Source organism: Protopterus annectens, chromosome 9.part0, assembly GCF_019279795.1.
Source record: "Protopterus annectens isolate FY-2018-M chromosome 9.part0, PAN1.0, whole genome shotgun sequence".
NCBI lineage: Eukaryota > Metazoa > Chordata > Ceratodontiformes > Protopteridae > Protopterus > Protopterus annectens.
Window position 1 is genome coordinate 1,149,769,302 of NC_056743.1, and position 72,089 is coordinate 1,149,841,390.

Below are 72,089 nucleotides of genomic sequence, written 5' to 3' on the forward strand. Positions count from 1 at the left end.
GACATGTATCCAGCTAGACTAGCACGGTCAACAAATGTAAAATAAATAAAATAAATAAGTCCAGATAGGTCGAGTGGGCCTCCTGAGTCATGGCTGGGGATCTGTAGCTAGCTATGATTTTAATAGGTGTTTTGTCAATAGTTAACTGCACCTGGCGTGTCTCCTGTGCATCATACTGTTTGACCAGCCTGGAGTTGTGTATGTCTTTGATAGATACTGAAACTCCCCCTCCTTTGGCTTTGCAGCCCTCTGTTTGTGGTCTGAAAGTATGGTAGGACAAGTAACCTGGTAAGGTTGGGGTGCTCTCTGCATCTTTGAACCAGGTTTCTGTGACTGCACAAATGTCAGCATCTTCCAAGGTGAGGAATGCTTGCAATGGCTGCAGTTTCATGTTAAGACTCCTAGCATTTAGCAGGATGACTTTTAAATTTCATTTAGAAGAATTTTCACGTTGGTAATTTTGTACTCATGACTTTGCCTAAAGAAGGCACTATGGGGGAGGCAAGAACCTTTGCCACAAGCCTGAAGCCTAGGGCAGACAGACGAAGGCCATCTCTGGCAAAGCATCGTCATCTTCCAATCATGTCCTCCCAGACAGTCGGGTACTAGATCCCTTGGAGTGACACCAGAAACTAAGCCAATTGTTAAAGTCAATAATTTTCTGTTTGTACTGAGCCATCATTCTGTGTGATGGTAGGATGATGCTTAAGGCTAGGGACATACCTGCCTGGAACACATACATATTCAGTGAGTGCAATCATGTCTCTCTTCATATAGTCCAGAGAAGTACATCTCAAGTCATTCACACCAACATGGACTATGACAGAGTCATAACAGTACCTGTTGTTGAGAGACTTGAGTGCGTGAGTGATATGGCAGATTCTAGCACCTGACAAGCAACTTACCATGACTTTCCCTTTGTCTAGCCTGGTGAGGGGCACATCTGTGTGTCTCACGATAGAGTCTCCTATGACTAGTATGTTGGGTTTGTGGCTGGGCCTTAGAGGCTGTGAGACACAGGCATGTGTACTATGTGTGGTGCTTGGTGCAGTGGGTTGTGATATGTGTGTGTGTGTGTGTGTGTGTGTGTGTGTGTGTGTGTGTGTGTGTGTGTGTGTGTGTGTGTGTGTGTGTGTGTGTGTGTGTGTGTGTGTGTGTATGTGTGTGTGTGTGTGTGTGTGTGTGTGTGTGTGTGTGTGTGTGTGTGTGTGTGTGTGTGCTTTTGCCTCAAAGGTCTCTTTTGTTTAGGTATGTTCTTGTTGAAAACCTCCACATATGTAAGAATGTACTGTACATGTGTGGGTGGTGTTAGAGGTGTGGTGTTTGTGCAGACAACCTTCTCAGTGCCAGATGTATTGGTTTGTGATTGAGAGAGCAAGGATTCTAGATTCTTAATGTAATTGCATATCTCACATATTGCGTTCCTAGATGGTAGAAGAAGAGGGCTGTCCATGTACATGAGACAGTTGCTACATTGTCTCAGGATGCCCATGTCAACAAGACTAGCAGGAGAAACTACAGGAAATTGTCCACCCATGGTGGTCAAATCTGTGGAAGAGAGGTAAAGGATGGTAGAGTGGGTACTATCAGTATGGAGTACCTATAGGTGTGAGTAGGGCTGGATAAAATCACAGTATTTGCAAGGGAGGGTGTTAGTTACATAGGAGTGCTTGTAAGGGAAAAATGCAACTGAGATACCTTGTAATGGGTAAAAACAGCACAGTGCAGTGCACAATGAACAAGCAAGTACAACACCCTGCAAACACAGGGTATAAATATCATAAAAGCTGGAAGAATCTAGAAGCTTGAATTACTACTCAATCCTGCTAGCCCCTGCTCTTTCAACCAATCAGTCATGCTAGAGAAGGTCAGATAACCCTGTTATTTTCAGTAACAGCAAAGACAAGACACTACCAGCAGAAGATGGCTGCCAGAAACTCATGAACTCAACAAGCAAAACAACCAGGCCTGGATAACAGCAGCCCTCTATCCAGGCTATGCTACCTGACTAGAACACAGAAACCTCACAAAAAGTGCACAGAAAAGCACAGATAGAGAATTCACAAACAGAAAATACAACTCTTTGTATGAAAGAGCAGTTTACAGTTAAGTAATTTAATAAAAATGCAATTACAGTAATGAAACACTATCTAACAATGAAAATACAATTAAAACAGTACAAAAATGCAGCAAAAAGTAAAGAAAAAACTTTATAACACTGCAAAATGTAGTAGCTTAGCTGTATAGCACAACTATAAGTGTCAAGAAGTGCAATTCAATGAAATAAATGTAAGAAAAAAAACTATTCTGCCCTTGGAGCCTCAGGCAATTTCTGCTTTGTCATAGTGATGAATCTAATCACCACTCCTCAGCCTGGTAAAAACAAGAACAGTTCCCTGCAGACACAGGGTTTAAATACCAGAAAAAATAGAAAACTCTAGAAGCTCAAATTACTACCCAATCCTGCTAGCCTCTGCTCTTTCAAACAATCACTCATGCTAGAGAAGGTCAGGCAACACTGTTACTCTCACTAACAGCGAAGACAAGACACTACCAGCAGAAGATGGCTTCCAGAAACACAGGAAACTCAACAAGCAAATCAACCAGGCCTGGATAACAACAGGCCTCTATCCAGACTATGCTACCCAACTAGAACACAGAAACTTCAAAAAAATGCACAGAATAGCACAGATAGAGCACTCACAAACAGAAAATACAACTCTCATTATGAAAAACGAGTTTACAGTTAAGTAATTAAATTAAAATGCAATTACAGCAATGAAACACTATTTAGCAATGAAAATATAGTTAACAGAGTATAAAACAGTGCAAAAATGCAGTAAAACAGTAAAAAAAGCTTTATAACAGTGCAAGTGTAGTAGATTAGCTGTATGGCACAGCTATAAGTGTCAAGAAATACAATTCAATGAAATAAATGAAAGAAAAAAGCGTATTCTGCCCTTGGAGCCTTAGGGAATTTCTGCTTTGTCACAGTGATGAATCACCAGTCCTCAGCCTGGTAAAAACAAGCTGCAGATCAACTTATAATGGATGGCATTAGCAGTGCATGTTGGAGAGAAGAAGTTGGGAGGCTTTCCTGAAATGGATCTGTATGCAGGTGTAAGCATCAAAATACTGTCAATTTATGGGGTTGGTGCAGTGACTGCAGGTTACAAACTTGCTTTTCTGGCTAGACACACACATACACAGTTGACTGCAGTGAGAACAGAACCCCTACCTATCTAAATACACAGATTGCAGAATTCAGTACTTTACACAAGCGCCATGGCATGAATCAGACTTTTACATGGCTGCAGGTAAACATATATTAGATAATATCAGCAAGCCATGTGGGGTACAAAAGACTGGGATGCCTGCATAGGCACATAGATTCATAGGTTCATATGAGGCCAGTAGCCTAGCAGCACTAGGGTATGCAGAAGCCTAGCTGTGTAAAAACACAAGTACCCTTATTGAGCATAGTTGGATGTTTGAGTTTAGCAGAGCAAGGATGACAGCACCACTGACTGGCCCTGTCCATGACGGAGCACACAACATTATATACTTTGTAGTGTGCTTGATATATGTCTGTAAAAAAATACTGAGAACCAGGGGTTATACTGCTTGGTGGGGGGTGCACAGATGTATTGTGAATATTTAACATATACTTAGAATGTGCCCTTAGTTTGCAATGTTTCCACATGTACTTTTATGTCATACAAAGGAAATGGACAATAAACACCAATAAAAAAAGCATCATATATACAGCTCCATAGTGCAGTGAGTAGTAGATTTGTGTGATAGTTAACAAAATGTACATGCATGTGAGTTACACCTGTTTGCACATAGGTAAACAGTGCGCAAATGCAAGCCACATTGTTAATGTCTGACAAACAGAATGCAACAGTAACAATCAATTGCACGCACAGATAGATGTGTATGTGCTTTTTGCAAATGTTAAAGCCATGCCTGTCCAGATAGCAGGGATATCTTTACAGAACTATAGTACACAGTATACCCGCAGTCATACATTGGATGATAAATGTGATAATACATAGATTATTCCATCAGTAAAAGTACTACACTTACACATGTTGTCACAACAATGTTGAGGAAACAGTTGTCTATGTTCCACTTCATTTGAGTTGGGGAGGAAGTTGTGTGTATGTGTTTGTGTGTGCTGTATCTGTGGTGTACTGTCGGGATTTTGATTTTTATGGTTGTAGGGTTTTGGTGTTTGGTGTGTTCGGCTATGTAATTTCAAAATACTGAAATTCAGGATTTCAGTATTTTGGGATTACATAGTGAATCCATATATATATATATATATATATATATATATATATATATATATATATATATATATAGGAACACTTCACAATGCCGAAATCCAGAAAGATCGAATTTGATATGGCCGAGACAATCTGATCCAAATTTCGGAATCCCGTCATTGTAAACTAAGATACAGTGTGAAATGGGAGATTTCCCTTTTCCTCACTGTAGTGTGATCTCGGAGTTGGAATATTTAAGTAGCAGGGGTGTGGGGGGTGCATGGGTGGTGCATGGGGGTGCCCCACTGCAGAAGCATTTAAATTGTTTTTTTTTGTTGGATTTGTTTTGGATTTTTTATATTTCAAAACATCGATCATATGGTCTCAATTATATGAAATTCAATGTTTCGGCATTTTGAGATTCTGAAGTGAAAAAAAAATAAAATAAATATATATATAGCATAAAGAGGGCAGCCAGATGAAAAATGCATTTTTTTACCATTAATTTCACTCAGATATGAGGTATGCATCTCCAGGTCATACAAAACAAATAAGTTGCAGTGGCAAAGTACAATCAGTACTTTATGAGTAATTAAATAGTTCAATAATTTACTAGAGAGGATATCTACATCACAATATTTTTCAGGTCAGCCAGAAACAAAAATAACAAAACTTAAAAACAGTGCAGTAATTACATATAATGTATGTAATGCACATAACTGAATAATAAGACAACTGATGTAACATATATTTATTTTATGGGATGACAATCTTAATTTATTAGCTGATTTTACATAATTTTTAACGGACACAACAGATTTTCTAAGATTTAAATATACATGTTCTTATGACAAGACTGACTTTTTGGATGTTAGTTTTTATAAAACACCTACTGAATTAATAAATACCAAGATACATGTTAAAGATGTTAAGAATACATTCCTACACAGGACTAGCATGCATCCTCAACATATATTTCAAAATATAGCTAAAAGTCAAATGCATTCCATGTAACACTTGAATATGGATATAGATAGTTTGCAGGAGCAAATATCTGAGTTAATAAGAGATTTTGCTTTTAGAAGCTATGAAGATAGCCTCTAGTGTCAAGAGAAGGATATAGTTCTTTCTAAATTGGATGTCTAGCTATTCCCTGCCTTTGGTAAACATGGCATTCATACTTCAGACACTTACAGTAGACATAAGAGAATTAAGATTTTTATAGGGCTGAACAAAGTTAGTTAGAGCTGGGCAGTGATCAGTTTTATATATCACTGTGTGGGCAATTAATAGTTGGTTTAATGTAAGTTTGGGAGTTCTAACCAATTTAGTTGTTGAAGGGCAGTACAGTGATGAGCTTTTTGGGTCAGGTTAACTGCAAATTTGGCTATCTTGTTATAGCAGGATTCAAGGCTGTTGATTTCTGTTTTGGGGAGGTTTGTGAATATTTGAGAACAATAGAGTAGTGAAGCTAACAGGTGGATTCTTGCTGTTGTCAGTCTAGCATGGTCTGTAAGAAAGAGTTTGGCTCTATAGAGTGTACCAAGGTTTGTATGGACTTTTTTAATTGTCTGTGCTATATGTTTGCCAAATTTCAATGCATTATCTATAGTAACCCCAAGCAGTTTAGTGTGTTCAACAGGTTCTATTTTTGTACCATTGGAAGAAAAAATAGATAAAGGGGAATTATTAGTTAACGAGGGAAGATTTGAAAAGACCATGAGCTTAGTTTTACTGGATTTAGTATAAGTGGATGGGCTGCTAGATATTTTTCAATGTTGCTATGGGCAGTCTGAGTTTTTGCTTTAAGTATCTCGATTGTATGTGCAGAGCAGATAAATGAGGAGTCATCTGCATATTGTATAATATTGACAGGGCTAGCGGCTGTGCTAAGGTTGTTGGTAAAAATGGTAAAGAGTAGTGGCCCGAGAATCGAATCTTGGGAGATGCCTACAGAGTAGGTAAGGTGGGGGGACAGTTTGCTATCCCATATAGTAGCTTGTTGCCTGTTTGAGAGGTAGCTGTGGAACCAGTTTAGGGGTTCAGGGCAGAGGTTGTAAGTGGCTAGTTTATTTAGGAGGATTTGATGTGATACAGTGTCAAAGATTTTTTACATGTCAAGAAAGGTTGTAGAGACAAGTTGGTTGTTTTTCAGGTTATTAATGGAGTTGGTAAAACTAATGAGGGCTGTACTAGTACTGTGTTTTGGTCGAAAACCATGCTGTGTATCAGATAAAATGTTACTCTTTTGGAAGTAGTTGATTATTTTTTTTGTGGACACACTTTTCTAAGATTTTAGCTAGGGGTGAGAGTATGGCTATAGGTCTGTAATTAGATATATCTTTAGAGTAGCCTCTTTTATGCAGTGGAATATTATGGGGTATTTTCCATGTTTCCTGTTTGTATGCTTGTCTATGCGTGTAGGGTGATGTATATTTTGATGGAAGTTGTAAAGATTTATAAAATTTGTTGGTGTATTGGAGGAGCAGGTGAGCCAGTCTAGGTTAAAGTCACCAAGTATAACTGTTTCATGGTTAATCTTTGACTGAGGAAGCCCATTCAAGTACATTTTCAATATTTTGTAGATTATTTGCAGGTGGGAGGTAGATAGCTATGATGACAACTGATTTGTGTTGATTTATATCGAGCCTGGCAGCTAAAATTTCAGAATAAGGGAGATTTGGTGGGATTTAGTTAAGTTGAACTACTTTGAGGTTATCTTTGGATATGATGGCAATGCCCCCACCACGTTTAGATAACTTGTCCTTTCTAATGATGCTATATCAATCAAAGAGTATCTCTTCAGATTTTATATGAGACTTGAGCCAGGTTTCTGTTATGATAGCTATGTCTGGGGTATAAAAGGCCATGGCTGTATGGAATTTATGTTTTTACTTAGGAGGCTTCTAAGGTTGAAATTTGGCATGTTCCTTTGTCACAGATGCAATTGTTGTAAATAAATTCAGAATAGCAATTTATTTATACACCTGTATCTTCTAGGAGGTATAGTAATAGACTGTATGCTGATTGTGATTGTGATGCTTAGTTTAGCAGAAGCATATTAAGCATATCAAGGGGGAATGGAGATCAAACCAGAGGTAAATAAAAATCAGGTAGCAACTGAATGTGCCAAAAAACAAAATAAAGAATATAAGGTAAAGGATACGATGAGAAGGCATAGTTGCAAGTACAGAAAACTCTTGGAACAACCTCATGATCATTAGGATCTAATGCAGAAATGGTTAAGAAGAGGTGAATTTAAACCAAAACGTGAAAGGTTAATATTGGTGGCCCAAGACAGTAAACTACATATACTTGTTTACAAAGTCCATTGAACACATGGGAGAAACAGACAAATGTATGTTTTATAAAACAAAATTGGAAAGAGTCACACATCTTGTTGCTGGGTGTGATATACTAATAGCAGAAGGACTGCATATTTAAAGGCATAATAATGTGGCAAGATTGTTGCATTGGGGATTGTGTAAACATTATAATATTGAAGTAGCTGAAAAACATTGGAAACATGAGCCACAAAGCATTATAGAAAGTGATGAAGTTTATATCACATGGGATTACTCATTACCAACAGTTTCAAAATAGATGTGAGAAAACCAGATAATAGTAGTCCATGAAAAAAAGAAAAAAGTAGCATTGATCATTGAAATTTCTACACCCAGTGACTACAGTCTCCTAAAAATAGAGAGACACAAAGTCAGAAAATACCAGGATTTCCAGGCAGAAACAAGGACTATGTGGAAGTAGGATACCCGGACAGTTCCAACATTGGTAGGAGCAATGGGTCTTACAAAAAAGAATTTACATCGTACTTAGATATGTCACTGATACATGTAACGCCATATGAATTGCAGAAGGAGTCAATTCTGAGCACAATGCAGATGCTGAGAAGAGCACTTCTGTCTAGCATCAAAGATTGAGACAATACTAATTTCATGAACTTTAATCATACTTTGACATAAGAATGAGATCCATTCCCGTAATGGTATTTGAAACCCAAAAGACTTAGAGAAATTAAAAAAGAGAGAAACTATATGAAAGCTGGTGGCATGGGTATGATATACAAAAAAACCACCTTGAAATCACTTCCTAGCCCCTCACCCACCCCAACTTTCCCAGTGCTGAAATAATTATCTCTCTCCTGCAAATCAACAAACACAAGAGCATATGCATCCCTGCCATCTGTATCCCTCCTGGAAACAAATTCCCATTACTAGAAGAAATCCTGTCTTGCATGTCTCATAATATCAACAAGGAAACCATCATCATCATAGATGATGTTAATACAAACCACCTACTTATCAACTCTGAAATGTTTTTCATGCCTGATGAAGCAGTTCTTAACTTTGAGAGTTTTACTTGCGATTGAACAGTCTACTCTGAAATTTTCTCATGTTTTCTTATAGTTCTGGTACATTGTCTGACCAGGTCTCTATTTTGTTTGGTTTACTTATCAGCTTTGACTGTCCCACATTCTCCATCAATCACTTTAGTTTTGATCAAATTGTCACAACTACTACTACTCAGATAGGCAAATGCAGTTCTAGGAAGTCTGCATTAGACTGGATCCTCACCACCACAACCCCTAACAAAATTAGCACAGCTGGCTGCCTATCCAACACCAACAGAGACCATCTATTGACTTTTGCTGTGAGATAATTTAATAATTTACATAAAAATATAATTTATAATAATGCGTGTACACTCCCCTCTTTCAATAATGACACCTTCATTAGCTACATCCCCAAACAGAACTGGGAATATTTAAGCAATAATCCGCGCCTAGGTGTGGGTAATGCTGGATTTACCCATGGTTGGTGTGGTTTGGTCATGAGGGCAAAGCCTGAGTGGCCAAACAAAGACAACCATGGGTAAATCCATCATTACCCACACCCAGAAGTGGGTTATTGCTATTATGCAATGACATTATTTAAGAAAATATATGCTTACATTTCTTAAATAATGGCATTGTATAATGCCTCTGTGCTGCCCTTCAGCAGCTGTCCAGTATCCTTGAGCAGTTCTGATGTACTGCGCATGTGTATGCTTACACAGTACATCAGAGCTGTGTGTAGAGGAAGAAATGGAGAAAGAAAGATCTCTGTTGCTTTTTTAAAGTTGTCTCATGATGTTAAATGAGGACAGCTTTAAAAAAAGGAACAGAGAAAAGAAGAACTCCGTTGCTTTTTTTTAAGATATCTCGCTATGTTAAACTCGTTTAACATAGCGAGATTACAGCAATGAAGCTCTTCCGTTCTCCATTGCTGCCTAACACAAAAAAAAAGTAAAGACTTATACTAACGGAAAAAGACCGGGCGACCAGACCTTTTTCCATTAGTATAAGTCGGATTTACAATGGGCATGCTGACCAATCAGCATGCACGTTTTGGAATATTAATGGGGAGGTGATTGTATAATCTAAAATACTTATCTCTAGAAGATGCCGTAACTCACTTTAACAGCACATTCCTTAACATACTAAACAAACTAGCTCACATCAGATCAAAACAAATCAAATACAGCCTCATCCCATGGCTCACAAGAGAAACCAGACAACTCATACTAAACAGAGATAAAGCTTGGAAAGCATGGTCTACTGACAAAACACTGCAAAAACTACAATATTTTTGACAACTTAGTAACCTTTCTAATAAAAAATCATATCAGACAAAACTAAATATTTTTCCGAGCTCCAAGAACAACAGAACACTAAGCTTTTCTGGAATGCAATCAAAAGGCTGTTACACTTACGATAAACTGCAACTCTTTCCTGAACTACCAACAACTCAGTCCCTATAGCTACCCAGTTCAATACACACTTCATACACACTATCTTCTCCCTACTTAACAACAGACCACCTACACCTCACTATCCCAAACAGTACTAATCATCACCAAACTCTTTTTTCCCACCAATGACTATCTACCTCGTCTATCAAAAAATACCTCCTAAAACTATAAAAATTCCACACCAGCTGCTGACACCCTGCCACCAGAATATCTCAGAATCGCTGCAGGTGCTATATCGTATACTGTACATATATTCATAAACTGATAATTGCAGAAAGCTACATCCCTGCTATCTGGAAAAAATCCAATATCATACCTCTGCATAAAGTGGGGAATATCTGCCAACCTCTCCAATTAACAACCTATAGCTATTCTATCAACACTCTCCAAAATATTAAAAAATGCAATCACTCCCATTTCCTTTCCCATCTTTACAATAGCACTCTCCTCTCCAACACTCAACATGGTTTCCAGCCTCTGCACAACACCACTACTGCTGTGCTCAGTTTTATCAAAATCATAATCTCTAATAGAAACACCAGCAACCTAGTATCTTCCCTCTTCTTAGACATGTCAAAAGCATGTGACACCTTTTCACAACAAGACTTAATATTTGGATTATGACAGTTTAATTTTGTTGGGTGATTTAACTTTCCTCATATCAGCTGAAAGGATGAGACATATATGTCTGCCCTAGAAGAGGACTTTGTGGATTTTTGTGCACTACATAACTTATCTCAACATATATATTTCTCTACAAGGTCAGAAAATATTCTTGATTTATTATATACAAATATGTTAGAGAGAATAGCAAGCATAAAACAGCTATACCCCTTAGTTAGCTCAGATTATAATGCTTTTGAGTTTGCAGTAATGACAAATTCATATTTAAAACACCAGGCTAAGATTATTTTTGATAAAACCAAATTATTTGATTTAGGTACAATTGAGCTCAAACTCGTTTGATCTATCTATGAAAATCTTGATGATTTGGTCAGTACGTGGGATATTTTTAAGTGCACAAGCTACAAACATTTATATCAGTGTAGATAAATAATAACCAGGATATATGAGACCTACACACACTTTAATGAAGCACAACACTATGTAAGGCTGCTACTGCCAAAAGATCTTATAATGTATTTAGCAGGAAATTGAAGAGCTTATTACTGAAAGCTAAATCTAAGTGTGAAGAACATCTTTTGTCTAATGTCTTAACAAAGAAATTTTATCATTATCTTCTTATGTTAAGAAATTTAAAGATTAAAAAATGGAGTGGGCCCTATTATTAAAATACTAGAAAACCCAAGATAGCTATGCTCTAGTGACAGGACCTTAATCAAGATCACCAAAACCAACAACTCAGCAGGAGACTCCCTATTTCCTAACTACATAGGCAGAATCTGGAACTCACTGCCCCCTGATATTACCTTAGCAAATTCTGTCATTAAGTTTAAACAACTACTAAAGGAACACCTACTTATCAATAGGCAATGCTCATGCCTTCCCCCAGGTTGACCCTCTACACCTGCTTTTTCCCTCAGAATTTTCTCTATCAACCTCCGCATATTAATTTACTGCATGTACTAGTATTCTTAATACACAAACCTCATTTACTGGCATTTCTACTATACTCTTAGAAACTCTATGGGTGAATTATACATACTCTCAATAATTCAAGTAGAAATTACTGGTCATACAACTAACGTGTCATGCGACTACAATCTGCAGCTAAAATATTTTTTTTCTCTATGTACCTCTAAAATGTACAGCCAAAATATATATTTTTCTCTCTATGTATGTTTAAAATGTTATGTGTTGTATTTTGTCTGCATGTGTGAAATAACGCTGTATGTGTTTACTTGCCTTTGAATGCCTTTGTATATTTACAAGCTCTGGAGCTTTTCTCCCCGGGCCTCCAGTGAAAATGGACATTTATCCAGTTGGATTCTCCCGGTCAACAAATGTAAAATAAAAATAAATAAATAAATAAATAAAGAACTGATTTAAAGGGTTGTCTGTTGGAACTGTCTCAACATAACTTTACCTAAAAGAGATCAACATTTACTAATTTGACAACTCTTTATGACCCTGTTACTTTGGCCTTGGATTGGGGTTTATATCTTGCTGTGGTTTATATAGATCTTTCTAAGGCTTTTGACAGTATTCCACATAATGTAATTATTGATGCAATACATGAAAAGCTGATAAATCTATAGATTATATGTTAAGGCTTAAACTAGCTGAGTTGGAGGAAGCGAGTTAGAATTAAAAATTATCTGTGTAAATGGGCTGACATGCTTAAAGTGGTCCTGCAGTATTATTTACTATATTGTTTTCTAAGATACCAAAGCATTTCTGTATCCAGATGCAAAATACACTGATGATATCAAATATGGACAAGTTATAACATCATCAAGGGATACAGAATAATTTAATTTGTACTTGAATAAAGTAGCTTTTTGTTAAACTCTAATGGGTTAAAGGTTAAATATTAATAAAGATAAATGTGGGGTCCTTTACTTTGGCAAACCTGGTTTGGATGTCAAGATGAAATTTGGAACCGCAGTTTTATTGAATTTGTCAGAATATAAGGATTTGGGCATTTGAATTTGTAATAAATTTAAATTTAGATTACAATTTGCAGCATTAACTTTTAAGAACTTTGTTTCAAGGAATATAGAATTATTTAAAAAATCAGTTATTGTATATGTTTGCCTGATTATTGAATATAATATGATGGTTTGTGCATATACTATATGGGATTTTAACGTTGGAAGGACTACAGGGAAAATTTATGAAGCGAATTTCTGGGTTAAAAGAATTTCCATATCAAGCTAGAGTAGAAGTGTTTTTTCTATAAGTTATAGGTTTATGTGAGGAAAGTTGTAGCTAGCTTATCAGGCATTAAGGAATGAGGAGCTCTGATGCCAGCGTCTGTTCAAATTACTAAGGGGTTTAACTATGCATTTAAAAATGGAAGATGTAGAACTGCTGCTAGAACAAAGTTTCGATCACATTCTATGATATGTATATGAAACAAACTCCCTCTGTTGATTAGACAGCCTGATTCATTATTTCTTTTTTAAAAAAACATCTTGATAACTGGGTTGATATTAAGGTTTATATATTTGTACTGGAGTTTGCATTTTGATTGGCATTTTGCCCCAGTGCAGTTCTTTTTCAAACTATTGAATATATGAATGGGAGAGTCCTAACGAGAATAGTACATGGATTACTAAATTCCTCAATAAAACACTACTGCTATATTGCAGATAAGCTTGGACTCTTATAACATGTCAAGAGATGCACTAAAGTAGATACTGTGTCAAATAATATGTTTAGAAGGAAAATTTCCCTTCTATTTTTAGCAAATAGAATTCTAGCATTTATCCAAGATTCAACAAAAACTCCCTATACCTCTCCCATTCCTTTTTTCTCTCAGTCATACAATTTATATCCAGGTAAATCAACATCAGTGCAATTCCATGTTTTTGTCACTATCACATCATAGTTAATATCCTTACAAATTAATTCAAGTTCATCCACTTTTTTATTCAGATTCCTAGCATTTGAATAATATAGTTTTACTCAGCCTTTAGCTGGTTCAACAGCTATCTGACCAAGAGACTCCAGGCTGTAAAATTAAATTTAGTATTTAACACATTCACAAATAATCTTCCTAAACCTACAAAACAAATCTCCATAGTACAATACACAGGCAATGCCATGGTCATATGCTCTGCAACAAGTCTACCACTACTTCACAAGATGACCCAGGACTCCTTTACCTAGGTTGAGGCCTGGCTAGATCACTACCAACTACTTTTAAATGCTAAAAGAATCAAATTAATTCTGTTTTTACCCAAATCTCTGTCAGCACAAAAACAATCTTTCACCATCACATCAGCAGTCTTTCAATTGAAATGGTTTCTAAGACGAAGCTTATTGGTGTCTTAACTGATGATAATTTAAAATATAATCAACACATCATTAAAGCTATCAAGAAAACTCATCAAAAGTCGGGCTTCCTCTACAGAAACAAACATTTTCTCACTGACTACCCTAGAAATTCTTTAGCAACATTTTATCTTCTCCCTTAAATTCTCTGTGCAGCACCCATGTTGATTAACCTTCATTCTACCTTGAAAAATAAAATAGAGGTTTGTTATAATAAAATAGCCAAGTTTGCATCCAATTTACCAAACTGGTTCACATCACTGCCTAACACCAAAGCACCTACACTGGCTCAAATTACCTAATTATTTTACCTACTACCAGCCGTTTAGTGCCTACAAAATAATACACAAACGTGACAACTGCCCATCAGTGCAAAACATCCTTAAACACTACTTCTGTCTGAGGAATCTCTGCTCACAGAAAAAATATCTCCTGACCAGGACCAATTCTCATAATAGTGCAGGTCATTCACTTTATTCAACCTATGTTACTAATCAGTGGAATTCCATACCACACACCCTAAAACAAGACAACATTACCATGTACTTCAAACACAAGCTAAAACAACACCTAACTTCTTCATGGCTATGCTCATGATCCATCCTGACTAAACCCACATTTCTTTTTATTTCCCTTCCATTGCCAACCTATCAGTCACTGTATCTATTTTGAAAAATTAATTTATGAAGATGCTGCATGCTGTACTTGCTGTACTGGACTGGAACCAAAGTCTTCTTAAGACACACAGTCTTGATGGCTGTTTACTGCTGAATCAGAGTCTGGTTATTACACAGAGTTTTGCATGACTGCATCTGTAGTTTGTTTAAAGCACTGAGCCTTGCAAATTGCACACTGAAAAAGAAATATATTTTGCAGCACAATACTATTTTACTGTAAGCACAGCTACTAATACATAACTTATTTTTATAACAAATGACACATACTTCTCTGTCAGTTTGTAGCATAAATGTACAAAGTTTTAGTTTATGATCAGAATGGAAGATACTTTTTCAGTTTCCAATTACCTTGGAACTTAAGTTCCTACATACCAGTAACACAGTTTGATTTACAGTTCTTATATACTCTTTTAGTCACGCACTTTAGATCCTATTTTTTTCTCTTGGTATCTTTTTTGGGGGTTTTGTAGAAAATTACATAATGTCTGTTTTCAGACTTTTCTATTGTCCTGTGAAACCATTTAATATTTACTTGGAAGCACTTCTGCTGATGTGAGAGTGCACACATTTGCCTTTCAGAATTGTTTTGTGATGATTCTAAAAAGCCATGTACATTTACAGTAGTCTGAAAGGAAGCATCTGTGAGAATACATCAAACTGTTCTGCTGCTGATATTGAAAAAACATCTTTCAGGAAATATCTTGTGTCCATTAATATATGTTCCTTGTTTTTCACTTATTTCATCCAGGGCTATGTCACACAGCATGAATGCCATTTTACATTGCTAAGCTATATTCCCACATTAAAGCAAACTTTTTATTTTATGCTTTATCTTTCAGCATATTTACAGCAGAATTAATTTCAATATTTTATTCACAGTTCAATCACACTAACATCTTTCATCATTTTTATCCCTGTCTCTTTTTCTTTCATCCCAACTACTGCTCCTCCAACTAACCCATATCCTTAATCCTCTCCTACTAATACCACTCCTTACCCACCTCATCTTAACTATCTACCTACTGTTATCTCAACTTCTGCACTATCAGAACTTTTTCTAATTATGTCTTTCTTGAATATTTCTGCTTATACCCTTTCTTCTCCTCTATTTCCTATCCATGCTGTAGTGTCATCCTCCTCACTAATGCCAATATACATATAATTAACCTATGTGTGTTATCATTACTCTTCTTTCTCTAGCTTTTACTTATTAACATGTCTTTGACTTATGTAAAATTATATAACTTCTAAAAATTATCTTTACTATTTGTCTCAATACTATCTGAAAAGTAATGCTTACAATATTTAATTTTCATTGTTGGTTATTGTAAATATGTCCCAGTAAACAAAAGACAATAAATAAGAAATAACACTTATACATGAGTTCTGTTCTGTGACATTTCTGTCTTATTCTGTATTGTCATTGCAGATCATATTGGGTTTAAATTAAATGTCATGATTCTCTTTAGGAATGTATCTTCCAGGCTCTTACTTCAGCACTGTTGTTAGATTTTAAGAGTTTTTAGCCAAGGAAAGACCCATATAGCAAGGCATTTATATTCTCTGTTCTTTTCCATCCAGTGAGCTTACAAACATTTTAAGCATCTTGGAATTTACTGTTCTTTTATGGTACACAGTCACCACAGTGGCTTAAAACCTAACAAAAACCCAAACCAGAGAGTGTCACTAGAAATTTAAATTCAGGTAGTCTATCCAGAGATTCTGAAAATTAACAGTAATTCTGAGTATTGAAAAATCTTAAATAAATGCTGTGATGCCCGTGCTCTGGCCCAGCAATCAAGGAGCCTCAATCATCACTACTGACACCAGAGAGGGCGTCTCATATATGAGGAAAGGATAACAAATACACACAGTAAAGTGCCATTTCCCTTAAGAGCACACAGAGATCACAGTCAGTCCAGGGCTGGTCATTCCCTTGATCTCCAGGTCCCCAATAAGACTCCCCACTGGCACAGCTATATGATCCAGATCTCAGCCAGCTGGGCAAGCTAAAATCTCCACCACCCTCTCTGTCCAACCAGTGCTTCATGTCCCTGCCCAAGTAGCTGACACACACACACTTTGAGATAAGAGTTTATATAACCACACAGATACTTCTGGGGAAGGCTGGCACAGGTTCTCCAGCTGTGCCCCTTTTACCCAGACTATATGGTAGAAATCCCTGCCACCACCCAGCTAATATTTATCAGCTGCTCAAAGGCCCTAAACAGGGTGTCCAATTATTACTGTGCACTATTATTATACAATTGGTAGTATAACTAAACAGTCAAGGCTTATTAGAGTGACTTGGTACAGGATCATTATATACATGTAATGTACACTTAGAGCTTCACTTATCTCTACACAAAACAGCCACAGTTGAAAGGTTTTAAAATATTTAATAATAAATAATTAAAACCACAAGACAATACTTTCTACTACACAGTACTAGTCAAGAGTTCAGAGATCACACAGAAATACTTAAAATAATTCAATAGTACAGTTCTGACATCACAGAAAAACACTTAGGCTAACCTTTCTAGTTCCTAGCTATTTCTAAAAGAAAGCACATGTCTAAGATAACTTACATATGAGCAAGACAGTGCTATGAGTTGGATGGTCAAGACAAAAATGCTTAATGCCTTCTGATTCTCTCTGTTTAAATTGCTATTTTCAGTGTTGATTCCCATTACATCATTTCACACTTTCCTGGTGTTCCCAGGCTAACAGATACTACATAATTGTTATCTTGCACCTGCAGGAAACTACAGCCATAAAAGATATTCCACATTTAAACTCTAGTAATTATTCCTTAAGTTAAAACAATAGGCAGGATGCTTCACTCCAGACTCATCAACTCCATATTCTAACTTCAAAGGGACAGACATGAAATAATTTTAATTTCAAAGGACAGATAAGAAATGCTTGACTTAGCTTTCTTTACAGCAGAGGGCAATGTTGCTATATTGTTTTAAGTTCAACATTTCACAGCATATTCTTTTATTTAAGAAAACAAGCCTGTAGTTCAACATTTACATTTATAAATGACAGAATTATCTGCACAATTTTATCTGGCTAGGCTGGCAGCCTTCACATTTCTCCCCCCTGGAGAACTCAAGCTAGTTTTTCAAGTGACCCTTGAGAAATGCTGCTTAAGAGGGTCAGGTCTATCTGAGTAAACCTACTCCATTCCCTGCCTTGAGAGCCCATCAGCATTGGCATTGCAATTCCCACTGCGGTGCTGCATTGACATATCATATGCTTGGAACCCTAGGCTACATCTTAGTAACTTGTCATTTTGCTGGCCGGCTCTGTTTAACCATATTAGGGGGTTGTGATCTGTCATAACAGTGAATTTCCTTCCATACAGATAAGGCTGACGTTTCTGCAATGCCCAAACTATGGCTAGACATTCCTTTTCTGCAGCTGCATAGCTTCCCTCCCTGGGTTGGGGCCTACGACTGAAATAAACCACTTGGTGCTCTTCCTCCTCTGGGGAAATCTGGCTCAGTACAACCCCCACCCCATGATTTGAAGCATCCACCTGCACAACAAATTATTTGCTGTAATCTGAACTGGCTAACTCAGGGGGTCCTGCCAAAGCTTCTTTAAGCTTCTGGAATGCCTGCTCACATGCTGGGGTCCACACTACCTTATCTGGCCTGTTCTTACTTGTTAGGTCTGTGAGGGGAGCAGCTATGGTACAATAACTGGGGATGAACTTTCTGTAGTACCCTGCTGTCCCTAAAAATGCCCTCACCTGCTTTTTAGTAACAGGTGCAGGCCATGCCTGAATAGCTTCCACTTTGGCAGGTTCTGGCCTTATCTTACCACTCCACACTCTATGTCCTAGGTAGGAGACCTCTGCCATACCCACCTGACATTTGCTCAGCTTAATGGTCAACCCTGCCCTTGTAGTCTGCCCAGCACCTCCTTGACATGCTGAAGGTGCTCTGGCCAGAAACGGCTGTAGATGGCAATATCATCTAGGTAAGCAAAGGCAAACCTTTGGCTCTTACTAGGATATGATCTACCAGCCTCTGGAAAGTCACTAGGGCATTCTTCATCCCAAAGGGCATTTTTGTGAACTCATACAAGCCAAAAGGAGTCACAAAGGCTGACTTCTCTCTAGCACTGGAAATCAAGGGCACCTACCAGTAACCCTTGGAAAGATCAATGCTGAAGTAATGCTTCAGCTCCTCGGCTATTAGCGTAACGGCTTATGTTTTTCTGTGGCTGCAGGGCTTATCGGGTCCCAGCTTCCGAGTCTGCTTTATCAGTGCTTGGGCTAGTATTATGAACTGAGCGTATGCTCAAAAGCCTAGTTGTATCTGCTAAATTGTAATACAGCACTGTTAAATCACCAAAAGAACACAGCCTCCCCATTTAACCTAATATATGCTAGTTTTTCACTATCGTGGGCACATGGCTTACAACTGTCCTGCTTAAATGCTAGCTCGTTAAGTTGCTCAAGCAAAGACTGTACATATATAATTCCCACTAGCCTCTCTTATAATTAACTACCTTAGCTTACTGCCCTCACCACTCAGAACCTAGCTCCAGTTGGTTGTATTCTTTCTAGTAATACCTAGCTTGACTGTTGCATACTGCTTAAGACCTTTCTCTAATTGTATGATTACTGTGTACCTATTGCTAGCTTGAATATATGCTGGGATGCCCTACATTCCACCTGCTAACTTTACAATGAATGTTTTCTAATGTCTGCTTGAATAGATGTCGGTATGCTTTGCTTTGTATCTGTACATGTTGCTATGAATATTTTTCAACTGTTTGTATGAACTAAAATCTACTGAGTACTACCACTACTGTATTTACTACCTGTTAACTTGTTTGACCTGCATGCTTGTCTGCACTACCCTATTCTGAATATCTCTTTCGTACCCCTTCACTATTTTTTTCCCCTTGTCCCCACTGTTCCTAGGTTTGAAACTTCTATCCTACACTAAACCTTGAACATACCTACTTGGTGAAAGGACTCCCTGCAGACCAAATCCATTCATGTCTACTATAGCATAAAGACTTGCCATCCTGCTTAATTAACCCTGTTCATTAGGAGGCAAGAAAGTATGTGTTAAAAGTGGTATTATTTAAACACTTGCTTAATATCTAATGTACGTACTATATGCTACCTTAGCCAGGATACCCAGCAGCCATTCTCTCCCCTCTCTATCCCCTAGCAATTAGATCCTTTATCACTTCTGTGCTGTCTCCTGAAACTATTCTTTAAGAGCCTTCCCTAACCCTGATATATCTCTCTGCTCACTTGCCTCTGTTGTTATTACTCTAACTGACCACTAGATGGCATTCTAAACTAGGACAGTACGTAACTCTTCCATTCTTCCCTGATCTCCATAGCTTTTTAATGTTTCTGTCCTAGGCTTGTGAACTGTCTTTCTGCCCTATCTCTCCCTGCTACTCACTGCTTACTTTGCTTTGCTACTACTTACCTTCACGACCAATATTACCTATCCCCCTTGACCTACCCTGTCTCAACTAAGGAACTCAGTAATCAACTGCTTACTGTTAGTTTTTGGCTGACTGGCTCACTTACCTGTCTGAACCCGCTCTGTTCGCCCTACGGGCTCACTCCGCTCCCCTACCCTGCCCCCAATTCCCACCTGCTCCAGCACATCTACATTTATACCTAACAAACTCCTCCTATCAAACCTACTATCCAATCACAGTCATCTTCCAATTACTCCTCCCCTATTCTCTAATCAGAGAGCACGCCACCTCTCTTTCCCCTCCCACTACTACTCCTCCCACTACAATTTTCCTATACCCCTATACACTCATTCTTCCATTATTCTTGCCTACAATATCTAACTCTCTCCATTCCTTTCTAGACCTTCCCTTCTCAACTAGCATTCCACATTATTCTTCTCTTCACTGTACATTACCCTACCCTATCCTAACATGCCCTACCAACTCCCCTTAACTATTCAACTCCCTAGCTCCCTTCTCATCTTACTAATACCTCTGTATCTTGCTACTTCTTACTCCCATAATGCTCCTCCATTCCTCCCTCCTACTCAAACTATCCCTAACCCCCAACCACAACCTCTCCAACTCCCTCACTTTCACTCCATATCCTCCTCCCTTATTCCACCCAACCTATTGCATCTTTTTCATCACAAACTATTCTATACCTCAACTAAAACTCTCTCTCTGAAACTTCTTCTAAACCCTAACACATACCTACTATACAAACCTTACAGACCAAAACATATCACCTACAATGTCCTAGCCTTATCTGGAGACATTCATCCTAACCCTGGCCCTTGCCTCAGCACAAACTACTCCATTCCTCCACCCTCTTCCTCACCTACAACAAATAACACTACCCACCCTTTCTCTTCTCCTCCTACTTCCCCCCCCCCCCTTAGCACTCTGAAGGTCTTCACTATGAATGCTCAGAGCCTTAACAACAAATGTCACCATGTACAAGCCTTGATTAATCACAATCAACCCGACATCCTAGCCATCTCTGAAACTTGGCTAAAACCCCATATCACTGACTCTGAAATATTACCTCCTGGTTATCATATCCTCAGAAGTGACCGTTTGAACAAAAAAGGCGGAGGCTCTGCTCTAATTTACTCCAATCTTCTCTCTCTAATTCCTCTTCAAATCCCTACCCCTAATTTCAAAAATTCCGAAATCACAGCAAGCCTTCTCCGATTAAATAAACATAAAAATATCTGCTTCATTTCCTTATACATCTCCCCAGGCAACAATATCTCCACCCTTGAAGATATTCTATACTGGGCCTCAACTCAAATAAAATATGAAACCTATATTCTAGGCGATGTCAATATCGACTGGAATAAAATTAAGACACCATCCCCCTCACTTTCCATTAACCTTCTAAACTTCACCCAAGTAATCTCTTCAACTACTCGCCCTAACAAAAATCACCCCCCAGGGTCCATCTTAGATTGGATTCTAGTCTCCCATCCAAACAAAATCGCTCTCTGTGGCACTATCCCTGACACCTTCAGTGACCATCTCCCTGCCTTCATCCATCGATCAAGTAGCTCCATCCAATACCAACATCTCTACATTCAAACTCGTAACCTCAGCAACTTCAACCCCTTAATTTTTTCTAACATCTTTAAACAAATTAACTGGCAACCTCTAAATACCCTCCCACTCGACAATGCTGTTGAGGATTTTAACTCTATCTTCCTAAATACTCTTAACTCCCTAGCCCCCCTAAGAAATAAGCAAATCAAAACTAATTCTGCACCATGGCTGACCAAAGAAACTAAACAAATTATGCGTCACAAAGACAAATCCTGGAAGCTCTATCAGAAAAATAAATTGTCCTCTACCTTACTCCTATATACCCAACTTCACAACCAAGTAAAAAAACTTATTACCAAGGACAAAAAACACTACTATAATAAACTTCAGTCCAATAACAATAAAAACCCAAAACAATTCTGGAAATCAGTCAACTCCCTACTTCATCCCGGATCTCAAAACAACCCTTGCCCTGACCCTAATCTATCTGACAGTGAACTGAGCTCCCACTTCAATACCTTCTTTACTGAATCCATAGCTAAGCTAACCAAAACATTCCCTAATAACAACCCACCTAACTCCCCTTTCACTTCACCCAACAACCCAAACAACAATCCCCTCAATTTTCATCTCAAATCTGTTTCCACCACTTTTATAAAAAAGCTTCTATCCAAGCTAAAGCCATGCTCTAATGCCCCTGACAACATTCCCTCTTCCTTCCTCAAACATGCAGCTGAAGGTATCGCTCTCCCAATTAGTATTCTGATTAATAGATCCTTAAATGAGTCATACGTACCAAAACTCTGGCGCTCAGCCTACATCCTACCTCTTCACAAAGGAGGGAAAAACACCACTATTTCTAACTTCCGCCCCATCGCCCTACTCTCTCCAATATCTAAAATTCTAGAAAAATGTGTCCACCACCATCTTTTAACTTATCTAATTCAAAATCACATCCTAACACCCACCCAGCATGTTTTCCGTCCTGGCCACAGTACCATAACTGCCCTACTATCCTTCCTAGAAACTGTCAATCAAGCACGAGACTCTGGACTCATTGTATCCACAGTACTGCTAGATCTTTCAAAAGCCTTTGACACCATCTCCCACACTCACCTTCTTCATCATCTGGCTAATCTCAATCTCTCCCCAAATACTCTTTCCTGGTTCTTCAGTTACCTATCAAGCATTCAAATGGAAGAACTCTTTCTCTTCCTTCTTGCCTACACCTACTGGCATTCCTCAGGTGTCCATCCTTGGACCCATGCTTTTCAACATCTTTATAAATAACCTTCACACCTTCATCCCTGACACCACAGTCATCCAATACGCTGATGACTCTACCTTGGTCTGCTCTGCCCCAAACTTTCCTGAACTACTGACCAAAACCCAATTAGCCTTTACCACTACAGAGAACTGGATGCACCAAAACCACCTTTCTCTCAACTCCAATAAATCAAAAATACTAATTTTTCTCCCCTCCAAGGTTTCCTCTTTGGACAAACACACTTTCAATGTCCTAAGCCAAACTAACACTGCCATTGAAGTGGTCCCCTCTGCAAAACTTCTTGGTATTACCATAGATGAACACCTCAAATTTGATCTTCACATACAACAAAACATAAAGAAAACCCACCAAAAGCTAGGTATGCTATATAGGAACAATCACTTTCTTTCCATCTCCACTAGGCATACCCTGGCAACCACCTACCTTCCCTTCTATATGGAGCCCCTCTTCTAACCAATTTGTCTGTTACCAACACCTCTAAGCTCGAAGCTTGCTATAATAAGATCTCTAAATTTGCCACCAAATCCAAAACATCATCTCAGCACTGCCTCAGCCTTCACTCTCTGAACTGGTTAGAACTCCCTAACCACCTAGACTATCTACAACTAACCACTGCTCACAAACTAATATTCTCCCCTGATAAATGCCCAGCCTTAAAGGACATCCTTCCTCCATACATCCCTAACAGATCACTGAGATCTGAACACCAAAACCTAATCTCCATTCTTAAACCCAAACGACCCGCTGGCCAGCTTTTACTCTCCTTTTCTCTAGGTAAAAAATGAAACTCTCTGCCTCCTTCACTTAGGACTATACCCAACACTGAATCCTTCAAAACTCAACTTTTTCTTCACCTATCTTCCAAATGGAAATGCTCCTGCTTTCACCCCACTTCAATTCTAGTGACTCCCTACTAAGCTCTCCTTACCCCCACTCCACTATACTATCATACTTATTCTTATTTCTCAAAAGATCCATAACTAGCAGACTTTATTTGATTACAAGCATGTAAATATTGTTTCATCAAAAAAAAAAAAAAAAAAAAACACTCTGTCGTCAAGTTGTTAAACTGTCTCATAATGTATATTACACTCTGCAACTCTCGAATGTATGAACCCTACTATTGTATTTCACTTTGTAACATTTATTTTCTATTTTGCAACCTATACTGTATGGTATTTCACTTTGCAACCTTTATTTGCATTTTGTAACCTATATTGTATTATACTGTTCATGGAGCTTTTCTCCCCGGGCCTCCACTGAAAATGGGCACTTCTTGGCCCAGTGGACTTCCCCGGTAATCAAACTGAAAATAAATAAATAAATAAATTGTAAGATACGTGGCCCCACCCAGCTGCTCTAGGGCCTCATCTGTCCTAGGCATTGGGTAAGCATCTGACTCTGTGTGACTATTTAATTTCCTGTAGTCCACATAGAACCTGGTGCTGCCATCATTCTTTGGCACCAGCACCACTGGGGAGGAGCAGGGACTGTTGGACTCTTGAATCACCCCTAGTTCCAACCTCTTCTATACCTTCTCCCTCAGTGTCTGTTTGACTCTCTCAGGCACTCTATAAGGGGCCTGCCTAATAAGCTTTTGGGATCCTGTATCTACCTGGTGCTGCACCAGGTGGGTGCACCCTGGTTTCCTAGTGAACATGTCCCCAAATTCCTGCAACACTGCTTGGATTTCTTGTACCTGAGTAAGAGATAGCTGCTGGGACACTGCTACCCCTTCCACTGAGGTGTCAGCCTGAGCCTTACTGAGGAGATCAGTCCCCAGATCTCCCTCAGACTCCTCCTGCAATCCACTGCAAATGCTCAGCACAAAGAAATGCCTATCATGGTAAGGTTTCATCATGTTAACATGGTACAATTTGTGTCCCTGCCATCTGCCTAGTAGTTCCACCATGTAGTTAACATCACTTACCTTTCTTACCACCTTGTAGGCTCCCTTCCAAGCTGCTTGCAGCTTGTTGTGTCTGACAGGAATGAGAACCATTACCTGCTGCCCCACAGCATACTCTCTAGCTCAAGCATTCCTGTCATACCACACCTTTTACTGTTGCTGCACTTCTGCCAGGTTCTCCTGGGCCAAGCCAATGAATTCCCTGAGCCTTGTCCTGAGGTTTAGGACATATGCCACAACAGACTCCTTGTGAGACCTGCACTCACCTTCCCACTCATCTCAAATTAAATCTAGAGGTCCCCTCACCCTATGCCCATACAGCAACTCAAAGGGTGAAAAACCTGTGGATTTCTGGGAACTTCTCTGTAAGCAAACAGATGGTGCAAATATTTGTCCCACTCCCGCTTAAACGGAGCTGCAAATGCCTGTAGCATGGACTTGATTGTAGAGTTTAACTTCTCAACAAGACCATTAGTCTGGGAATGGTAGGGGGTGGTTTCATGTGCTTCACCCCACAGGACTTCCACAGTCTAGCCAGCAGGTCTGACATGAAATTGGCACCTCTGTCAGTCAGTATTTCTTTTGGGAAACCTACCCTGCTAAAAATCTCTAACAAAGCAGTTGCCACCTTCTCTGCATCAATGGAAGACAAAGCCACTGCCTCAGGGTATCATGTAACATAATCCACTACCACTAGGATATACTATTTCCCTGTGGAACTTGGGGTACTCAGAGGATCCACAATATCCATAGCTACCCTCTGAAATGGCTCCTCAATCACAGGCAAAGGCATCAAAAGAGCTCTCACCTTGTCTCCTGCCTTGCCTACCTTTTGGCACTGCTCACAGGTCCTGCAGTACCCTGTTACATCTCTGGAAATTACAGGTCAATAGAGGTTCTGCATAATACACCTCTTTGTATGTTTTATGTCCATATGACCTGCAAAGGGAATATCATGGGTTATGGCTAGAAGCGCCAGATGGTAGGCTCTAGGCACTACCAACTGCTGTACTTTCTCACCTTCTAGCCCTCCCTCAAGGGTCCACTCTGTGTATAGTAACCCTTTGTCCCAGTATACAGATTCCCACTTTTCTTGAGAATTAGGTGTCTCCCTAGCTACATGCCTCAGGCCTTGCAATGTAGGGTCTGAGAGCTGAGCCTGTCTCAACTCTCTCCTTGTAACTCTTCCCAGCTCTCCTTCCACAGGATGTCTGGCATCCTCTGACAGTGATGCCTCACTGTCAGCCTGGGTACTACTACTCACCTCTACCTTTGCAATCACTCTGTCCAAGGGAACATCAGTACCCACAAGCAACTGTGATTTGCCTTTAGTCTCACTGCTACAGAGTAGCTCCCTCCCTGAAGTAACCACCTCACCAGTCCTGGCTGCACGTATGCAGTCTGTCTGGGTTTCCCCCAGGCTACCAGACCCACATGCTTCTCTCCAAGCCTGACTATGTGTAACTGCATAAGCACATGGTATTGCCTCATACAAATCCTTCCCTATCAGGACATCTGCAGGATGGTAGTTCAGTACCCCTGTTGTCTCAAGACAACCTACTATTGGAATTTTGTCTTTCCCACTTACTGGCTCCCTCACCTTTGGTTCCCCACCTTGCCTCCATGGACACCTGTATGCTACATGGCCCCACTGGTTGCATTCAAAACATTTAACCCTAGCTCCTGGACGTGTACCTAGACTAGTGGCTTCCCCTGCTACTGGCAGATTTTGTTGTGGCAGTCTGTGCTGCCCACCATGGGTTCCTTTAGACCCATGAGCAGTACTGGGGGTCCCCTTCCTGTGCAGGGCTGCCCTGCTTGCCAGGTATAGGTCTCCCTTCTTCCCCAACTCACCTGAAGTAGTACATTGTCTATCAGCTAACCAGATTCTCATGTCCTCAGGCTAAGTGATAAAGGCTTATTCACTCACCAAAAGGTCTGCCAGCCCTTCAAAAGTGGTGACCTGACATCCACTCACCCACCTATGGAAATAAGTGCTCAATCAGGCAACATATTCACACACACTTTCATCTGCCTTGCGTCTATGCTCATGAAACTTTTTTCCTATACGTTTCAGGTGATAGCTTAAAAAACTCTAATAGGCAATTTTTACAGCAGTATAATCAAAACATGCAACATCAGACATTTTAGATAATAGAATTACAGCTTTACCATGGAGTAAGGGGGGCAGGACCATACCCAGAGATCTTGGTCAACTTCATACTGTTTACATACCCTCTCAAACATATGAATGAAACTATCAAAATTATCCCCCTCTTTAAACTGCGGAAGAAATGTACTGACCTTTTGTGCTTCTGGGGTCCAGTTACTCCTTTCCCCACTACCTCCATGACTCTGGCGAAGAGTCAGCATCTCCTTCTCATGCTGCCTCTGCCTCTCCTTTTCCTCAGCCTGCACACATAACAGTTTCTCATTCTCCTCATTCTCTAGATACCTCAGTCTCTCAGCTGTTTCTAATTCCACACGCCTGGCCTCCAACTCAAGTCTCTTTAGCTCCAGCGGGATTTTAAGTCCACTGCAGAAAGGTTGAACTGACCATTCTCTGAGGGTATTATATCTCCACTGCCAGTCTGATTGTCCTCCTGGTTGCTGATTTCTGATGCAGCTGTAACCAAGGCTGTAATCAGGTCTGCCTTAGTCAGTTTTCCATGCATCAGTCCCCTAGCCTGGCACATCTCCGCCAGCTGGCTCCTTGTCAGCTTTCCATACTCCACTGCTGACATGCTGCCTGTTCATCCTGACTAACTAAGCTAACAAAAGAAATAAAACAATTGTGATTTCAACTCTGAGTATTCACTACGTGGCTGATATTACAAAACACCTTCAAAGCTCACTGTACACAAGTTACAGGAATTCAATCTACCCACACCACTACAAGACAATTAGTATTTGCCAACTAATTAATATGTGATGTGGATATCCCACCATTGCCAAACCACAAATGTGATGCCCATGCCCTGGCCCAGCAATCAAGGAGCTTCAATCCTCACCACTAGCACCAGAGAGGGCATCTCATATATGAGGAAAGGATAACAAATACACAAAGTAAAGTGCAATTTCCCTTAAGAGCACACAGAGATCACAGTCAGTCCATGGCTGATCGCTCCCTTGCTCTCCAGGTCCCCAATAAGATAACCCACTGGCACAGCTATAGGGTCCAGATCTCAGCCAGCTGGGCAAGCTAAAATCTCCAGCACCCTCTCTGTCCAACCAGTGTTTCATGTCCCTGCCTAAGTAGCTGACACACACACACTTTGAGACAAGAGTTTATACAACCACACAGACACTTCTGGGGAAGGCTGGCACAGGTTCTCCAGCTGTGCCCCTTTTACCCAGACCATACAGTAGAAATTCCTGCCACCATCCAGCTAATATTTATCAGCTACTCAAAGGCCCTTAAAAAGGTGTCCAGTTATTACTGTGCACTATTATTATACTATTGGTAGTATAACTAAACAGTCAAAGCTTATTAGAGTGACTTGGTACATGATCCTTATATACATGCAATGTACTCTTGGAGCTTAATTTATCTCTACACAAAACAGCCACAGTTGAAATGTTTTAAAATATTTAATAATAAATAATTAAAACCACAAGACAATACGTTCTACTATACAGTGCTAGTCAAGAGTTCAGAGATCACACAAAAATACTTAAAATAATTCAGTAGTACAGTTCTGACATCTCAGAAAAACACTTAGTCTAATCTTCCTAGTTCCTAGCTATTTCTATAAGAAAACACAAGTCTAAGATAACTTACATATGAGCAAGACAGTACTGTGAGTTGGATGGTCAATACAAAAATGCTTAATCCCTTCTGATTCTCTGTGTTTAAATTGCTATTTTCAGTCCTTATTTCCATTACACCCTTTCACACTTTCCTGGTGTTCCCAGGCTAACAGATACTACATAATTGTTATCTTGCACCTGCAGGAAACTACAGCCATAAAAGACATTCCACATGTAGACTCTAGTAATTATTCCTTAAGTTAAAACAATAGGCAGGATGCATCACTCCTGACTCATCGACTCTAAATTCTAACTTCAAAGGGACAGACATGAAATAATTTTAATTTCAAAGGACAGACAAGAAATGCTTGACTTAGCTTTCTTTACAGCAGAGGGCAATGTTGCTACATTGTTTTAAGTTCAACAGTTCACAGCATATTCTTTCATTTAAGAAAACAAGCCTGTATTTCAACATTTATATTTACAAATGACAGAATTATCTGCACAATTCTATATGGCTAAGTTGCCAGCCTTCAGAAATGCAAATAAGTCTTATTTTCTGGGGAATTAGAATGCATTAGGGATAGAGAAATCATTTTAGGTCAAAACAAAATAATCAATGCTTGCTACTCAGTAATCAAGATAAGGCAAAATGTCTGTCTATAGTATTCATTTAAAAAAGATCATTCAGAATGATGGGGCAGTTTTTTTCACCTATTGCACACTCACAAAAGTGACAACTGCAGTTTTTTTTGAGTAAGCAGTGCCTTGCTACATATAAGCCAGTTGTAGTTTGCTCTGAAGAATCATGATTAGTCTGCAATTACTGCCTACTCATGTTCCTTTCATATATAAGCAAACATACACACACTGTTATTAATAGTTACATTTTCTGCTTAGGAAACTGTATAAACAATAGATATCATAAACAGGGTGGCTTTACTACACATTGTTATGACAAGCAGCTGCTGGCTGTTTTTCGTGGGTGATCATGGCCATAATTCTAATCCTATTCAAATCTCTGCAGTGGAATGGTTGTCTTGTCTTGCCTCTGTAGCTTCCCTCTATGGGACACAGTTGTTAGTCCTAGAATGCCTGATAGACTGTGGGTGACTCTAACCACATATGGAATGGACAGTTCTTTTCACAGGTACTTTGCCACTAGATTTATTGATGTATATGCCTTTTCAGAAGTCCTGATGATCAGCTCCATAGTACACAGAGATGCAGTCCTGACTATGATTAAAGGAAAACTCCACCTTCTCCTATAGCTGAACTCAACCTTAGGTTGTTTTTCTCCCTACCATATGGTTCCAGTGTTGTGTAGGTAATAGAGACCTGCTTGTACTTTCTAAAACTTTTATTTCCTTCCCTTGGAATCAAAGGAAGGGAAAGCCCACACACTTTTTAAACCTTAACTTTGCACATACTTTGCAGAGGAATTTGTTGTTTACTTTGTTAGGTACTGCTGACAATATTGTATTGGAAATTAGTCTTGCTGATGTCAGGAGGTCAGTAGCTGCAAGAAAAAAGACAGGTGTGAAACTTTTCTCCATTCTTTATTGCAGATTGGAAGAGAACTTATACTGATTCACAGCTGCTTCCAATGAAACCATGCCCTTCATAGCAAACCAAACAATTAGATCAGTGAAAGGTTCAAATGCAGTTGTCACATTTTCTGACAAATTTACACAAGCAGCATCACAGTATTGAAATGCTAAGCTTTACATGTTGGTTGTTTATATTAAGGTGACTTAAATGTAGTGTCAAAGATGTATGTGACATTTAGACATTTAGATAAAGGTCAGAAAATATTTTTCTTGTAATTTTTGGAAAGCATCAACACATTTACCATTTTCATACCCCCCGCCCCACCTGAAACACACACACACACACACACACACACACACACACACACACACACACACACACACACACACACACACACACACACACACACACACACACACACACACATGACAGAACTCAGTACTATTCTTCAGGAAGTGTGAGACAGATGGCCAAACCTCTCAAAAGTCCCCGATTTTTACTCATATTTTAGTTCTGTCCCTGTTAATCCCGCCTAAAGTTGGTGACTGTTAGACAAAAGGTGACACATTTCACTTAATAAATAATGACAATAATTAGACTTATGCGCTTCTTTTGCTTCAGAATATTTATATTAATTCACATTCTCTTATCTGTCAATGTATCAGCTTAAAAGTTCTAATATAGTTTAAAAATGTACTTGATTGTCCGTGATTCTAATTAGATTTGTCCTGATTGGTTGAGAGCTGTACAGATGGCAACCCTATCAACGAGGTTTATTTATTTATTTATTTTACTTGACATTTGTTATCTGGGTTAATCCAACTGATTCAGTGTCCCATTTTCAGTGGAGACCAGAGGAGAAAAATTGTAGACAATTTACAAACTTTCAAAAGATATACAAAAATACATAGTGGTCAGATGTACAAATACTAAACATAAGATTTACTCAAATTCAACCAGCTAACTGAGGCTTTTAAAATTATTAACCATCCAAGTAAAACTCCCTCACTGTACAAAATACTTACCCCTTACTCCAACCTAAACTCCCTCAGGTCTTCCAAAAGTCTACAAGTAAGGACCATTAAATCTAACAATGCTGGTGGTGATGCACTATATGCCAATTCCATTGGCAAATCCTGGAACGCCCTACCAAACAACCTAAGACTTATGCCCTCTCAGCACCAATTTAAATTACATCTTAAAGCATACTTGAAATCCAAATGGTTATGCCCTTGCTCCAGTCCAGACTAATAAGCTACTGTCTCCGTACCTAGGCTTCTCTCAGCCTCCGCCTAACCCAAAAACCAAAGAACACTCTATTTTAGCCCTCCTTGTCTGGCTGTTCAAATCTGTACCTCGTGAAATCATTTAATAATTCTTGTTTTCTCTTATTTGGTCTGTAAGCATCAGTGTATTTAATTGTACTCACATGTTATAGGTTTATAATTGTATATGTATGAGGTTTATAATTGTATATGTATTAACCAGCAGATTATCTTGTGTATCAACATCAATGTTTTTGTTAAACTAACTATGACCTTGGAGCTTTTCTCCCCGGGCCTCCACTGAAAATGGACATGTATCCAGTTGGACTAGCCCGGTCAACAAATGTAAAATAAAAAAAAAAATAAAAAAAAAAAAAAAATAAATAAAATAAAATAAGATATGTTTACTACAATTCATAGCACTGCATTTTTCAAAGCAGTGAAAATAATATTACAAAAGAAAACCATGTATGAGATAGACTCTCAGTATTTAACAAAAGAGACATAGTATTAGAATAACTTTTGTGTTTTTAAATGTAGGAATAATACAGTAGAATTACATGGTAGAGAGAAATGGACAGAAAAGAGGGAAAATATCAAAGAAGAATAAAAGATGAGTAAGTGAAAAGAAAATGGTTGTCAAGTGGGTGGTTGATATGGACAGGACCAGGCCATTTGTAGATAGTCACAACCAAAAGCAGCAAACTTAAAAGTCCAAAAACTTGAGAAAAAAGCAGAAGCAAAGCTCAGGAAAGCAACTTTAATAACCACACTGGAACACTGGTTTGCGCTTTCGTCTCTCACCAAATTTACACGAGACTTCATCAGACAAATAACTTAGACACATATTCATTAATAAATACAATTGCAACAAATCACATGATAACCTTTAAGCATAATACTTAAAGATACACTCTACTATTTCATAAAACTAAGCCATCTAAAAACATCAGTGTTTAAAACCCCTTTTCTTAACTAAATTATTGTTTAAAACCCCTTATTTTTAAATACATTATAAATTCCTCTCTGTTATTTAACCCAGGTGGGAAGCATGCATTTAGTTTCACCTGCCAATCATACTCTAACCAACCCAATTCTTCTTCTGTGTTAACTATAAATGCTATATTTTTTAACTTTTCAAATACTATAAATTTATAATTGATTTTACATTTCTTAACTTTATAATGTTTATACATAGCATTTCTATCATCCCCTGTCTGAATAGCATATTTATGCTCATACATTCATTTACATAATTCTTGAGTTGTTTTCCAACATAAAAAGCATTACATTCTAGGCAGGTGATCAAATAAACAACATTATTCACTTTGCAGTTGAATAATCCTGGTACTTTAACAGTTATACTTCCCACTTTTAGATACTCATTATCAATATATAACAAGTTGCACAAATTACAATTAAAACATTTAACCATTCCACATCTGCCTTGTGTTTCACAATTAGAACTGAGTTTAGACTGAAAATAATTTTTAAATCTTTTTGCCCTCTTTTGAAAGAAATTAGGTCCTTCACCTACTATAGATAATAATTCCTCATTGTTTCTAAACACACTCCAATTTCTGATAACATTTTAATAGCTTTGGAGTCAGTACTATTATGAATGGCCATAGAAGTCTTATGATTAAACTCCTTTCTATACCTATTACTAACACTATAGTTCCTACTTTCTCTAAATTTCAGTTCTTCCTGAAATATTTTATCAACATATTCTTTTGGGTAACCCTTATAAATCATTTTAGTACATAGTTTCCTTCCACTAAAAAGTCTTCATCTTTCTTATTCAGGTTACTAATTCTTTTTAATTGACCTCTTACAATATTTAGCTTGTTAAATTCAGGATGCATGCTAGAGAAATGCAAATACATATTGTTTTGTACTTCTTTATTATATATCTTGGTTCCCAATTTACTTCCTTCTTTATAGACTACTAAGTCCAAAAACTTAACTTCTTCATAACTACTTTGGTGTGTGAATTTCAAGTACGTACAAATATTGTTTATATAATTTATAAATTCATCAAAATCTATCCTTGTTCCTCTCCACACCAAAAATATATCATCTATAAATATGTACATTGTGACAATTTTATCTTTAAATCTACTTTCCAATATGTATAGCTGTTCCCAACCATGCATAAAAATATTGGCATAACTGGGTGCCAATGCTGCCCTCATTGCCACCCCATTGGTTTGTACATAAATATCACTTCCAAAGCTAATAAAATTGTAAGATAATATTAAATCTATCATTTCCATTAATAAACCTACAGTGTTGGCAGAAAACAATTTGGTTCTTAACAGTTCTAGCCTGACCATATCCATTCCTTCTATATTAGGAATCATTGTATATAAAGATCTTATATCTAGGGTCACCATTAAGTCTGTACTGTTGACCTCTAGGGTACTTATCTTGGACAGAAAATCAAAGCTGTCCTTGATAAATGTTGTATTAGTAGGGACTACCTGCTGTAGGTGTCTACCTACAAAAACTGACAAGGCCTCTGTTTTACTATTGGCACTGGCAACAATCAGTCGCAGAGGTGGATTATCTAAGTTGTTATGGATCTTTGGCATTCCAAAGATCCTACTTAACTTAGGGTTATGGTTAATTAAACTTTTTCTCATGGTCTCATCTATTTTTCCTGTTAGAAACCACTCTTCAACACATGAATCAATCATTCCATAACCTTCCTTCACTTCTTTCATAGTGATTTGTTTGTAATAATTATCATCTGCTAGTAACTCACACATCTTTAAATCATATTCTTTTTTATCCAGTACCACAATAGAACCTCCTTTGTCTGCCCTCATAAACAGCACATCTGGATTATTTAACAGTTTATCGAAACATTCCTTTTCAAATTTAGACATATTATAATACTTTTATTCAGTTGGTTTATCAAACATTTCAATAATTTGTGCCTCACACATGTTTAAGAACGTTTCTAGATCCTTATGTAGTGGTGGGTTAAAACAACTTGGCTTATAAAAATGCAACTTTTTGTTATTGCTGCTACCAAATAGCAGCCTTAAATTTATCATTCTAACATAGCTTCTTAGCTCATTAATTGTCTGTAGTTTGTTAGCTCTTTGTGCAGGTGCAAAGTTCCAACCTCTACTTAGCACACTGCATTCAACATCAGACAAACAATAATCAGAGACATTTACAATTTTTAAATTTATAGTACCTATGTTTTCCATTGTTGCTTGTTGTGGTTCCATTTCGGCTTGCCCTGCCATTTTCTCACAAACCCGTTTTTTTGTTGTTGTTGATGTCGGTTATTATTTTGTTGAACCCCCCTTTGGTTGTTACCTGGGCCCAGGTTCTTTCTTTATCATTTCTCCTTTGATAAACTTCAATCAACTGCTGGCCATTCATACTAGCTGTTCCCGCTGTATTTGTACGAATTGCACACTCATTCCTCTCTTCACTAACAAACTTATTAGAACCGACTAAATTTTCAGGGCTGCTCACCATTCCATCAAGATCGCTCACACTTCTGGCAACATTGTTAGTTTTATTAGTTCTTTTGCCAGACACTTTTGAAGCAACCTGAGTGTTTTTATTTAGGCGTTCAGATCTCCGCACAGTTCTATTATCTGCTGTTATATTGGTGACGCCATTCTCACTGGTTATTCTCGCGATCTCATGCACATCCTTTTGTATTTCTTTTTGCGATATCAAGCCATACACTGATGCCACACCCCCTTCATAATCTTTATAATCTCTCTCAAACTTCTTCTTTTTACGATGGCTTATGGAATCATTCTATTTAATCAGATTTTCTTGAATGGCACATATCTTAGCGTTGAAATTCTCGGCTGATGTGACAGATTTCAGTTTAGAACTTAGTTCACGCACAGTTTCTCTAATCCGGGCAAGATTGATGTTATTGAAATTAAGTAAAATTTGCATATGTTGTAAGCCCGCCTTTTGATTCACTTACAACCATTTATCAACAAGTTCTTTAGGTAAATCACTCCCCACTGGCAGGTTATTGATTCTTAACCCTTTCGAGACTCTTTTCTCTCTTATGGTGTTTTCAAAAAAGAGATTATCCCACTGTAGACGCTTTTAGTTTAATAAGTCTGTTCTCCAGTTGAGAGAACATTTCAGAATAATTAACTTTCGGGCTAGACATTGCATTAGATTGACCGTTTATTATAAATGGATTCATTGGGGGAGCTAAACATCCATTCAGAAGATCTTCACTATTAAAATCAATGACAGTCCTAGTTAGGTTATTTACCTCTGTTGCATTTGTTGTAATGAATGAGCCTCCCGGTGTATCATTCAAGATACAACCTGCTGGTAACACTGTAAAGCTCGTTCCTGCTATCATACAGCTTTCCATTCCCTCAAGCTGCAACTCACAAAGAAACACAACCAAAAGCAGCAAGCTTAAAAGTCCAGAAACATGAGAAAAAAGCAGAAGCAAGGCTCAGGTAACCAACTTTAATAGCCACACTGGAACACTGGTTAGCGCTTTCATCTCTCACCAAATTCACACGAGACTTCATTGGACAAATAACTTAGACACATATTCATTAATAAATACAATTACAACAAATCACATGATAACCTTTAAGCATAATACTTAAAGATACACTCTATTAGTGTGTATAAGTTATTTGTCTGATGAAGACTCGTAAATTTGGTGAGAGACGAAAGCGCTAACCAATGTTCCAGTGTGGCTATTAAAGTTGGTTTCCTGAGCCTTGCTTCTGCTTTTTCCTCAAGCTTTTGTAGATAGTGTTTAAGTTCTTATTTAAACAAGTACTTTTGGTAAATGTTTCTTATATTGAGGGGAAGTGTATTCCAAGCATGAGTTACAGAGTATCTATAAAAGAACTTTCTAATATTTTTATTGGGTTTATAGATATAAACATATTAGAAAGTTCCTTTATAGATACTCTGTAGCTCATGCTTGGAATACACAAAGATGTCAATTGTACGAAAGTGATGGCAGGGGCTATAGTAAGATACTAGATGTGAGCTAGAGGGACAGGAAGAGAGGTCATTCAGAATGGAGTGAGTAATATGTAATTGAGGAAGTAGTAGTTGTTCAGAGAAGTCAAGCCATTGAAGTGTCCTAAGGATGAGACATTGATGAATTTTGTAAGGCAGATTAGAGACAGATTTGGCTATTTTATTGTATGTTTGCTGAAGTTTGGATAGTAGTGAAGGCTAAACATTAGTAAGGATAGGGGCTGCATACAGTAAACAGGGTAAAAGGAGAGACTGAGATAGAGAGGGCTTAGAGGAAGGGTTAAGGAATTTTTGATTGTGATAGAGTAGACCAAGTTTCTGGTGTTTTTTTTTTTTTATACATTGTTGGATGTGTATGTCAAATTTTAGTTCATCATCAGTAATGGCACCAAGCAATTTGGTATGGGGTTCGGGTTTAATGATAGTATTGTTAAGGGAGGTGATGGAAATGGAGGGTTTGTGACATGTGAGTGTTCTAGGAAAGAAAAGAAGGAGTATAGTTTTTTTTAGGATTTAGAACGACTTCATTATCTGACAGCCATGTTTCAACTGACAGGAATGTGTCCAAAGTGAGAGCTAAAACATCAGGAATGCTATGGGCAGTGGTGATAAGAGTGGAATCATCAGCGTATTATAGAAGTGTTGAGATGTTATTAGCAGAATGTAATTTTTTAGTGAAAATATTGAACAAGAGGGGCCTAAGATAGATCCTTGAGGAACACCAGTGTTGACTGGAAGGAAAGAGGAGAAGACAGCTTGCCAGTGAATGCAGTGTTGCCTGTTGGAGAAGTAACTTGAAAACCAGTTTATAGAGAAGCTAGAGAGATACAGATCAAAAAGTTTAGTTAGATGTTTAGAGTGAGAGACAGTTTCAAAGGTTTTAGAGAGATCAAGGAATAAACAGGAGACTAACATGTTGTTATCATGAGCTTCTGTTACTGTTTGGGTGAAGGAAAGGGGTCTATATTAAAATCCCGAAAGGCCTTAACATTGAATGTATGTACAGCGACACATAAACGTTGATGTACATAAACAGCAAAACATGTAATCGGCGAAAAGCACAATGCCAAATGTGTTACGTCAAACAAGAGTGCCTCACAGGTACATTCAAACAAACATACAAAACTGAAATTAACCCACTTTTGCAGGGGGCAAGTCCCCGTGCACCCCCCATGTGGGGGGCTGTGCCCCACACACTCCCCCTACTTAAATATACCAACTCCAAGACCGCACTACAGTGGGGAAAAGGATATATTTCCTTATCCCCATGATCACACTGCTGGCTAAACAAACACGTTTGGCGTTGTGATTTTCACCGTTTACATGTTTCGATGTTTATGTACATCAGCCTTTATGTGTCGATGTACATACATTCGATGTTAAGGCCTTTCGATATTTTAATATAGACCCGAAGGAAAGTAATGCAGTGGAAGTGCTATGGTGGGGGTCTAAAGCCATGTTGGGTGGGAGTTAGGTTATTATCAAGCAGGTGTTTGAGTAACTGGGTATGAATACACTTTTCCAGAATTTTGGATATAGGGGACAGGATAGCAATGGGGCCTATAGTTAGAAGGGTCGGTAAAGTTTGCACCCTTGTGAAGAGAGATTCTGTAGAAGGGTTTCTATATGTCAGGGACACAGGCTTCAGTAATGTAATGATTTATGAGTATAGAGACAGGATAGGCAATGGAATCTGCAGTGATTTTAAGAAAATACAAAGGTAGTTTATCAGTGGAGGGGGAGCAAGGCTTGAGTTTGTTTAGGAGAGATTTAATGAAGGTGGTGGGAACTGGTTTGAAAGAGAAGGTATTGGAGGGAGTTATGTTGGGAGATGAAGGAATGGTAAAGGAAGTATTACTTTTTAGTGTAGTAATATTTTTTATAAGAAGGTCTTACATGCTTTTTTGTGACTTCCTTCCAGAGGGTGATGCATATCTGGTGCACTCTTAGCACTGGAAGCAGAATTTTGACCCCAGCACTTACTGCTTGACATATTACAAGTTCATTTAGATGGCTAGGACTGGGTTGCTGCATGCCTCAATTCACTTATGGTTATAACCATCAGGAGTAAAGTAATTTTTAAGTCTTACAGAGACCAGAGGATATATAGTACTTGTGTCATTATCAGAGTCAGTTTTGCTGAAGAGTGAAGAGAGACAAACATAATCCCCATGACATCTGTGTCATGAAAGTTATCCAATGATAAAAAATAGAAAGTTGGTAATATATGGCTGTAGAATCACAGAACAACTTAGCAATGAAAAAAAATAGATACAATAGTTAAAAGCAAATACAACTGATAAGAATTTCCTACAATATTCCATACCCTTCCCTTAAAACAATCTTCCCACTGCAGGGATTGGGAAATAGAAATAATTTCCAGTGCTTTAATTTTACTGTGTCATTATCAAGGAGTCAGGCTTGTAGAAAACTGATTTTCCTGTACTTAAACAAATCACAATTTGATGTGAATAACAGCACAGAACATTTAACGTTACAAGACAGAAACAATAGTTATCTAAAGTTAAGGAGTAGGAAGATGTTCGTATTTTGTTTTGAAACTTACTTAGTAAGGGGAAACAAAAACATGACATTAGTTACAAAACAAATGGAAATAAAGCATTTTCTATAATATTAATGTAAAAAATAAATAAAAATATTTCTACTGAAGGCACTGGAGAAGAGAATTATTCTCAGATTCCACCCTTTCCAGTATCTGCTGTCACACATGAAACTGCAAGGATATAAGTGGAATGACAGTTTTATCACCTCAGATAGTGTGGGGGAGGGGACAGTCAATTCATCTTAGACTACAAAAAGATAGTTTGAACAAATGCTTGCAATTTAGCTACTTTTTTTTTTTGGTTGCAGCTGTATAACTCTTTAGTGTAAAATTGTTCTGAGACAAATATAAATGTGGTTCTTTCTAGGTAAAAAAGGACCAGTCCTCTTACAGAAGGTATATAAGAAGATGACATTGACTGACACTAATCCCTTTATATGTCAATGGGATGGGAATACACCACTACTTTCTTATGTGTAGTGTGACTCATGTAAAGCAGACTTGAAATGGATTATGGGAAAGAGAAAGGGTTGAAGAAAACAAGATCACACTGATATGTTAAGCCCCATGGGAAGCCATTTGAGGAAAAATATATTAACATTCTATAAGAAGCATACAGAGTAATTCTGAGGTGCTAAAATAGCTTGGAAAACAAAGACAGTGAAAGATTTATTTTTACTTCTAAGGTGGAGTTTTCCTTTAAGTCAACACATATTTGATTAGCATCTCAGTCACTATAATAGGTGACAAAAGGTAGGGAAGAATGACAAGGCAAGAGCCTACTCATCTTCCTCTGAGGAGAGAACAGATGATGTGCTGGAGTGACTGCCCATTGCCTAGCGGGGACAAAGTCCAGCAAACAATTGATAACTGCTGGACTTTGCATATGGAGGAACTATGGGAAAGTGTATCACTAAAGGAGAATCAGGACTCTCCTCCCTAAATTTACCTCATGCTATGCAGTAATGTACATACCAAACAACTTGTCAGCAGGTGTAAAACCTCTGCACACACACACACACACACACACACACACACACACACGTATCAGTACTTCTTAACCTGCTGCAGTGTGATGACCTCTACTGCCCTCCCCAATGTTTTTGTTAGCGAAGAAGCTATCTCTGCCAAGATAAGTAGAACACCCCCTCCTCGATGAGGGCTTATATCAACATGTGTCCCAATATGTGGTGGCTCAGGATGATCAGATGGAGCTATGACACTATAGAAAGAGACTGTATGAATTCTTTTTTTTTTCAGTAATAAACCTTTATTGTTTTAGCATTTTCCATACAAACTTAAACAAAACAAAAATATTAATACATTCTATCTATTATGTCTAATACAATCACAAAAACATATATACAATATTTACATGAATGCTTCCAAATGTAACATCAAATTGTACAAAAACATATAACAAAAGAATTATAAATAGATCAGATATCTCAATCTTTTACTTATTAACAACTTTTCCCTTAAAGAATATATATGTCTCACACTACACTCGATCTCTATATATTATGCCAGTATGATATTAAAAATTTGCTCCCATAACTTTGGATTATTGATATTTTTATTATGATCCTTCAAAAGTAGTTTGTGGGCTAATATATGTCTTATTGCTAAAGTCCTAAAATTGTTCCATGACGTTTGAGATGGATTTAACCAGTTTGTAACTATATAAAGTTTCATTAATAAAAAAATATTAATAAATATAGTGATTTGGGATCTAGGAAGTTGTTTTGGAGGAATATGTAATATCATGAATTCCCATGAAAGTGTTGAACTTTGATATCCCATCTTTTGAAGTTGTAATTTTAAGGAATTCCAAAGTTTATAAATACATTTACAACTCCAGAACATATGAAGAAGATCTGCTGTTTGATCTGTACAATATGGGCAGTTTAGGATTAAACTTGTGCAATCTGAGGCGTGTATAATAGGCATTACCAAAAATCATAAGTTGAGTATACATTAATTTTTGAAAATATATTGATTTCGTTGTTAGATTAATTGCCTTCATAAACTGCTTTTCTTCTATAAGTGGTAGTTTATCCCTCCAATATTTTGAAATAAGAACTGTATTCTGAAATTTAAGATCCTTTATTAGTTTATTAGTGGCTGCTATATATTTGACGTCTTGTTGAAGAGTTTGCCACAAATTGAAACATTTTGTTATTTCCTCATCTTTAATTTTAAAGTCATCAAAGTAGCTTATAGAGAGTTCTTTAATCTGCCTCAAAATAGTTAAATATGATTTGGGCAGATTCATTTCTTGTCTTATTGTATTAATGGACTCCTTTAAGTAAGGATTTATATCAAGTAGAGTAAAATTCATCATAAGAGGAAAATTTTTAAGATTTATTAATTTATTATTAATTTTCAAATTAGGATTTCTATGAAAAGGTTGGAAGACCATCATATGCTGCATAAGATTTAAGGATTCAAATAAATTTTGTAATGACGTTATATATAATTTAATGTGATCCATTATATCATATAATTTAAGCTTTTCCTTTCTTAAGAAAGGTACTGCTTTGGGGTTAATATTCAAATTCACAATGTGTTTATAGTTCAAAGTTACCCACGTTGGTGACCATTTATTACTAAATATATCATAATTGGCAATTCTTAAGATTCTGTTCGAGTTTATTATTAAATAGTGAGTTTCAAAATTTGGTAAATCTAATCCCCCTTTATTTTTTGGAGTCATCAATTTATCATATGATATCCTGGTCTTTTTTGGGTCCCAAATAAACTTAGCTGATTCCCTATGAATTTGTTTAAAAAAACCCTTGGAAATTAACACGAGCAGATCTAAATATATATAATAATCTGGGTAAAACATTCATTTTAATAATTGCAACTTTTGCTAATACCGGTAACTTTAAATTATTCCATCTCTTAAAATCAAATATTATGTGATCCCAGACTAATTTAATGTTAGTGTTATAAAAATCCTTATCATCTGTAGAAAAGGTAATACCCAAGTATTTAATTTTATCTTCAGATTTTACCTGTCCCACCAATGGGAGAAGTGAAAAGGGTTTAGGAGTCTTTAAAGGAAATATGTTTGTTTTTTTAAGATTAATTTTGTAATTAGATATTACTGCAAAGTTCTCCACCACTTTCAGTAGTTTTTCAGTGTCTGAGATTGGTGTTGTGCAGTATATATTAAGGTCATCTGCAAACGCCGCCATGGATATTTTTGTTCCATATAATATAGGGGCATTATGATATACATTCTGTTTAATATATAAAAATAAAGGCTCTAGGTATATATTAAACAACAAGGGAGACAAAGGACAGCCCTGTCGTGTTCCATTTTTAAGTTGTATTCTTTTAGAAAAACTTTTGTTGATATATAAAGTGGTGTAAGGATTAGTATATAAGATTTGTAACCATAATATAAATTCCTGGGGTATATTAAAATATGGCAAAGTGTCAAACAAGAACTCTACATCAACCCTATCAAAAGCCTTTTGCGCATCAATTATGAGTGCATAAATATTTAAATTCTTTTGTTTAGCATAAGAGATTAATGAATGTAGTGTTAATGTATTGTCGCTTGTTTGTCTGGCAGTTACAAAACCAGCTTGTTCACTAGAGATTATTTGATTCATTATTCTTTTCAATCTATTAGCCAAGATAGAAGTCAAAATTTTCATATCAACATTTAAAAGTGAAATTGGTCTATAATTATCCGGATTCTGAGTATCAGCATTCATTTTAGGTATAAGAATAGTTTTTGATGCGTTAAAATGGAGATCATTAATTTTATTATTAATTATATAATTAAATACAATCAAGAGTATTTTACCAAGAATATCACAGAAAGTTTTGTAGAATTCAGCAGTCAGGCCATCGGGCCCCGGTGCCTTGTATGATTTGAAGTCTTTAATTATATCAGTTATTTCTTCACCCGATATAGGTTTAATTAGGTCTTCTTGGGAAATATCATCTATTTTTGGGAAACTAATTTTCTGAAAAAATTCTTTATTAGATCTGTTTAAGGATAGATCCTTTTGATCAGCATAAATATCAGAGTATATTCTTTCAAAAACATTAATAATATCTTTGGTTTTAGAATATATTGTATTGTCCAAATGTATTTCCGAGATTAAAGATGCTGTTTTTGATTGATTAATAATTCTAGCTAATGCCCTTGATGGCATTTGAATATGATTAGCATATCTCGCTAACATTTTATGTTCATAAAACGTCAACCTATTATTTTGAATTAAGAAAAGATCTTTTTGACATTTGAATAATTCCTCCTCTGTTTGACTGTTGTAATTCTGAATCAACTCTTGGTCAAGTGAATTTATTTTAACTTCCAAATCTTGTGTCTCTCTAATATACATTTTTTTATAATATGAAGCTTTTTGCAAGAAGATCCCTCTTATTTGCGTCTTAACTGTTGCCCATTCTATATCAGGAGAATGTTGTGGTTTCTCCAACTTAACTAGTATACTATTAAGAACATCTGTAATTTCATGTATTATTTCTTCTTTATTTAATAGATTTGGGTTTAAAGACCAATTATAACCCCTGTGAGACAAATTATGTTTAGAATCTTTAGAAAAACTTAATGAAATTTTTGAATGATCCGATAAATAACGCGCATGTATGAGAACTGATGGTTCAAAATTAACCATTGTTTGTGAAATCAAAAAAAAGTCTATTCTCGACCACATTTTGTGACACGGTGAATAAAAAGTAAAATTGTTTGTATTAGAATGGTTATTCAGATATTTAAAAGGGTCATATATAGTTGAAAATCTTCTTTCAAATCATTTAATGCAACCACCGCTTGCCTATTGAACGACCTTTGTGGACAAGACCTATCCAACTTCGGATTCTGATAGGAGTTCCAATCCCCTCCTATTATTATATAATAGTTATTATATTGGTTTAACAGCGGGTAAAGTGATGCTATAAAACATTGTTGATTACTACATGGTACGTATACATTACAAAGTAAAATAGGTTTATCATGTAGAGTAGATGAGAGAGTAACAAAGCACCACCTTCCTTCTTTATCTATTTTAGAGTCCACGATCTTCCCTTGATATTGATTTTTAATAACTATAGCTACCCCTGCACTATTGGTCTTACCTTCTGAGGCTATAACCTCTCTAATCCACTTCCTTTTCTTGATCTCTGCCCATTGATCATTAGTTAGGTGAGTTTCCTGAAGTAGTGTAAAACACGCCCCAGACTGCAAAAGTAAATGAAGAAATAATTTCCTCTTCTTTAAGCTCTGGAGCCCTTTTGTATTCCATGAGTCTATTTCCCACATTTTACTCTATTATTCATTCTTAGAAACCTTTAAAAAGAAAAGATCAAATGTACTCAGAGACATTTTAAAGATATATATGGTTTGGAAGCATTCTTGAAATCCCGTCCCATACCAGTGCCTACCCACTCTACCCTTGGACCAGGACATGTATAGGTCTTGTACAGGGTAAATAAGTATAATAATTACTAATATAAACCTTGATATATTCTTCTGGTAACAATAAATGAGACATATAATATAAACAAAACCTATAACACCTAACTCTAATTCTACAAAGTCTAATCTAAACATTCCCTACTAAACACCACTATTAATCAACATCTCTTGTAACAGTTATTTTTGAGTATATCATTGATTGTCTAACTAGAAACCTCATATAAGTAATGATTAAACTATCCTGATAAAAAAATATTTCTGTCTAAAAACAGCAAGTCAAAACATTATATATATATCTGCTGTGTAAAGATAGTTAACTTTCTTTATTTCTAAATACACTTCTAGTGAAACAGTTCAAATTACATATAATAAAACCTCTTGCTTATAAGATAAAATGAGAGTTCAATTTTTAGTCAAGATTATTTTCACTTGATAGCCTGCATTATTGTAAAAGTATAGTCCTATAAGCATCCAAAAAACCCAAATAGTTAATTAGGTAATATCATATGTTTTAGCTAATGACATCAGCAGTTATCAGTATTATAACTAGGCATACAGACAACTTAATGATATTAAGGGAATAACTGCTTCTTTTCATCAGAATCCTGCCCTAAATGCTTACCTGTCTATCCATTCCTTGTTCAGCATTAATATATTTTAACATTAAGAAAGTTTGACCATTAGGGGAACTAAACATGTAACATCTTGGAAATATGTGCTTAAAGTACTATTATACAACATTCTCCGATGTTTCTTTTACTTTTATTCAGTCCAGCATAGTCCTCCTCGGTTTTCCAAGCCTGGAAAACAGTCTAAACGATCGTGAAGGGGGAACCTTAATAGCGACGGACTCCCGGAAGTGCCACAGTGAATATCGCACCCTCAGAAGCACCACAATCATTTCCTGTATCTTCGCAGAGAAGCAAACTTCGCAAAGGCTGTAAAACTTCGGGAAATACTCACGAATGTCCAGGATTTAAAAAACGATCTCTTATCTCGACAAAGAGGGGCCCAACACAGAACAACAAGCAAACAAAGGATTACCAAGACCACGATCCACAGTAGCAGCTAAATCCGATGTCGGATACCATGCCAGTCACAACGGGGAGCCAGATCAAGTCTCTGAAGCAGGTAAAGCCTTGAAAAGCTTCAAAAAGGTAACTTTTGCTTTATTTTTTGACGAAACCAAATATTTGAACCCATCAACTGTGAATATTAACGTATTAGGATATTTCATCTGAAACTTTATGTGTTTTTCAATAAGAAGTTTACAATAAGGGGATAACATTTGTCTAGCTTGCCTGATTTGCAGAGGTAAGTCCTGAGTCACAGAAATTCTATCATTGTTCCACATAACATATCCTCCATTTTTTTTAATAGTTGAGAGAATCTTGCTAACATCTTGATAATTCAGTATTTTAACATATACAGGTCTTGGGCTGTTAGAAGCCTGTGCTTCCCTCAAAGCTCTGTGTGCTCTTTCTATGATTATTTGTTTTAGCAAATCAGGATCTTTAAGAATAATTGTAAATATTTGTAGAGTGGATGTAATTAAGTCATTATATTGTACAGACTCCGGTATTCCTCTGACAATTATATTGTTCCTTCTAGATCTTGCCTCTAAATCAGTTATTTTAGCTTGAATAGTTCGAATATCAAGCTCATGTGCATCTGATTTTTTTGCTAACAGATTTATTTTATCTTCATTGTCTGCTATCCGGGCTTCACTTTTATCCATTCTCTCAAGAATTTGAGTACAGGAGATTCCGAAAGTTTGTACTTGTACAGTTAATTCTTTTAGAGCTTCTTGAATGAGTAACAGAGCAGTTTTGATATCCTCCATGTTCAGCATTTGATCAGGCTTAGTTTTAGTTCCTGATTTTGATTGTTCCTGTTGTTTAATAATTTTTTGTCGTTTCGAAGTAACATCTTTTTCCAGTGATTGCAGTTCTGACAGTTTCGTTTTTGTAGTAGTTGTGTCCATATTTTTGTCTTCCTTCGACATTTTGTATCAGTAGTAGAACTCAGAGTATACTGGATACACAGTTCCTTTGTTTGAGAGTCTCTTTAGAGGCAGGTAATCTGTAATAATCCTATTAAATAGTATATTTTCCCTTAGTTTGTTCACTTCTTGAAGGTTAGATGACTGAAGCTGGAGTTATTTTTACCAAGATTTATTGTTTAAAAGTTCTTGATATCACTTCAGGGTTTAGATTTCCACAGGTTATATGCAGAGATGTAGATCAGTAGTGTTTACAGAATGGCAGCCATCTTTGAATCAGACTGTATGAATTCTACTCCATGCTCATTCATCCCTCTAGACATGTACAGTACATTTGCTGTGAATATCACCTCACATCTGCTTTTGTTCACAACCTAAATCTAAATTAGACATTTCCATCTAGAAATAGTGAGCTTTGTTAGAATATTGAATTAAACCACTTGTTTTAGCTACTGATAGCTATACCTATATAGTCGGAGCTAGTGCACACAAATACAATTAGAACTATTACCCTGTATTAAATTTTAATTACCATATACTACTTATGCATAGCTGTATAGTATATATAAATTATTAACCATTGGTTAAACTCTTACTTTTAATTTACTTCCAATTTTAGACCCATCGCCATCCTGTCCCCTGTCTCTAAAATCCTTGGAAGATGCGTTCATACTCAAATTATGTCTCATCTTCTCAACAATAACTTCCTTTCCAAGTCACAGCATGGCTTTCACTCCTATCACTACACCTTCACTGCCCTTCTATCCTTCACTGACACAATCAACCATTAATAGGAACAGTGGTCTTATAGTCTTCCTCTACTCTGCTTGACCTGTCAAAGGCATTTGACACCATCTCTCACTATAAACTTCTAAGCACCTTAACAGAATTTAACCTTTGTTGCTTCACTATCAGCTAGTTCAAAGCCTATCTTACAGGATGGAAACAAGCAGTACTATGGCAAAACAATACATCTCCTCTACTTCCCATAAATCTGGGTGTCCCACAGGGATCCATCTTTGGACCACTTCTATTTACTGTCTTCACTAACAAACTATATACTCCCACCGGACAAGCATCCCTTGTCCAATATGCAGATGACTCTACCTTAATATGTGCTGCATCCTCTCTTCAACAGTTACAGTTAATTACCCAAGGAGCATTTTCTCTGAAGTGGCAAAATGGTTATCTGAATCACAACTAATCCTAAATCCAAACAAGGCAAAAGTTATGCTCTTCTTCCCAGGAAAACCACCAGACCCCCCACTTCCTTTAACTATATCATCTGCTAACCTCACCATCATTTCTCCAGTACCTCATACTAAACTCTTAGGTGCCACTATCGACTGTTCACTCAAATTTCACCTAAATATGGCCCACACCATCAAAAAGTTCATAAAATACTCAATAGTCTTTATCAACTCAAATAGTACCTAACAAATAGTACTAAAGCTACCCATGCGACTACTCATCTAATCTCCACTCTACTGAATGCCTCATCCATTTTTACTAACCTAACAAAAGGGTGATCTTGCAAAAAAAAGCTGCTATAATAAAATAGGCAATAGTTATAAACCACATGTGCCCTCCATTTTTGGCAAACCTAAGATGCACAAAAAATATCAATGACTCCCTTTGAGACCAATTGTTGTTGCAGAGGGCTCGATTACTGCGGCATTAGTCAGGTGCCTGGACGTCAAATTGAAACACATTACACAGTGTGACACCTATGCCCTAAGAGATTCTTGGGACTTTTTGAGGTGTATTAAACCTGATTTACATAGTGAACATCTTTTATTTGTCACTATTGATATTGTTGACTTATTTGGGTGTATACCCCATGATTTTGGGCTATCCTGGTTTGAGGAAGTAGTCAACAAATTTGAGGGGTTGACCTTTAATGAATTCTGCATGTTTGTAATTAATGGATATGGTCCTTAAAACAACCTTCTCTTCTTCAACAGAGAATGTTTTCAACAAATGAGTGGTGTAGCTATGGGGGCCAGATGTGCCCCGGTGTACGCCAATCTCGTTCTTATGTATTGGGAACATAAGTTTGTGTTAAATTGCCCCTTTAAGACCTGTTGGACATTATACAGATGTTTTTTGGATGACATAGTTATTTTATGGATGGACTCTGAAGCTAGGCTTTATGTGTTTTTTGAATATCTTTCTAACACCACTATTTTTTGAAATTCACACATAATTTTGAAAACGATATGTTGAATTATCTAGACATTACAATAGAAAAGGAAGGGGGGAGCTTTAAATCCAGAGTCTATAGGAAAGAAATTTATTCAAACTCTTTTCTTCATTTTGATAGTGCTCATCCATTCAGTCAGAAAAAAAGCATAGTTAAGGGTCAATTTGTGAGAATTAGTCATATGACATCAGACGAAGGTGACTTTGAACAAGGAACTGAGAACTTAGAAATGATGTTCAGTGATAGTGGTTACCCTAAGTACCTGATTGAATGAATATACAGTGAAGTTATAGGGGCTAGAGAAGGAGACATTCTCCCCCATTTTGGGGAAGGATACACCAATTGATAATAGTGGTTTTGCTCAGTCACCCACAATCAATGAAAATTCTGTTAGTGACTTTGAGTTAGTCTTTACTACAGATTTTAGTGGTGATGCATACGCCATTAAGAATATTTTGGAAAGAGAATGGTCTAGGTTTTCTAAACTATCTGACCTGAAGGGCATTAGTGGAACACCCTTTACTTGTATTTTTAGAAAGGGACTGAACATCAAGAACCTCATTGAAAGAAATTATAAGAGAGAATCCAATCATATTAAGTTGGGGACATATAAATGCAGCAGATGCTCACTATGCCCCTTTATTGACCAAGGTGAGGGGGTGATGACAGAAGCACGGGATCACTACATCTCAGGGGTTAGTTATACATGTGACTCAATTGGCCTGGTGGATGTTGCAATATGTAAGGAGTGCCCTGCTTTTTATGTAGGAAAAACTGAGAGAACATTAAAAAGAAGGATATACAAACACACTAGAGACATACGCAGCAAAAAACAGAATAATGCTTTGTATAAGCATATACTTTACTGCTCCTTAGCCACATTTTCATTTTTTATGCTCGAAAATATTCCCCAAGATGTTAGGGGTGGACTGTAGGAGGCCAGGATCGATTACAGGGAGGCATACTGGCAGGTCATCTTAGAGACTAACAGACCACCTGGACTCAATGATGATGTTTCCTTGGTACCAGTACTAAAGTTAAGGGCAGCGAGATTATAAGCAAGGTATTTTTAAACTTGCATTTAACGTTTTTTAATGTTTATATTATTGATAGCAAGTTTCAACAGTATGCCCTATCAAACTATTATAATTTTATAATATTTGGCTTTGATTAACAATAGATTTTATTGAGTTACTATTATCAGTGTCAAGTCAGTGCTTTAATAAATCTACTAAGACTGTTTTAAATTACATTTACTACGTAGGATATTTTTGAGTAAATTTTGTACCTAGGTGACATACACACAAAAATGTCTTTATATACATGTTCACAGATTTTAAAAGTGTATGCATTTTAGAGTGATGTCAGAAGAGTGTCCCCCGGATTTACTATTCCTCCATGCAGGACTAGCTTAGTCCTGCATGGAGGTGGACATTTAGGAGCAGGATGGCAGCATGCCATGCATATTAATGAGGCGCACTGCCTGAGCTCCTAATCTTACATGGAGCATGTAAGAGTTCAGAGGGCGTGTCTGAGAGCAGAGCTCTCAGAATATACACCCCCCCGCAATGAAGAACAGCAAAAAGGGGTAAGAAATGAGTAAGACCGCTCATAGGTGTCCACATATCCCCACCAACAGTTCCCCTCATGTACAACAGCAAGTATACAGAAATAAAATAAACAAACCCGTTTTTTTTTTTTTTAATCTGATTAAAGCTAACCACAGGTGCGCAGGTGTGTCCATTACTTAGCTACGGTTAATGCAGCTTAAATGGCTGAAGAGGATAACAATGAAGATATATGCAAATGAAACAACATAGCATTAGTGTAGTGGGCAGAGCATTCGCCTTACGAGCAAGCATTCCCGGTTCAAGTCCCACTGCAGCACATTCCATTTTCCATGGCAAACCACGTTATGACTAATATTTATGTTGCATAACCCACTAAATAACATATATTTATGAACTGGGGTACTGCAGTAAATGCACATGGGAGGTGTCAGTATCATAATGAATAAAGCATTAGTAAGCATGTTTAAGCACCAATAAGCAGTAGTAAGCATATTTAAGCACTAGTAAGCAGGTTTAAGCCCATTTGCGTGGGGGTAAGCAATGCGCACACAGGTTAAGCAATTCTGGAGCTAACTCTGTAAGCATATGTAACCAGTGGTTAGCATTGCTTACCCTCATGCAAACCCACTTACAAATGCTCAAAAGTACCTTAATCACTCTATCCAATGGCCCTTGTTCTGCCCATCAACAGAATAAACAGCCATGCAGGTCTTCAACCCAGGACCCTATACACCATAGTCACAGTAGTTAACCACCAAGCCATCACAGAAGTACAGAAGAATGAGGTATCAGCAAACAAGTCTTCACCATAGTAAAATCAAACTGAACCTGTGAAAGGAATCAGTATACAGACATATGTGCCTTAGCCCACTACATAACATAAATATGTGAACTGGAGTACAGCAGTAAGCCCAGAAGTCAGGTGTAATTGTAAAAGAGTGTTGAAGTCCCCAATAAAACACAAGGACCCCATACAGTGTAAGTACACACGAATCATGGATACCAGTCATACATGTAAGGTGTAATGAATAATAAATCAATGCCAAAAAGGAATTATAATGCAAAGTCTAATGTAAGCAACACTAAGCATTGCACAGGCCAGCTTAGGAGGTGTAAGCAATGTGTAGGCTAGCTAACTCAGTGTGCCCAGCGGTATACCCCTTTAAACAATGCCAACCCTAGGTAAGCAAGTTTGCCCATAGCCTAGCCTTTTCAAAACCGGCCAAATAACAGAAAAGTGTGGGAAATCGGCCCTACTTAAACCCAAGAGGTGGGAATACATCTCATAACTGGTTGTAGCTTCCCCTTGCAGGCACCATGTCAGGAAGGGGAGAAGGTGTGCGCTTTCAGGCACAGCACTGGTGCATCCAGGAGTCCAGAGTCATGGCAGGACTCCTTGTCAAAGACCATGATCAGAGACTGCTGCAGGGCCAGTACCAGGGCTCCCAATATAAGGCAGAGGCCTGGGACTGTCTCGCCCATGACCTCACCAGTGCCACTGGCATACTCCGAACTGGTGAGCAGGTCAGACATCACTATGCCGACCTCAAGCAGCGTAAGGGGGCCCTCTTGCAGGAGTGGATCCAAGAGGCTAGAGTGGCAGGGGATATTTCAGTTGTGTGTAAGTATCACCCCACTATGTGTGTAATAATTGCCAGCTCATGTATATCATGGATAGGTATGGCTAAATATTCCTCCTATGTCCCCCACAGCTGCAATGGAGTGGGCCACGAAACAGGAGGCCCACATCAGTTGCCTGGCAAGGTTGCGACGTAAGGCAGGTCAGTAATACTCATGCATTTACTGTCATAGGAAATAAAACTAAAAGTAGTAGTAAATTAATTGCCTGTATAAAACCTGTATTGTTCAAGGCAAGTACTGCATACACCAGAGAATATGGCAGGAAGAGTCTCATATAGTTTGTATGTAAATAAAAGGGCAATAGCCTGACAATAAAGGTCTAACTGCTGGACTGCATGTGTATACTCCGGTATCATATGGTAATGTAGATTTGCAATCATGTAATAGTACTGTTGTATTAAGCACTGTTACCCACACCATGCACCATAAATTGAATGTGTAGGAATGCCTGTATATGACCGGTGTAAACCCCAGAGGCCATTTAGTACAACTAAAAGACACATAGACAGAAAACAGGGAAAATGCATACAACAAAACTCGAATAGCACATGTAACTGAGATGTGAACTGTTGTTTTTTTAGCACACATAGCTATGGTTCGAATCCTGCCAGTGGTAAAAGTCTGCATACAGAATCATACCCCACAACTGTACAGATATGTCCAGAATGTCCAGCAAAGTGGCCCATATCTGTTGCATATCAACCTGTCCCCCTGGGAAATCATTGGGATGATCCCAGACGTATAGGCAGCAAACAGGAAATACAACTGATTGACACACATCTATGAGAACAAAGCTGGCACACTAGCAACTCCCCAATACCTTATGAGACTAAGAAGCCACGTATGTCCCATTTACACCCCAACTTGTCAAGCTATGGCCAGAGTGCGTACAGTAACAGAGTGAGATGTATGTGCATAATAGTAATGTGGAATCTGGTACTGTGTGTGGGAACAATCAGGTAGTGCTAACAAACATTTCTCCCACAGGTCTATCATATACCAACACTGTGCCTAGAAATACAAGAATGATACCTTGTACTGGTACTGTTTACATCGGTATTGTATGGCATTGTGACTGATGCAGTTGCTCTAAATAATGAGGTATTACACATCACTGTCACCCACACTGTCCTAAAAAATATAACTGTCTAGGAAATCTGTATAAGAGTGTTGTAATACAAGGTCAGAATGCGAAAGCACAGGGGATTATAAAGACAGAAACCAGATAGGAGATATACAGCAACAACTGTGATGGACAGTGTTTAAGCTGTAGCAGACACAGCCATGGTCTGAATCCTGGGAGTGGAAGTAGGCTGCATAAAGAATCATATCCCATAACTGTACAGATGAGGCCAGAATATCCAGTATATGGGCCCATATCTGCTGCCTGTCCCCCTGGTAAGTCTGTGGGATGATCTCAGATGTTTAGTCAGCAAACAGGGAATACAAGTGATTGTCAAACATCTATGAGAACAAACCTGTCACTGTAGCAACCCCCAAAACTGTTAGGAGAGTAATAAGCCAAGTATGTCCTATCTACACCCCCATGTTGTCAAGCTGTGACCAGAGTGTGTATAGTAACATAGTGAGATGTATGTGCATAATACTAATGTGTAATCTGGAACTTTGTGTGGCAACAGTGAGGTAGTGCTAACAAACATTGCTCCCACAGGTATTTCAGATACGAACACTGTGCTAAGAAATAAAAACCATTATAACCTGTACTGGTACTGTTCACGCTGGTATTGTAAGGAATTGTGAGTATTGCACTTTCTCTGAATAATAACATATCACTGATCACTGTCACCCACACTGTGCTACATAATATAACTGTGTAGGAAAGCATATATATGTGTCTGTGTCAGATCACTAAAGGTTGAAGAGGGCAATATTCTAGATATGTCCCGGCACATCTACATGTGGTCAACACATGGCCAGAGTCTGTGCAGAAAGAGTTGGATAGCTATGTGCACAACATCAACCTGGAATCTGGGAGTATGTGTAGAAATAGTTAGTGTTAACAAACATTCTCTCCACAGGTATATCAGGTAAGAGGTGTATACTGCAGGCAAAACCAGTTCATGTATAACGATGATGACAGCCATATCACTGTCCAAACTAAGGCTATAGGGTAATGTAGTAAGACTTGTAAGGTACAGATAACAGCACTGACTAGGAAAGTAATGTGGACTACAGAAATATATTAGTTGTTAATTGACATCTTTCTCTCCCCCCACCATATCTCCAACAATAATCAACATACCCACCCCAACTGGTATGTAATGACACCTATGTTCTGATAATGTCCAATTGTTTGATAAATATTTTAATTGTTCCCATGCATGTGCTATATTGAATTATTCCAACATTGGTGGCATGGTGCCATCAACATACCTGCATGTTGTTCTTATTACCACTGTAGTCCCATATGTGCATGTGTTCTGTTTGCTATGCAGCTGTTCCATATCTGGTGTCTGGGTTAATGGGAATATCTATGCATGCTGTTATACCTAACCCTGGAATGTGTTGACTATTACTAACCCACATATGATGATGAAATCTAAACACTATAGCACATTTGAGAAGGCCAGTCCCAATGGACCCACCTGTCCCACCTCAGCTGGTCGTGGCACCAAGCACCAGCATGTCTGGGGCCCAACCCGGGACCTCCATGTCCGTTGGTCCTGCACCACCTTTGGGTGAAACTGCCTCAGGGGATGGGGCTCGACCCCCGGGAGTGGGTGCAGACAGGAACCTGTTGGCCCTCCCTGGGAGTGGGTGCAATCAGGAACCTGTCACCCGTCGTCCATTTTGCACACGTGTCCACTGGACACATGTAATCTGGTCTAATTGGCATCACAACTTATTATTGTTGTCCTAACCCCCTCCCATGGTGCTTAAAGAGCTCAACCAGCAGCTTGGTGATCTTCTACGCCAGCTCGAGGGCCACATATCACAACTAGAGCATCAGTCTGGCTCTGCAACTCAGCCCCCAGCACAGCCACCATTGGGGCTGTGAAGGTGCAGTGGTGACTGCCCATGGGTGAGGACCTCAGTCCCACTGTTTCCACTAGGGGACTCATAGGCTTCCGATTTCCCAACATTCCTCCCCATCAAGGTGTTTACCCCCCACATGTGTCATATACCGCCCCTGTAAGCATCTTGTTTGTCTTATCTGTTAACCTACCCAACCTACCTCCCCAAATATACCTACTACCCCTCCCCAACATCCCACTTGCACCTAAAAAAAAGGGCAATCTGTTCCCCCCAAAAAATCTCGCCCCATACATAGCTGTCCATTTTGCACACGTGTCCACTGGACACATGTAATCTGGTCTAATTGGCATCACAACTTATTATTGTTGTCCTAACCCCCTCCCAGGGGTTTGAGTGTCCAAATCTATCTCCAAATTCAGTGTATATGCACAGCTATTGCTGTAGAAGAAATGGGCAGCTATGGGCCTTCCACACACCCTTCCTGCACATCCCTAGTTATTTTCCCTACTGTCTTTCCTTCTTTGTGCCCCTTTTTCACCACTTTCCTATCAACCCTTTTTACTTTTCTTTTAAAGAAATTAGCACGGGGGTAAGCAAGAGTAAGCACTTTTAAGAAGCAGTAAGTGGGTTTCAGCCGGGGTAAGCAATGCCTACACTGGTTAAGCAATTTAGAAGCTAACTGAGTATAAGAAACTGTAACCAGAAGTTAGTAGTGCTTACCTCTGTGCAAACCCACTTACAACTGCTCAAAAGTGCCTTAATCACTCTGTATCCAATGGCCCTTGTTCTGCCCAGCAACAAAATAAACAGCCTCTGCAAGGCTCAAACCCAAGACCCTGAACACCATAGTCAAGGTGATTTGCCACCAAGCCATGTCAGATATACAAAACCCTGCTGTATTCACAAACATATCATCCAGCCCAGTCATTCAACAGTACAGGGAATGTATTCCATGTAGATGTATCATGTGTGTGTATATATATATATTAATATCAAAACAGATACAACATAGCTATATGTGTAGATATAGATATAGATATATATAGATATATATATACATACAAATGCATACATCTATAGATATATATGTCTACATCTATATGTCTAAATATATACAGCAAGTTATATATATGTAAGCAGATATATATATCTATGTAGGTATATATGGACATAGTTATATTTATGTAAGCAGATATATATATATATATATATATATATATACATATCTATATAGGTATATACGGTCATACATCTCTAGATAACAATGGGAATATAACAAAAACATATATGTCCACATGCACCGTTAATGGGGTTGAGAGGCCCCAAACAACATATGTCTTGTACGAATAGGTATACCCCCCCACAGCCAAACACATCTGCCCTGCAATACACTACCAAGTGTTGCAGATCCCATAACCAGGACCTGACACGACATGGGCACAGGATGTTAACAGTACTCCATCCCACCTGTATGATGTCAGGCTGGTATCGGTAACATATCATGCAGTGCAGTCTGGCTCACATAGGTAATGTACTATGTGGAAGCTATCAACATCCCTAGGATACATATACACAGATACATATATGCAGATACAGATCTACATATATATATATATATATATATATATATATATATATATATATATGTGTGTGTGTGTGTGTGTGTGTAACTACACATACACACGCAGAGATATGTATAGTAAGATACATATATAGAAGGTGCACACAATATGGAACAGCCACTATGCCTACAGTTAACACCTTAACAACTGGACACTGTATGAGCCACCCATACAAATGACAATCGTTGCCTGCAACATATACTCACAGAGAGGTCATAGGATATAACACCACACACAGGTTTGCATAAATCAAAAACCTTTATCTGTGTACTTTTACTGTTGTATATGCCATGTCATATATCTGTTTAGACACTGACATCCATATAAGCAGAGTAATGCAACTGTGAAACAGTTATACTAATACAGTAGTCTGAAAGGTTTACAAATGTTGCTGTCCAGGTCAAGCCCTTCAAATAGTACAATAATAAAGACAGGCTGGGCCACAGGATACCAAACAATCAACAGTAAGTAATGCAGATGTATAGTTCAGCAGCCTCTATCTACACTCTGTACACAATCACTAGGTGGTAAAGACCTCAGCTGACACAATGGTATGTAACTGTTACATAAAAAGGCATAACTGACACCATCACAAGCACACTGACAAACATAGTCTGTATGGCAGGAGGGAGTAGGCCTGCATTAACCCAATTTATGCAATTAATTTAAATATAGGTGAATTGTATGGTAATGTACATCCAGATACCTTAAGGCAGCTCACCCCTGATACCCCCATATGTTGTAACAGCCTAGGTTAGTTGTGGTGCATCCCCCAACAGACTCAGTAATACAGGGCCATATACCACTGTTACATACACTAGCCTCTGGAGTGTATAAGGGCATACATGTATTGTGTAGGTGAAGCCCACACATATATGGCCCCAGCCCCACCGTATGTGTGGGGGATTCAACAGCAGTGGACTAATGGCAGGAATGGCAGTGTGACATACTCACAGCCCACTACAGAACAACCCCTGACAGCATGTCATATGTCCAAAGCTTGGTATGTAGGTGGAGGACAGAGGCTGGAACACAGGCCCATATGTGGAAAACTGTTGTCATACACTAAGCAAGTTGTTGGTGTTACAGGATAGTCTGCAACATACCCTTAGTCAGGGATTTGAGGTTAGAAACATAAATGGATGTAGCCATGTACCGATAGCACTCAACACACACACTGCCAGTGAAATATCTGACACAGGGCCTTTTTGGTGGACAGACAAAACATGACAGGAACACCCCTGGCCATCAAGAGGATAGGCCCACAGTTGAGAGATATGCAGAAAGACTGCATTCCAAGGTAAACTATTATGTACACACAAATCCTGTAATGCCAGTACTATACAAAGCGTAACACAGCTCTACTCACACTCTGTCTGTAGTTCTGGAACCTCCTACAAATATGTAGCTGGCCTGAGTGTGCAGGTTCTCCTGTAAGAGGTATTGCTACCTGCTGTCTGTAACACTGATGCCCACACACAGGAAGGATTTTCATCACACAGGAAAGGTAAAGGTAAAGGAATTACGCCCACATGATGCAGGGATTTATAGTAAGTGGTTGTCATGACAGTGATAACTGGAAGTACTAGACAGCAAGCTGCATGCAGTTAGCAAGTGGAGGACACTGGTTGGTGCAGAGGCCATCACCTGATCATGTGCATCACCTACTAAAGTCATGCTGCAATCTATTCAAAGCAGCTTAATCCATTTACTGGAGAGAGACCAAGACAGAGAGAGAAAAAAAGAGAAGAGAAGGGAAGAGAAGAGAAGAGAAGAGAAGAGAAGAGAAGAGAAGAGAAGAGAAGAGATGAGAAGAGATGAGAAGAGGAGAGAAGAAAAGAGAAGAGACAAGAAGATAAGGGAAGAGATGAGAAGAGACGAGAAGAGGAGAGAAGGGAAGGGAAGAGAAGAGAAGGGAAGAGAAGGGAAGAGAAGAGAAGAGAAGAGAAGAGAAGGGAAGAGAGAGAGAGGGAGAGAGAGAGAGAAAGCCAAAACAAAAAGCCTAAGGCAAAGGCAAATTAAAAGCCAATGGAAGAACAAACCATCATTCATCATTCATTCAAGACATTATTCCCACAACAGGTATGTGAAGTATATATGCATGTAATTGAATGTAGTACCTGGTCCATAATAATGGGACAGATGATGTGGAATGATTTATATGTGCCATCAGGTGTTGTTGTGATGATGTTCAACTGAATAACTGCTATGGACAATAGTGTCTGTCCCTGTAGGTAGTGGGCCATAGCTGTCAACTGTGCAGTTCAGCACTGACTGACATGATCTAAGCCAACATAGTATGTGTTGTGTAATGGGAAGTATGTATATTATGTGGCCAATAGCTGGTAGTGGAAGTAATGCCATTATGATGGACATATGGGACCCACAGCCCACCACTTGCAGGATTCTCAGGTTAATCTGTAATGTAGCATGCAGGAATGTCATAAGTGTGTAATAGGGTTACCTGCAATCGGGTCCTCCATATACCCCCCCTAATGTCAGGCCGTGTCTATATGTGGCACCTGTCTGCGTTGTAGCAAGGCAGAACACTGCAGCTGTGCAGGAAGGTGTTGTGAGATTGTGGACCTGATGTCTGAATGTACCCCACATATAGGTATGCATATGTGTACATATGTCACATATAATATATAAACATTGGGGGTGTGGGGGGAGGTGAAGCCCAAAACCTATTTTGGTTTAAATTAGGTACTTTTTGTGTTATTTTCTTCTTTTAAATGAAACTAGGTGGGGGGCTTCGCCCCCACACCCCCCAATTTCCCCACCCCCCAAACTATATATACCAACTCCAGGGTTACAATACATTGGGAAAGGGGACAAATCCCTGTTATTTGCCTTAGAGTGTACTGAAGTACTAGTTGTCAGCCAAATGAGTTGTCAGTCAAATGGGTTTCAGTCAAATGGGCTGTCGAACAAATGAAGGTAACCCATATATATATATATATATATATATATATATATATATATATATATATATATATATATATATATATATATATATATATGGGTTTACTTCATAAGATCGACAGACCATTTGATTGACATTCAGGTGGTCGACAACTCATTTGGTCGACAACCAGTCTTCAAGGCAAAAACCTGGGATTTGCCCCCTCCTCAATGTTGTGCGACTCTGGAGTTGATATATATAGTTAGGGGGAGTGTGGGGACCCTCACCTATTTTCATTTAAAATCTGTAGTTTTTGTTGTATTTTCATATTTTAGATGGAAATAGGTGGGGGGCACAACATTGGGGAGGGGGATAAACCCTAAGTGCCTTGAATACTGGTTGCCGACCAACTGAATGTCGATCAAATGGTCTGTCGATCTCATGAAGTAGACCCATATATATATATATATATATATATATATATATATATATATATATATATATATATATATATATATATATATATAAAAAACAGAGTAAGAACCACACTGAGTCACAAAAAATTAAGTAAGCGCTTTCGTTTACTGATATTAGCAAACTTCATCAGACAAATAAAACACATATAACAAACCTTATATAAGCTTTCAAATTATGACATCACTCCTCAGTTGAGAAGACCAAGCCTCCATTTAAAGAACTAAAACACTATCAAGTGTAATAAGCTATATACACTCTTATATAAAGGTAAAAAAACTATGATATTAATATACAATAAAAAATTAAAGTCAAATGATCACACATAAACACTATACATATACATAAAGTATATAATTATACAAAAATATATAAATATATGAGTATATATTTTTCATCTGGTAAGAGCCCTCATTTTAAGAATGCTTCTGATGGAAACAGAATCATTCAAGCCTGGGGGAGCCAAGGCATTCAATTTCAGTTGCCAAATCAGTTCTTTTTCATCCAACTTCAAATCCATTGGCCCACCCTTAATATTGTCGACAATTTTTTCAATGACATGGAAAACAAACCCATGTGTGGGGCAAGATTTAATATGTCTGGCCAAAGCATTCTTTAAGTTCATTTTCTCCATAGCATACACATGTTCATAGATTCTATTTTAAGGGGTCTTTCTGTTCTGCCCACATAAAAGGCAGCACAATTCATACAAGAACTCAGAGAAACAACCCCTCTTGTGTTACAATTGAACTTGCCTTTAATATAATATTTTTTGTCATGGATAACAAAACAATTACCCACTTTGATGTATTTACACCAATAACAAGCCCCACATTTAAACATGCCACAATGTGGTAAATGGTATTTCAAGGTTCCATTTTCAAGGAACGCTTTCAGATTCCTACCTTTCCTAAATGCTATGAAGGGGGAATCTCCCACTTTATTTCTAACCAAGTTGTCATCCAAAAGAAAACAGCAATTCTTAAAAATGATGGATCTAACTAAAGGGTCATCCACTGAAAAAGTGGTAATAAAACTCAATTTAGCCATGTCAAAGTTAGATAGAGCATAAAGTTTGTTGTACTCAGATACTACACTGTTGGAACCTGTCACAACTTCATGTCCCTTATTTTCCGAAGGGTCAATATTGGTGTTAGTATCAAATTCATCGAATTCAAAAATGTCAATCCTATCACTATAAGCCAATAATGGTTTAAAAATACCATTCAATCTTTTAAACTGGACTTCCCCAATAAGGTCATCTACTAATTTACTGGGGTATCCACGTTTAATAAACATTTCCCTCAATAGGTTGCATTCTTCCATAAAATCACATTCCAAGGAAACCATCCTTGTAGCCCGGTCAAGTTCTCCCTTCACAACCGCTCTCTTCTGCGGAAATGGATGGCAACTAGAGTAGTGAAGGAATGCGTTCGAGTAGGTTATCTTTCTAAAAATCTTAGAAATGTAACTGTTCAAGGAGGGATCTTTAATCAATTCAACATCTAGGAAAGAAATTCTATCAGTTTGAAATTCCCAAGTAAATTCCAAAAAGTTAGTAAATTCAGTAATATGTTCAATAAATAAATTAGCTGAAGTTTTATCCCCCTTCCAAAGGATAAAAATATCATCCAAATAATGGGTGTACCATGTAGTCCTCTCCTGAAATACATAATCCTTAAAACGGAAATGTTTTTCCCAATAGGCCATCACAGTGTTAGCAAAAGTAGCCCCACAGGGAGAACCCATGGCAACACCCGTTTTCTGTAGGTAAAATTCTTTATCAAACATAAAGTAATTATTATTAAGTACAAGTTCCAATAAATAAATCACTAAGTCAATGCAAGAACCATCAAGACATTGTTCCAACAGAAATTCTCTTATCCATTCACAACCGATGTCCTGAGGTATAACCATATATAAGTCCCGGACATCGATTGTGAAGAAATTAAGTTTCTCAGAAAAAGGAAGATTGTTAATCGCCCCTAAAAATGCCCATGAATCCTTACAGATCTGGGTCTCATTTTTCAGAGCCTCTTTCAATTTAGTATCTATAAATTTCGCACACCCATATGTAATGGATTGTCTACCATCAACTATGGGGCGAAAATGTGGGGTTGTCCAGATTTTTATGGATTTTAGGCAACCCAAACATCATAGGAGTAAGGGGGTGGGAGATGGAAAAATAATTAAATAGTTCAACATCGGTGCATCCATCAATAAATAAATCATTAATAAAGCCCCTGATTTGTTGATATGCTCCATTAATCTCATTCAGGGAAACTTTTACATAGGCATCATTTACCAAAAGTGCACGCATGCTGTTGTTATAATCCTCATTATTCATAAAACTCAAACCACCCCCCTTGTCAGGTTTAATGACACGTATATCAGCAAAATTCAATCCTTTCAATGCATCCCTCTCCAAGCGAGACAGATTAAATAGCTCTGATACATGCAACACTTTATTATTCAAAAGTGTCCTAAAATCATTCTCACAAATTCTCTCAAAGAGTAATATAGAAGGATGTAAGGCAGGATTAAGGACACCAGCAACTCTAAATTCTTTAGTGAGGCTGGAATTAGTGCCAAAAAGAACATTGATGGTTCTTGCATTGACTTAGTGATTTATTTATTGGAACTTGTACTTAATAATAATTACTTTATGTTTGATAAAGAATTTTACTTAGAGAAAACGGGTGTTGCCATGGGTTCTCCCTGTGGGGCTACTTTTGCAAACACTGTGATGGCCTATTGAGAAAAACATTTCCTTTTTAAGGATTATGTATTTCAGGAGAGGACTGCATGGTACACCCATTATTTGGATGATATTTTTATCCTTTGGAAGGGGGATAAAACTTCAGCTAATTTATTTATTGAACATATTACTGAATTTACTAACTTTTTGGAATTTACTTGGGAATTTCAAACTGATAGAATTTCTTTCCTAGATGTTGAATTGATTAAAGATCCCTCCTTGAACAGTTACATTTCTAAGATTTTTAGAAAGCCAACCTACTCAAACGCATTCCTTCACTACTCTAGTTGCCATCCATTTCCGCAGAAGAGAGTGGTTGAGAAGGGTCAGCTTGTTCAGGCTGCAAGGATGGCTTCCTTGGAATGTGATTTTATGGAAGAATGCAACCTATTGAGGGAAATGTTTATTAAATGTGACTACCCCAGTAAATTAGTAGATGACCTTATTGGGGAAATCCAGCTTAAAAGATTGAATGGTATTTTTAAACCATCATTGGCTTATAGTGATAGGATTGACATTTTTGAATTAGATAAATTTGATACTAACACCAATATTGACCCTTCAGAAAATAAGGGACATGAAGTTGTGACAGGTTCCTACAGTGTAGTATCTGATTCCAACCAACTTTATGCTCTATCTAACTTTGACATGGCTAAATTGAGTTTTATTATCACTTTTTCAGTGGATGCCCCTTTACTTAGATCCATCATTTTTAAGAATTGGTGTTTTCTTTTGGATGACAACTTGGTTAGAAATAGCGTGGGAGATTCCCCCTTCATAGCATTTAGGAAAGGTAGGAATCTGAAAGCGTTCCTTGAAAATGGAACCTTGAAATACCATTTACCACATTGTGGCATGTTTAAATGTGGGGCTTGTCGTTGGTGTAAATACATCAAAGTGGGTAATTGTTTCGTTATCCATGACAAAAAATATTATATTAAAGGCAAGTTCAATTGTAACACAAGAGGGGTTGTTTATCTGAGTTCTTGTATGAATTGTCCTGCCTTTTATGTGGGCAGAACAGAAAGACCCCTCAAAAATAGAATCTATGAACATGTGTATGCTATGGAGAAAATGAACTTGAATAATGTTTTGGCCAGACATATTAAATCTTGCACCACACATTGGTTTGTTTTCCATGTCATTGAAAAAATTGTCGTCAATATTAGGGATGGGCCAATGGATTTGAAGATGGATGAAAAAGAACTGATTTGGCAACTGACATTGAATGCCTTGGCTCCCCACAGGCTTGAATGATTCTGTTTCCATCAGAAGCATTCTTAAAATGAGGGCTCTTACCAGATGAAAAATATATATTCATATATTTATATATTTTTGTATAATTATATACTTTATATATATGTATAGTGTTTATGTGTGATTATTTGACTTTAATTTTTTATTGTATATTAACATTATAGTTTTTTACCTTTATATTAGAGTGTATATAGCTTATTACACTTGATAGGGTTTTAGTAATTTAAACGGAGGCTTGGTCGTCTCAGATGAGGAGTGATGTCATAATTTGAAAGCTTATATAAGGTTTGTTATATGTGTTTTATTTGTCTAATGAAGTTTGCTAATATCAGTAAACGAAAGCGCTTACTTAATTTTTTGTGACTCAGTGTGGTTCTTACTCTGTTTTAACAGTTTTTAGTTGGTGTTCTTACTTGGTTTGTTTGTATATATATATATATATATATATATATATATATATATATATATATATATATATATATATATATATATATATCAGCATGTATATCCACAAATATACATACCCATATGTAGACATATCTATGAGCACATATATAATCACATATATCTACACATATATAGATATATACCTATATGCACATGTCTACATATATACAAACACACACAGAAACATATATGTATGTAAAGACATGTCTCCTATATTACTACCACAGTGATGTGTGCTATGTGCAAGGCACCAGCACACATTGCAATGCACACAGACATCTACAGCTGGCAGTGTGTGCAGCATGGACAGGTATGTCACATGTTAGCCCCTTGTTGGGACCACATTGCCCCCGTCTGTGAGGTATGCAATGGGAATATGGGGAAGAATGGCAGGTATAGTTGTGGAGGTGGTCAGGGTTGGTAGATATAGAGGACAGTCTACAGGGTTGGTATGTGACACGTGGTGGGTAAACACCCTGGATGGTGTGTGTGGTCTGTGATGTGGACGCCCCATGGACCCCAGTATGGGCACAATGGGAACAAGCCTCCCACCCAATGCTACTCCCAACAGCAGTTGACATCCTGAAGATGTCTGGCCTGGAGGCTGAGCAGGAGCAGCATGTCAGCCCTTTGAATGTGTACTGGGTTCCTCAGACTGATGTAGCACATCCCACATGTATCTGTGGAGCCCAGTATGGAACAGACCCTGGACCTGACCTCAGGGGATAGGAACATGTCTGTGTGTGCCCCCAGGGGAGGACAACATCCTCTGGGTTGGTTCCACCTGATGGTATTGCTGGACCAGTACATGAGGAGGGCACAGGTTGGGACACACATGTGATGTGGCCAGGTATCGGGGGCAGATGGGTTTGAAGAGGTGGTTCTTCTGGCCAATAGAACATATACATGTTATTGTGTAACTGTTATAAAACATATGTTGGTAGTAATAATCTACACAATCCCAGAACATGTTCAACAGCATGCATAGATGTCCCCAATAACACAGAATGTCAGATGTGTGAAATCGCAAAGCAGCCACACCACTGGCATATATGGAACGATAGTGGACCTGACAATGGCATGCAGGTGAATAGTCTGTAACAGGCCAGCAATGATACTGTCCACACAGGGAACATGGCTACAATCACATGGCAGAAAGTGTGGTACAATACAATATCTGTCCCACTGGTAGGTAAGCTGTACCCATAACAAATGAGTTGTGTGTACAGTTTGTTGAAGCTGATATGGTGGGGGGGGTGACAGAGGTGTATTATGAACTGTGGTAACCTTGCTCTATGAGTTGCTCAGACCCTGTTTACATCTTTATGTCTTTCAGCCAAGATGTCACATGCATGCTTGCCTACCTATTCAACAGCAGAGAATGATGTGCTTACATCACAACTGATCCAGCACAACCCAGTGCTGTTTGGCAGGGCTGCCCATGAACAGCAGGAGTGGACCGCCCTGTGGAATGACCTAGTCCACAGGGTCAATGATGCTGGACGCATAATCGCAGTTATGAGCAGGTCCAGCATCATTGTACTGACCTCCTTCGCAATGCCTGTTGTCTGGGGGGATCTCCTCACTACAGGGGGGGCCATGTCATCCATCCCCCCTGACACGTGTGGAGGAGCTCCTGGCCAGCCTCATGGCACCTGCCCATCCGGCCAGCCACCAACCACTGGACACCTTTGTGGAGGTGGGTGGCACCCAGACACTGGCCGAGGAGCATGCAGGTAAGTACACAGAGCACATCAGTAGACCACTGTTGTGTATACATCTGTATTGATACAGGTAGATCATGCATATCTGACATGTCATAGATATATTGTGTTGCTGCATTGCAGTGATAAACAGATGTCCAGATGTGGTAGTATCATGGAAATATACCATTGATGTATTGTAATACTGCACCCACAGGTGTGGCCACTGACATTGCATCTCTCACCCTCTTATATAGGTCCCTCCAGGATACCACCAAGACAGCAGCCTGTGGCTGATGAATATGGTTTATGTAGATGCTTGCCAACACACCGGGCATGTAATGGTGATGGTATATTCCATGCACACATCTAACACACCTACCCTAAATGCATGCTGTACATGTGCATGTATTGTTGCTGTGAAATGCATGGCATCACAGGTGTGACCATGATGGGGTATTGGAAGGGTATGTCAGACAACTGCTTGATAACTAACATCCTGTCATTGCAGAATTGGTCTACAGGGAGTAAAATAATGGTGGGAGACATGGCACACAGTAGGGACATGTTCGGAACAACACCCATATACAGTGCAACACCAGTGTATATACCTGTAGAACAATGGCAACTGCTGCAGAGATACACTATGGCATAAGGCATTAAAGTTGTCCACATTATCAGCAGGGTCTAGGCTGTAACATATGGTTTTCAGTGAATTGGACACTGCAAAGTCACACACGTGTAGGGCTTACTTGTCATGCATCTGCATAAAAGCTGAAGGGGGGGTTTCATCATGACACACCAGTGCATTGCAGCAGGAATCATAAGGATGCTAGGAATGGCTCTATCTGCACATAGTCAGGTTCAGGGCCTGTGACAGCCATAACCCTACCCCTACAGCAATAGTGATGGCAGTGTGTGAACACAGTGGGGTGTGCGCATGAGTAGATCTTGCAATCATGCAGAATAAGGGAAACATGTGTAAGGCAGACTGAACATACACTGGCAAATGCAGATCGCCCATGCTGGTATACCCCTGCCAGGAGTAGTGACTGCTGTAGTACACACAACAAGAGGTGCGATAAACCGTCATGATAAGGGTGTGCACACATATGCCCACACAGTGTGTATGCATCACGGTCAGCAGCCGCACACCTAACATAATCTGTAGACACTGCATGTGAAAGTACAGGACATATGTCACATATCAGGCTTGTGTACTGCTAAGATATGTAGTGATGTGGTCCCATGGCAGATCAAGGATGGGTGCATCAAATCAATAAAGGTGTGTACACCCACCAAAGCCATGGTATGCTCTGATGGTTGTCAGTGTAAGAGTATTGGATTGGTCATACATGGTCCGCTGATGTTGAGAGCTGTAAACAGGCATCAGGCTTTCACCAATGACAACTGTCCACATATCATCCCAGGTATGTGTTGCTGAAAAACATAGGGGCTGTGAGCAGTAAAGCTGACATAACTGACACAGTACTACACATTCTGCAATGGGTTGTACACCTGTGAGTTGTGGTGCACAGTACATGGCAGGGTGCAGAACAGGTGCACAGCAATATTGTGAACATGGGTTGAGTGGTATCCAGGGGAAGGGGCATCAGCTACAAACATGGCACATGCATCACACACATGTATACTGTTACTAGCATGGATTGACTATAGCTAAACTGCATGCTATTCTGTACCATAATGTTCTGCATGTTGACAGATGGGTAATAGGAGGACAGTGTGTACTATCATTGTGCAACCTCACGTGTGTGTGTGTGTGTGTGTGTGTGTGTGTGTGTGTGTGTGTGTGTGTGTGTGTGTGTGTGTGTGTGTGTGTGTGTGTGTGGGTGGCCATGTATGCACATGTGAGATTGTGGGGTGTTCATGCAGCTGTACCTCCCTTTGGGACCTTGCAGTACATGGACATGGACTGCCACATTACACACCAGGAATACCTATCATGTGTGTAATCACAGGACAGCAAATAGTATAATATGGTCTGTAGCATGGAACAGGCATCCAGAGGGAAGGTAGACACCAGGTACGCCCTTAATATCACATTCAGCAAAGAGGTCACCTACAACCCACGTATGCAGCACTACAGATGCATTAGGGAAGGACTAGTCAACACCAGGGAGTGTATCCATATATTATAGTTGTCACATGATAGGCTGAAGAAGCAGCATATCTGGCATGTACCGAGCATTACATACACATGACACACCAGTGCGTGATATTATGGATACAACGTAGTATCCCACACATATAGGGGCCATGCTCATCATGTCCGGACATACAGAGGGTGCATACCAAATGTCAGCAGTGAGGCCATGTAAAACCACTACACATAGGTCAGGCAGGTAAAGTAGCAACAAGCCTTGTGTTGTGACCGCTTCTGTAGCCATTTAGAGGACTGATATGTTAATGTGTGGTATCAATGTGTGTATGTTAACAAGTGTGATGCAGGATGGGGTAACACATGGACACATATGTGGGACTGTCTGTAAAGCCATGGACAGGTAGGTAGGTGTGTGTGCATGTGTGTGTGTGTGTGTGTGTGTGTGTGTGTGTGTGTGTGTGTGTGTGTGTGTGTGTGTACTGTTAGGCAATGCTGTACAGCTTTTAAAGTGCGTTTTCCCCGACAGGTGGCGAGGGGTCGATATCAGCATTTTGAAAATGTAATAGGTCGAATCACTAAATGTTGAACTGAAATGATCGACCTATTACATTTTTGAATGCCGATTTAAAAAAAAAAACACCCCAAAAAAAAAAAAAACTAAATGGTGTAGGCAGGGTGGCAAGCCCCCCTGCACCCCCCACTACTTAAATATACCAACTCCGAGACTGCACTACATTGAAATAAACTGAAATCTCCCCTTACGGAGATTTCTGTTTACCCATTCGATGTTCTGCACTTTCTGCATTCTCGACATGACAATATCGTATTTGATATTGTTAGCGTTCGAAATGCTGATATAGACCCAGTGGCAGGGTAGGTCAGGGTCCCTCCTGAATGCAATATGATGTTGGTATCCATACAGACACCAAAGATGATGATAGTAATGTTGAGGCACAGGTGGGTTTGTCAGGGGCCGACACTGCGCCAACATTTGACATCCCCCTTTTAGCCACCCCAACCCTGAACACAGTTTCAGTGGCTATACACACCCCATCACCAGTGGCCATTGTGGAGGTACAGCTGGCATTCAATGGCAGTGCACAGGAAAGTGTGGTAACCATATCTACACTGTCCGGTCACAGCAGACATAGTTGGATGTCTGGCAGGGCACCACATAGGCAGATGTCCCAGGGTGCTCATGGTCGGGCCACTGGATATCATGCCCCTGGCATAAGCAATATAGCTTGTACCAGCAGGAGCATGTTTCAGGCTGTCATGGCAGCACAGACAGTATAGAACATTGCCACAGACAGGGCCTGGGGCTGCAGAGGGCTGCTCTCACATCTGCAAATGACAATGCCCGTGAACTGACTGGTGCCATCCATGGATTAACTGAGTTCATGGATATAAGGTCTGGTAAGATGATGGCACTCATCGACTGTGGTCTGTCCATGCTTGAACGTGTGCTGGGTGTGTGGCAATGGCTGCATAGATGTAGGCCAGCATCGCTAACAGCTGGTAGTCAATGTGGATGTGCTACGATGCCAAGGGGCTCCCGTAGTGGCAGTACGAGCCACAGCACTGCAGAAGGGTACTGTCCACACCACAGCAGGCCATGAGCATGTGGTCTTGGCCAGTCCCAGGAGGGACCTGGTACCAGTGGACATTTGTCATCATCAGGTGAGAGTGGCACATTAAGGCCTGTACCTGAACATGCCCGTGGAACCCCTGGCAGGCACAGTCCATGTGTTCATGGCTGGAGGCAGTGAACTGCACACCCTGCCAAGTATGGTCTGCAGCTGTCCATAAACACCTGTGCAGGGCAGCCACATGGTAGAACTGTGTGCATGCATACCCACACACTATGCAAACACACCTAGGGCAACCCTATACCTACACACACCACATCACCACGCCCAGCTCACTACAGTACACCCTTCACCCACACACATGGTGTCAAATGTATGGCCCACCCTCGGCCTCTGGAAAACCAACATCACACCCCGTGTATATGATGATACCTGTGCCACATCCCTGTCATCTATACCATCAATTCAAGGATAGGCTAATATGGTTCTGATGCACATGGTGACTGTACTACAGTGTACCACAGTACTGCAGTGTAACATGTTGTAAGGAGTAAAGTGTAATTCATAAATGACAGGTAGTGTAGCCATTCAGCAATTATGCCTTATAGCTGTTAGTAACACTGGCTGGTTGTGGTCTCTTTATTGTTATCCATTTGTGTTGTAGGTGTACATGTGTCAATACAAGGTTGCCCTGTGCATATGATGATACTTGTGCCACATCCCTGTCATCCATACCATCAATGCAGGGACAGGCTAATATGGTTCTGATGCACACGGTGACTGTATTACAGTGTACCACAGTACTGCAGTGTAACGTGTTGTAAGGAGTAAAGTGTAATGCATAAATGGCAGGTAGTGTAGCCATCCAGCAATGATGCATTATAGCTGTTAGTAACATTGGTTGATTGCAGTCCCTATAATGTTAACCATTTGTGTTGTAGGTGTACATGTGTCAACACGAAGATGGTCTGCAGTCATATTCCACAATTGGGTATGGCACTGTGGTGACACCATGGCTGTGACATATCTGGGGTACAGTTGAACACGTCACAGGTTACTAAAATGGTTATTGCCTGTGCCACATGGACAGGTGTCCCGCTGAGATGTCTATACCCTGTAAACTGATGTAGACCCATCCACATACATGCACACTGTTACCTGACAGCACTGGGACTAGACCCCTACCTTGCTATGTAATGATACTGAAGTGTGTGGCTTACATTGCACACACCACACAGTGTTCAGGGTGAGGTGTGTTGCAGGTTACATGTACATGAAGAACATCCCCAGACATGTACAGTATGCTAATGGGGGATGTAATGGGTGTATATGGACAATACGTAGTGTGACATACCATCATATACACATTAACAGACACATAACAGCCAGACACACATCTGAGATACCAGGGCCTATCGCTGCTAAATCACTTGACCGTGTGTCCAATGTGTTACAGGTAGGCTGCACACAACACATGCATAACTGACTTGGATTGATGTATCAGTTACCTGTATGGTTGATGGTGACAGTGGTAACCATAATGTGGTACATGGGACATATACCAGGTGTACCTTGGTGTAATGACAGTGTACACAGCACCCACATCCCCTAGTGGATATTGTATTCCCTGAAACCCATGATGACACTCAGACATACCCACCATCACACAATGCCCACAGCTGAGATACAACCCATTGTATACCCCAACAGTGGTACTACAGGGATATGCATCTAATGCACATGCCACATGCATAGTAGGGTGTTGCAATGTCATGCCTCACCTATGGGCAGCAACAACACTATCTGTACTACTGTGTGGCAATGGGTATTGTAATAGGAGTATGTGGCCTCAGAATGCTGTACCCTACAGATATATGGGCATGCACATCTACACACATATGCCAGAACACAATGGATGTCCCATGCATATCAATCCATTTGTAAAACACTGTTGTGCTGGTACTGCAAGGCTCGTGTAGCTGGTATGGGGGGAGCTTAACAGGGTACATGTAATGTCCCATACAGCAGTAGCCACAACTGACTGTGGCAATGGGTGTTGAGTTGGTTGGTAAGGCCCTCATGGAATTATCAAGTACAGGTGTGCTACACTCAGTCATGCACATGTACACATGTGTTAGTACAGGGGTGCATCACTGCAGATGGTCATAGCTGTGTAACTAGCTATTGTCCAAGGGGAGATAGGTTGTGTAGAAGTTGTGTGTACAGTGGTATCCTGCC